Below are 70,733 nucleotides of genomic sequence, written 5' to 3'. Positions count from 1 at the left end.
AACTGTGCACAAGAGCTTTTTCTAATTTGTTAATTGTTAATTTCTTAAGATACAGTTCTAGAAATGGTATTACTGGATCAAAGAGTATGAACACACTGTTATGGTTTGGATCTTTTTTTTGTTGATTTAAAGTGCAGGGTAGAAAGCTACTGAGTTAGAGTTTTCAGAGGTCTGAATGTGGATATTTGGAAGGTGGGAAAAGGGATCTTTTAGGAAGAAACAAAATGCCTGAAAAAATAAACAAAAGCAAGTAAGCGTTTAATATGTATAAAAGGCAAAAGGAAATTAACCTGACTGAAGTAGACGTTTTCAGGGGCAGTAGTAGAAAATCAGGTAGGATGAGTTAAGTACATTCGTACTAGAGGTGGCTCTTAAGAGTGGACTGAAATAGTTTAAGCTTGCTGTAGTTTTCCTAGAGCCCAAGGCAGTAGCACAATTGAGGGTGAAGGGGTGTAGATGGCTCATGAAGAATCATTGGCAACAGGACTGAGGCTGAATTAGATGGGAAGTACACTGGAGTCATGGAAAATAGTTACAGTCAAAGCTTCCCATGTGATGTCAAAGGACAGGAATATGGAACAGTGAATCCAAACACCTGAAGAGAAAAATGAACAAAGGGACTTAGAGAGAGGTTAGTGTAAGAAAATTGTACTTCCCAAGAGTTCTCCCCTGAATACCTGGAAGTGAAGAGAAGTGGGTGTCACACTAAAGTAACAGTAGTATGTTAACTGGGAAGGAGAACCTGATTACTGAGAGGTAAATGGGGCAGGGGAATATTGATTTTGAGTTGAGAATAGGATGGATATTCAGGTAGAAAGGCAAGTGTAGGCAGTTGGAAGCCCTTACATTCTTCACGATTTTAGTGGATTAAGTTGGATACATATAAAATAAGTAGTTCATATTGCAGTACAGGACATTTTACTGGAAGATGGAAAAGGGAATGTGGAGATTCTGAGATGGTCAAATTAGCCAAGGCCTTAGACCAAAGGAGCAAGTAATCCTGACGGGTCAGCGCGTGGCCTCCCAGGAACAAGACATGACTATCAGAATTTAACCAGAAATCATGTCCCATTCTCTAGTTTCATGATCATATATTTGGTAAAGCATCAGGACAAAAAGGAATAAAATTTAGAATTATTTCATTTAAGGTAGATGCACAACTGGCAATGCTATTATGGCTTAACCCATTTTATTAGGGGGCCAATAACATATTGTTCATAAATTATTAATTTTTTACTTTAGAAAGTAACTGTGTCAAAGATACCTTTGTCAAAGGCTCCTCTAAGATATACCGTAGATATCCCGGAACTCAGAAAACCTCTGAAAAGCAACGTGAAATGCTTTTAAGAAACTACACAATAGTGAAATTTTAGCAGGCCTCACACCTGCAAAAACTTACTGATGAGCTCCAATGTCCACACCAAACAGAATTCCGGATTCATCTTTTAACTATAAAAAATTCCACAAAGAAGAATCTAATAATCCCCTGGGTCATCCAGAACCACTGAACACATACCCCATATTCTAAATATAACCCTTTGCATTTTTCCTTAGAGGAAGACTAATCACATGTGTGGGCCATATGTTGCAGTCTAATATCTCCCTAATCAGCAAGGAATTTCCTCAGATTTTTCACAGGATCCCTGAGGACCCAGAAATAGACAGCAGGAGAATCCAGTTTGAAATAATCATCTTAGATTGAATTAAATATAATCATATATGTAATGGTACCAGTATCTCTAGAAAAATTGGGGTGTATTACATGTTCTTGAATTTGTGTGTTTTATCTTTTTTTTTTTTTTTTCCTAAAGACAGCTAATGTAGCCATACGTAGCTGCATCACAGGCCAGGAAGGGTAACTTTTTTTTTAAAGATTTTTATTGGGGAATTGGGGGGATGGGAACAGCACTGTGGAATTGGGGAAAGGGGAACAGACAAGTTGCTGTCTTTTTGTTCTTCAGTCTAGTTGTGGAGAACGTTGCTTCACTGGCCCAAGTTGGCACCATCATTGTGCTCTTCCCAGGCGAGACAGATCAGTCGCCGTCTTCTGGACAGCCGCTCACGGCGGCTGCTGGCCGCTCACGCTGGCTGCTGGCTACACACGGTAGCCCATTGCAACCCACTGCCACAGGGGCTGCAGCCTACGCCGTCACAGGCGACGCAGCCCAGCTCCAGGTTGAGCTGTTGTTCAGCATCTTAGCTGTGGAGGGCAGTGTCACTGGCCCTCATATGTGGGATCCGAACCGAGGCCCTCTGGTGTCCCAAGCCAGCTCTTAACCATCGCGCCACTCAGCCGGCCCTGTTTTATCTATTTTTAATTCTTTTAAATTTGGGGGGGGGAAATCTCCCATTAAAATATTTTATAATTCAAGAATCATAAATAAGATCGTTGACGTAAGGCCATAGTTAATCACCTCAGAAATGCTACTCTCTCTTCAATAACTCATAGACAGTGGGACTGCTCTGGGCTCAAGGGCCCCCCAGCACAATCTATCTGCTGAACATTCTCAGTCTTCAGGGGATGAGAGCTCTAGAAATTGCTGGTGGTGAGTCACCCTAAAGCACTGTATGGGAATCAAACCAGGAGCATGGGAGTTATATTCATCTCCCAAGAGCTCTGAACCACAAGTTCCAAGCATCAGGTCTCCAAGGCCTTCTGAGGGAAGACATGCTCCAGAGTCTCCAGCTTTCTCCAAGTCTGTAGAGCTGGAGTAAAGGGAGAAGGGACGGAGAAGGGAGAGCGAGAACATGAGGAAGCACTCTTTGCCCATTATCAGAGATTATTTTGAGTCTTTTAAATTGATAGAAGTTTATAGAATTACATAGTTTTTTCTTTTCTGTAACTCCAGTAAATATGTTCATTGCAATTAAATAAGACTTTGCAGTCCATTACCCTGTAATGGATGTAGCCTTTGGGTATTTTTGAAAACTAAAATTAAAAGAAAAATGATCAAGTAAATGTGTTGATTAATGCATCTGTGAGGATCTTTGTACTATCTTTTTAACAGACTAATGAACATTTTAAAGCAAAATAATAACATGAAAATAAATATGCTGTGTCTTTGTAATGATAAACCTGTTTTTCAAAAACAACCACCAATGAATTACTATTGTGAAGCCCATTTCAAAGACAGAGACAGTAAAACACGAAGAGACCAACTTGCTGTCATACACAATAAAACGGTAGGAGCAGCAGCAGCTATCTAAAACTGCTAGCCCAGCCAGGTGACAGGGATTACCAGGTCATTTGTCAAAAGTTTCAAAGTTGTACCCAATTTGCTTAAAAGAGGAATCATTTTATTTATAGTGTCCAGGCACGAGTGTGCTTCTGAGGTGTGTAGCTTTCTTCAGGGGCTGTGCCTCCCTGATTCAAGCTGCCTTTCCAGCCCTCCTTAAGGCAGGGGAAAGTGGATGAAGCTCGCTTTAGTGTCTTCCTCCCTCCCCACCTCAGGGCTCCACCCCCACCTCCCTGTGTCTCCTAATCCTGGGGTAACTCACAAGTAGGATTAGAGTTGTAGATGGGTGGGATAGCCAGCCTCCAAGATGCTCACTTCCTGGTTTTTTAACCCCTTGTAGAGTCCCCTCCTGCACTGAATCAGAGCTGGCCTATGTGACTGATAGAACATTCAGAAGTGATAATGTGTCACTTCAGAGGCGAGATCATAAAGACATTGCAGTTTCTGTCTTGGTTTCTTGGATTGCTTGTTTTGGAGGGAGCCAGTAGCTACGTCATGAGGACACTCACTCACGCAGCTGCACAGAGAGGCCCTCATGGAGAGGACTGACCCACCAACCATGTGAGTGGACCACCGTGGGGGTAAATCTTTAGGTCCATTCAAGCCATCAGACTGCTGCAGTCCAGCTGACATCTGGCTGTAGCCTCCTGAGAGATCTTGAGCCAGAATCACCCAGCCAAGCCGCTCCATTTATTAAACTGTGAAGTTTAATAAATGATTATTGTTGTTTTAAGCTACTAAGTTTTGAGGTGATTTGTTACATTGCAATGGATAACTAATAGAGGAAGTTAATACATAACCCCTCTTGAGGAGCATTTATACATTAACCAGAGTCTTTTACTAAAGAAAAAAAAATAGTGAAATGACAGCCCCTCCATCACCAGGCAGCCCCTTCCCCTGCTCTGCCTTCTCAGTAAGTCTGTCCTTTCTATTGTAGGAAACTGAAATGTGGTGCTTTTGGCATCAGGTTACATTTTCTTCCTCAGGCCTGGGAAGAGAGATTCTTGATTATAACCTAGTGCTCTCCCCCGCTCCTCGCTTTAAGAAAGCCAGAGAGCTAATGGGGGTATAAAGGATCTGATTATTGTAGCTCCAATCCTGGCTCTAGATTGTGCCTTCAGTGCAATATCTCTAGGCCTCCCTTTTTTCAAGAGTAAAACGAGGGTGGCAAACATAGCTTTTCCACATACCAAGAGCCATTCTGAAATACTTTTTATATATTGTTTTATTTAATCCTCACAACAATCCAAGGAGGTAATACCATTTGGTTCATTTCCCCATAAGGAAGCTGAAACACAGAAGCATTCAAATGTCTTGCCCAAGGTCAAGCAGTAAGGACTGGAGTCAGAATTTGGAACCAGGCCGTCTGATATCCAAGCCCATGCTCCAAAACTGTACTAGGAAATCATTAAGGCTCCTTCCAGCCCAAACAGTTAGGATTCTGTGCTGTGAGAATCTCCTCCTCTACTCCCTGCCTCATGACACGTAAAGTACCATCCATCTTTAGCCGGGTTTGCTGGGGCAATACAGCTTAGGTACCGGAGGTTTGCGAGAGCCCCAAGCCTGCCCTGGCCACATGAGTCTCACCTCCTCCTCCATCAGCTTGCTGCTCTCCTGAAGTTTCCATTTCCACATTGACTCCAGGACTCATTAGGGTCTATTTAAAAAATAAAAAATAAATCCTTGGTTAAAATGTCAATCTGTTATCCAGGAAATGCCCAACTATCCATGTCACCATCCTTGGCCTAGTAGCAGAGAACAGAGCCCAAAAGGAATAGGATACAGGGAAGATATATTTGAATTTGGGGGGAATTTGAGGAAGATCTAAACATGCAGCATTTCTGGGTATTGGAAGGCTGCCTGAGCAGTGGAGGATTACACAGTAGGTGAGCGGAGAGTACCCTCCTGCACAAACATACCTTACTCATGCCCCACACAGAAAAAGAGAAAAATTTAACTTCAATTACCCAGAAGTTTGCAATCAGAAAACTCAAAAATGTGGTCTTTTAATTTCGCATATACATAATTTGGTGTCATGTTGAAAAACACTGTTTTATCTTAAATGACTTGTAATAGAGGTGAGGCCCAGCAAAATCATTTGTTTTGAAAACATTATGCTAATTGAAATAAGCCAGCTACCAAAGGATAAATATCCTATGATTCCATTTATGTAAAGAATCTAGAATAGGTAAATTTATAGAGACAGGAAGTAAAAGAGTAGTTACCAGGGGCTGGGGCACAGGGAGAATGGGGAGTTATGTTTAACGTGTACAGAGTTTCAGTTTGGGGAGATGAAAATTTTTCTGGCAATGAATAATGGTGATGTTTGCACAACAATATGAATGTGTGTCATGCCTCTGAATTGTACATTTAAAAATAGGTTAAATGGTATGTTTTAATTTATGTGTGTTTTACCATGATAAAAAAATTTTTTAATCATTTTTGTTCCTAGAGCTCTAAAGTCTGTATCTGGTCTTATCGCTCCTCTTTGGCATCAGTTACTAACTCCTTCCCATTTTTCCTCCAAAGTGTCTGTTTATGTTGCTCTGTCTTCTTTGTTACCTCAAGCCTTCATCATCTCTCATCAAGGCAATTGAAATGAATCCTTAAATGGCCTTCCTGACTCTTCCCATCTAATCCATCTTATAACAATGTTTTCTATGTCATCTCAGTGTTCAGCACTCTCAGGGTCTCATTCCTGCCTCTAGGAGAAGCCTAAAACATTAAAATAGTCTTGTCTCTCATTCACAGGCAAGCCCAGTGCTATATGTATGATGGACACCTTTTTAATGTGCATTATTTCAGGTATCCTGGTTGTTAAATATGGCATACATTCAGAAGGGTGTATTGAATTTTTGTGTATGGCCTAAAAACCAATCGTAAGAGACCACTTGTATAAGCAGGTTAAGCTAGAACATTGTCAGTTGATACATCAGGGCTGACTTAAACCACTACCAACTGGAGGGTATGGTGAGGGATGAGGCGGTCATGGCAGAAAAAGCCTCAGGAAAAGAAGATAGAGAGATGAAGTTCTCTTACTTTATCATTTTAACCCAGGCATGGGAAGCAGCACCTTGTAGATGGACTGGAGTGGGGCACATGTACAACTCTTTTTAAAAATCTCTTCAGTAATTATGGCATATAAAATCAGCTCCCCACTAAACATAGCAAAAATGGATATAGTAGAGATCCAGAGTTAGGAATATATTACAGCCCCTGGCCTGGAGGAGATATACATGAATGCAGATCACTGCCATAAACAGCAATTGTTCTATAGTAAAGATGTGTACAGAGATGTGGAGTACAGAGGTTTTGGAAACAGAAGAAATTAAAATTAACCCAACTATGAAACAAAGCAAAGAGCAATTGGTAGTAGGCTCTTTGTCATGAAAATTCCCACTTTGAGCCGAGAACATTCTTGGAAACCAAAAGAGATGAAGGAAAAAAATCTAATCCACTTTTCCATTGCCAGAGTCTATGGAATTCCCTTCTCCAGAGATCTTATGATTGACGTTGAAGGCTTATGTAGTGAACGGGCTGCCAAATTTGTTAAAGCAGCTGGGTGTGTGCCAGACTGCCACTTTCACTTTGTGCTGTGTAGACACAGTCCTAAGCACGTGAAGCTCCCATAAAGCACTTAACGTTATTTTTGGACTTGTTTGATGTCCCTTAATACCAAGTTTATAAGTTCCTTGAGGGCAGTGCATCACACAGGATTCTGAGAGACAAATATTGCACCCACTCAAGCTGGTTTAAAGGGGGTGGGGGGAGAAAAGATTGACTCTAGTTAACTCCAGAAGGGCCACAGAACTAGGCTTGGAGGTGGCTCCACAGCCAGCCAAGAACAGCACCCTGCATGGAGGTGACATCACCACCATGGGCACAAGAATCAGCTGTTCTTTTCACCACAGAAACAGTGAAGAAAAGTTGTTAGAGGAAGAAGGAGTAAATGCTAGGCAAGCCAAAACAAACAAAACAGCCATGTAGTAGATGCTCCACAGAATTAATAATTTTAGTCAAATGAAGATAGCTAAGACAGATATACAGAGGTGCCAAAAAAATGTATACACATTCTAAGTAAGGAAAAAACTATTAAAACTGTAATACTCATATATACCAATAACAAAAGGTGAATACAAGTCACGTTTGACTTCTGCAATTACAAGAAGTGCTCAAAGTGGTTACCATCAGTGTCCAGACACTTCTGATTACTGCAAACTACTGCTTGAGCAATGTTGACCAAAGTGTCCACTTGTATACATTTTTTGGCATCCCATTGCTAGAGTCTATGGAATATATTGCTAGAGTCTTTTAGTCTTCTCACACATACCTAGAGGTATCAAGTTGCTAGTGAAATAAGACAACTTTGAAATAAAACCAGTGAAAGAACTAGCATTTTCTTTCTCATTGTGGTTATCTAACCTTTAACTAGCTTCCTAGAGGCTTAACTAAACATGTTGTGTTTTGTTTGGGTCAGGGGGGTTGGTGTGTTTATCTCACAGACCACTGTGAAATTTTATAAGACTTTCTACAACTGAAATTCATGACAGAAATCAAAGAATATTTTGGTATTGCTCTCCAAAAAAAATGCAAAGCTTATTAAAAATACACATTCTTATTAAAAGTTTGCTTGTATCTTTATAAACTTGCTTTTAACATTAAAAGCAGCATTTCTTTCATTTTGCTTTATAAGTATGGAAAAGATGATAATCCAAAATATAGTTTTTCATATTTCTTGGTTCTCCATTTTACTTAAGCTAAAGATATTCTTTTCTTATTCTTTTGCTAATCATGAATTCTGCTTTTATCAGCACAATTTGGAGCTTGTTTCCAACTGGTAGGATGAAAATTGAACATATGTGACACCCAAGTGCTGAATTCCCTGTTGAAGAAATGAATGATAGACCTTATCTATCATTTATTTGACTCAAGTGTACACCCATGTATATTACAGACATTTTTATTTAATTATTCAGGAATTGGCACATGAGATGCATTATCTAATTCCTCTGGGGTCTCCCACTGGCAAAAATAAATGCAAAGACTGTGGTTACCAAATGCATTTTCCTTTTTTCATATATTTTAAAGTAATGACTTTATTATCTCTACATTTAGTGATTTATTATTTTAAAATGTTAAGCAATATAGAAAACTACTACAAATCAAAAATCAACAAAATCTTACTATGTAGAAATAATCGTCATTAACATTAGGTGAACATATTTCTCAACACAGAATCTCTGTAGACACAGATGTGGAGAGTGATAGATGAACACATGGATAGATAGTTTGGTACACAGCAATAATTTTATAAGGCTGGGTCCATACATGCACGTTATTTTGGAAATAAAAATATTACATTTAACTCAAGAGAAACAAATGAAACTAACAGATAACTGTTTCTTCTTCACTAAGAGAGTAGCCTCAAAAAGCGCCTTCTGATATTAAAAGGGAAAATAATTAAAAGTTTGGGGTTTTTTTAGCAATCCAAATGTGTTTTTGAATTTTATTAAAGTGTTCCTAATACAACATAATCTTAATTAAGAAAGCTTTAAGCTAATTCTATTTGTCCTGAGTTCAAAATGATAATTATGTTCTATAACTATAATTGGAAGGACAAGAATTGGAAAATATGAAACTTTTATTTACAAAGAACCTGGAACTAGCTTGACTTTGTCTTTGTGATACATATTGAGTGAGGAACATATATAATGCAATACCTTTATTCATCTTTGATCATTCAAAATGAAATTTATTGGTGTAATAAAATATGTAACTTACAATAGTTTGTGCTTATATGGGACCAGTTGAGAAACCTATGACACTCTCTTATAAAATATATAAATTTTCAAAATCAAGGGCCAAGCAAAAAATCACAAACCTTCGATAAAAGTGGACTTGGACATTTCTTGGATTGCATTGTTACATGACAAATTCCAAAGTATCTTCAGAGATTCAAACACAGGTGTTTTTAAGTTTGCAAAGAAACCATATACTGCTAGAAAAAATAAGATTATTCTGGTTGCATGTGGGCTTTTTTGCAATCAAAACAGAAAAATAAATTGGGCTTCTTGACAGGTTAATCCAAGGAAGTTTAAATTGCCTTTAAAGATAATTGAAGATTTTAGGGACAAATAGTATGCTATTTTTGTCTGAATGAGAAATATTATAGTTTTAATTTGTCCTTTGGAGCTCATTTTATTTATTTACATTGAATCCATCTTTTATACAATTCTTTCATAAGCTAGTAATTTCTTTTCTTGACCCCTATAGTGAAGTCAACATACTGCATGAATTTGAAATGTAGATCAGGTTTCAAATGTAAGAGGAGATATAAACATTTATATATGATAGAGTAATCACTCATACAAGCAATTGGATACTAACACTATTTTGACAATTAGGTCATAGGCATTTAAGAAAAATAAAATACTTTCTATTTACATATGACTATCCTTTGGCCATTAATTAGACGTCAAAGTGTTCTTTTTGTAGCAAGCTTTTATTTTTTCCAGTTTAATAGCAAGCTTTAATAAACCCACAATGGAAATAATTAAAGGTTTATGTGCAGTTGAGAAAATTCATGATTCCCCACTGTTAGAGTAGGTAGAGGGAGGAATTTCTTCTTTCTGCAGCAACAGAAACAAGAATGTGGTTGATCCTATTTTAACTTTGATGTCCACAGAACACAGCAACCAGAGTCTCTATTCTTAAGAATGATAAATTCAACCCAGGGAGGCACCACAATGTAGGAAACTCATGTAAATCATCACCGCATTTTAATTTATGACACCTGACCCTCAAAATACCATGTATGTGAATTCATATGTCCTTCTGGATAGGGAAAAATTGAGGAGAAATGTGGATTTAAGTTTTTTTGCATTGCCCGGAATGATCCAGTAAAATGGAAGCATTGTTTAACAGCCTAACGCACCTTTTGTCCAGACTTCTTCTAAGGTCCTGGGTTCTTACTTCATTCAGTGAGTGCCCAGCCATTGCACTCACCAAGTATCCATCAACTGCCATTTTATTTTTCTCTGTTGTCACGTATTACCAATATTTTGCTAATTTTATCAATAGCCTTAGGGCTTTACTTATTCTCTCCAACCCGATTCCCTGCAATTATTGTTCCCTTCTCAAGATCTCTTCAATTCTAGTTGTTAGTAGTCTGTGCCTGGCACCCGGGAGCTCAAGAAATATTTGTTGTATATACAAATATTTCTCTCCTTCTCCCCATGTCTTTCCAGCCTATCTGCCTAGCTGTCTATTACAACTCTCATAATCTATCCTGTCTTAATAATTAGCAAATGTTGGGCCTACCGAGTGGCGCGTTGGTTAGGAGCTGGCTTGGGACGCCAGCTCTGAGCAGCAGGGCCAGGGTTCGGATCCCATATGAGAGGGCCAGTGACGCTGCGCCCTCTACAGCTAAGATGGTGAACAACAGCTCAACCTGGAGCTGGGCTGCCTTGAGTCGCCAGCGATGGTGTAGGCTGCAGTGGGGCTGGCCCGCAGTTAGTGTGAGCTTTCGTGAGCTGCCGTGAGCTGCCATGAGCAGCCGTCCAATGGCAGGCGAGCGACTGCCTCACCCAGGAAGAGTGCAATAACACCAACATGAACCAGTGAAGTGATGTCCTCCACAACTAGACTGAAGAACAAAAGGATAGCAACTTGTCTGTTCCCTTCCCCCAATTTCCCAATAAAATCTTAAAATAATAATAATAGTTAGCAAATGTTTATTAAGCATCAGACATTGTGCTAAGCAATCTGCATGTATTATTTCTGTTCACCCTCACAGGTCAATGAAATAAGAATGTTATTATTCCCATTTTTAATGGAGGAATGTAGAGCTCAGTGACATAGCGTCACCTATCTCAGGATTTGCTCCCAAGCCTGTCTGCCTCCAAGATGCATCTTTTTTTTTCCTTTTTTTTTTAAGGAGGGTGCAGCTCACAGTGGCCCATATGGGGATCAAACCGGCAACCTTGGTGTTATCAGCACCACACTTTAACCAACTGAACTAAACAGCCACCCCCAAGGTGCATCTTGTAACCACTATATTCAATTGTCTCCAGACCTTTCTTGAGAAACTCCACACTACACCTTGTCTGGTTTCAATAGTCCTTCTCCAGTGGTTTTGTTCCCATAAGGTATGCACATGACAGTAGCAAGTAATGAATGCAATATATTAAAAAACCTCAAACAACAACCAAAGTGCATTCTAAATTATATTCTGTAAGGATAAAAGGGATCATTTTAGATAACATTCACACTCTTTGTTGGTTTACAATGTATTCAATCAAAAGAATGTGCCTGTGCCTTGAAGCACAGGCGAGAAGTCTATAGCTCTCCCTCCTTCACCTCCTAGCCTCCTATTTGTATTTTATTGTGTGGTCAAGACTAGCTTATGTAATAAATAATGAGATCTAAAGAATACTTAGCAAATAAGTTATTATAGTGCTCTTCACCTGGTAGAAGAGGCACTTGATGAGTAGCACTATATGCTTTGATCTAATAAAACTACATTCAACATTCAGCAAATAGTATAGGACCACTATTATGTACAAGGTACTCAATGAGAAATAAAATGTATACCAGTGGAGAAAGAACTAATGGGGATGGGGAAGAGAGAGAGGGTGAGAAAGAGAAAGAGAAAAAGAATGAGGGAAGGAGGATATGACAGGAGACTGTAAATGCCGAGTAAGTAATACAAATAATAAATGCTACAGAAACTCAGAGGAATTCACTTTAAATTTGGAATGGTGCAAAATCCTACCACAGAGATGGTAGGATATGAGCTCTGCTAAAAAGGATGACTTTGGATAGGCAGAGCAAAGATAGGAGATAATTATGAGCGAGAGGAATGCCATGAGAAAAGTTTCCAAGCTGGGCCCTGACCAAGTGGCTCAGTTGGTTAAGAGTTGGCTTGGGAGCATGAGCTCTGAGCAGCAGGACTGCCGGTTTGGTTCCCACATGGACGAGTGATGCTCCACCCTCTACAACTAACATTGTGAACAGCTCCACCTGGAGCTGGGCTGCCATGAGTGGCCGCCACTGCTGCAGTGAGCTAAGGTGAGCGGCCATCCAATGGCCAATGACTAATCTGCCTCACCTGGGAAGAGCGCAATGATCATAATGCCAACATGGGCCAGTGAAGTGGTGTCCTCTACAACTAGACTGAAGAACCAAAGGACAACAACTTGTCTGTTCCCCTTCCCCAATTCCCCAATAAAATCTTTAAAAAAAAAAAAAGTTTCCAATCCAAACAAAAAAGAAAGAGCATAGATTTCCTTGGGTAGCGAATGAACAGACCACACTAACTGGGGTGAAGTTTTTGTGTCAAGAAATGGTAGGAGATTAACATGAATAGATACAGATATTGACGAACTTGAATCTCATGTAATAGATATTTGAGTTTCTCCCACTGGCAACCAGAAGCTACCAAGAATTTAAAGTGGAATATGATGAAGACAGGGCTTGGCAGTGGATTGGCTGGATAGGAGACTGGAGGCAAGGAGACCAGTGAGGCATCCATTGCATGTCTGAATGAGAGATGATAAAGTTGGAGTCAATGGAGAAGGAAAAAAGGCAGCCCTTGGTGACTAATAGAAAGGAGGAGTGATTTGGTTATCCATATCTCTTTTCTTCAACAGAAGAGAGCATTTATTTTGCAACCCCACATATCTTAGAGGGAAAAAAATTCAAAATCGTTTCTCTATTCTGAAAGTTGTTAACTTTGAAGTATGGAATTAAGGACAAGGAAAATAAGAATCTGAATGTGAAGTGCTGACACCCATTTAAAAAGTTTCTTATTAGATCTTAATTAATCTGTTCAAAGGGAAGTGGTAACTTTGGGGTTGGGGGTGGGAGGCTATGATCATTGTTAGCTTTTTTTTTTTCATCAGGTCAAGATCAATGAGAAACATTACCTAATTCACACATGCAAACACACACATACATGTTCTGAAGCAAAAGGGATGAAATTTTAAAGGCCTCAGATATTACTCCAATAACAGCCTCTGTTTGATGATAATCTTACAGAGCTTCAACATTGTTAAATACACTTTCAGTAATAACCAGCAAGAGTAAAGGATTATGGGAGAATACTAAGGATGTGGAAACTTAATGATCATCCAGACAAACTCCCTTTGTCTTACAGGAAAAACTGAGACCAGGAAAGTTATTTTCCCCTTTAATCAAAAAACATAACTGATGCTAAAATCCAGGTTTCCTCCCTTCAGAATAATGTTCTTTTTAACACAGTCCTTTACCTCAGCCTGAGTGATTCCATCCTTCTGGGAAATGCTTAGAAGCTCAGAGCATAGCTGTGTCACCTCCAGCTCTATATTTCTCTTCTGTTTCTATCATTGAGAAGCAAACACACAAAAACAGCCCTCCAGGATGAGAGAGAGCTCCCATTCCCAAGGCAATGAAGTAATTCAGTCAGCCAGCAGCCCAAAGCAAAGTAGGACTGAGATGCTCAGACTGTAGAACAGAGCTCCCATCTGCCCTTGTCTGCACTATCTACTATTGGATACACTTGAAGAAGCGCAAACAGTAATTCTGACTCCAAGATGTTGGAGAAAAGCAATCACTGCTATCATCTTACAGGCAATGGCTGGGTAGTGGGCACAAAGCAATCATTTCAGGAAGGAGCAGAGATGGATGTACCATGAACCCACAGAAACTTAAGCTTCACTAATTTGGGCACTTCCAGGTCCTGGGAGGTGCCCTATCAATTTTGTATCTATGATTTTTGTATTTTTTTCTTAAAGAAGACCCCTCAAATTATAGTTTAGGTTCTACACAACCCCTAAGGGTGGGGGATGTGCTATATAGTCTAGCACCCTCTAGAAATGCCTCAAAAGTGTCAGTGACCTGCTTTATTAGCTATTACAAATCCAAATGAGCACTCTTTGGCCATCCTTTCCAAATTACATCAATAAGACTATTAGAAATGGAAGAGATAACGTTTGCTCTTCACAACCTAAGTAATAAAGCTCCCTTTCAAACCAATATTTAGCAACACTTTCCTCTTGGTTTATTATGGCATTTAGGTAAACAGTTTCTACTGAAATTATATTTCTGAATATAAGTATAACTTAAGCAATTAGAAGTGAAAAATTAAATAAAGCAATTTTGTATATTTGTTGCATGTTCATGCCCTGGAAATATGCTATAGAAGTCAAAACCATGAAAATCTTTATTTCAATTTAGATACAGATTTATCATTATTTGTGAGATGTGTCCAGTATGGTTTCACTTTAAAACCACAAATAAAGTTTTAACAATGGGCATATTTCTTGTTGAGAGGTCTGTGGTCAGACTAAACATCTCTCTGAAGCTGATTAGGTCCTGAGGTTTTCAAGTTCAATATTCAGCAAATGTAGAGTATTTCTTTGTCCATAAGAAATAAGAACGTCAGAGCTAATGAAACACTCCTGAGCCTGTCCCTCCTTTCTGATGACATGATATTTGGACATAACCTCTTCTGGTCTTGGGCCTCACCATACATGAGATTGAGGCAGAATAAATCACATACAATTAATCTAGGTGACATTGCTTTAGGATGTTACATCAGCAGTCCTTCATTGGCTAGTACTCAATTAATGGAAGTTTTGTGTGTTATTAAATGCTTTATTTCTTCTTCCTCACTCCCAGCTATCCTGAATCCAGGAAAATAGACCCATGGTCATTCTGTGAAGACAAAGGAACATTGAATAGTTATTATACAATAAGCAGAATTGTCCACTGTGTATTCATTCTTGTAATGGATCACTGGAGGGTGAATTAGCATATTTAGTTTGAAATCATGTAAAATAGATTTTAGCAACTGTACTGTTTGTGTAGTAACCATCACACTTAATGAAAGCTCTGACTCAAAATAACACAAGGCTTTGAATAATGAGAACAGGGGTGTTCTATAAACAACCCACATGGGCTAGGTACCTCTCCTGGTAAGATGGATTTGATAATTTCTAAAATACACTTTACCTGTATAAACACAGTGTCACAGTAATTCTGGGGACTGCATTTGCTTTCTTAGAACTGAACTCTCTTCCTTCCAATGATAGGCCTAAAATAAAACATGCACAAGTCATTGAATTGTTTCTGTAGCATTTTCATGCTGGAAGGGACCTCCAGAGGTCACCTAGTTTGTCCCGATCGCCAGCCAATACTGAATATAGCTATATAGCTATCTACATTAAGAAAGCTTTTAAAAATCCCCAGAGTTGGTCAAAAAATAGCTAATACTGGCCTGATTCATAGGACAGCATTATACGTATGTCAAAATAGCCACCTTCATCAAGGAAGACATCCATCAGAGCTAAGTGCTAATAGTAGCTTCAAAAGGAAAAGCTTTATTTTCTTAGAGAAAAGGGTGGTAGATTAAGGAAATGACCAAGTGTGTTGATATTTTTTTGTTTAGGTGTACATTTGAATTCTTATCAAAAAGGAAACATTGTCTTGTCAAAGACCACTGCAGGGGAAACCCAGAGGTAGCTGTAAGCAAGCAGATTACAACTTTAAGTCTTTTCAATCAGCTACAGAGCTCAGAGGGGGAGCTGTTGTTTTAAACAAGATCTGATTAGCATCAAGTTAGTGAAGGGCAGATGTCTAAACATAAGGATAATATTGACAGACCTGCTTTTTAAGTGATATATTTCCCCCCTAATCAGCTGAGTTTGTTAGAGCTGATAATTTTATGTCTGCAACTCCATTAAACTGTGAGTGCAAAAAACAGGAATTTTATTATATTGGGTAGTCAGGAAAGTCATGACCTATTTTTCTATGCTTTTCAATGCAAAAATGCATCATGACTTTCCCGACAACCCAATAATTTCAGTCTTCTAAGACAATCACATTACTGTTTTATAAGGAAAGTAATACTCCACAATCATTATACCTCTGAATTGGATTTGAGGAACTATCCTAGAATCTAGAAATCCTAGCTAAAAGGAGAGCTGAGGTTCTTATCTGGATTATTTGGGCCATTAAGTTTTTCAGTTGAACTACACAGAGAATTTAAAGATATATCTATATAGTAAGGAAAATTACCTAGCCTGACAATTGTCCCAAATATCCACTTGATTTTATGTATTATTAACATTGCAGTTTTTCAAGTATTTCTGTAAGATTACATAAAAGCTTGGTCAACCACAGATGCCTTCAGGGTTGGCCACTAGGGGGGATGGATGGAAATAAGTTTAGAGGATTTTATCACATACCTTCATGCCAACTTTCAAATTGTGGGCTTGTACTTCCTCCTATGAATTCATTTGAAATTAATTCATTTCAAAACCAGAAAGGCACCTACCTCTGTGCTATCTCTTGTAAAACCAGATAGGTGCTCAGCCTGGGTTACAGGAAGTGGAAAGCTCTGACTGCTGGCCTCTCCCAGTCTCCTTTATGATACTTGACTTTGGAAATGGGAATTCATTCCACCATTAGGAACCTTTGATGAGCAGCTGCCTTTCTCAGAGAACACTAACCAATGAAAAAAGTCTTCAGGTCACCCTTTCCTCTTCCTTTTGTGAGACCAGAAGACAAAAGAACAAGGAGATCTCTCAGCAGTGTCTCCTTGGCTTTACAACATTCCCACAGTGGGCACCTAATCTTTGAGTTACACATTCGCCATAAAACTATGACATTTACGGTAAGGAAGTACTTCCTAAGTTACTTGGATATTTGGCAGAGTAGTTTCTTTCTCCTTCAAAAACTGCTCAGATAATTGTCCCTAACTTGCTGTTTGTGTCATTTTTTTAAGGGTATCAACCTAAACAAATTCTCATAGCAGAATCAAGAAGTTCCAAATAGAAGACACTTGAAAGAAAAATACCGGCAATCAAAATGAAAGGTGAGGGAAAGCAGAGTGTAGTAGATTCTGTAATTTTTATTATATAAAAAAAGTTCAAACCTTTTACATGCTATGGCATTAAATGTCATGTATGTTCATTGCAAGCAAACCTTTTTAAAAATATACATACTGTATATATTTACATTCAAGTTTGAGTAACTGGTGTCAAGGTATAGTTCAGGTTCTAATCTTGACCCACCTTGTGGATTTGTTCAGCTACTAACTAAACAGTGATTGTATCTTCACTCAGGCACATGGAGAGGTAGAAACTGCTTCTTAAAAAAAAAACAAAACTGGAGTGCAAATGTGAAGATCATCATTGAAGCAGCTTAGCTACATCAAGGAGACCCTAATAAGCTTTGGGGATCTCAAGAAGCTGAATACATATAGCCTTGTCCTTTAAATTAAAACCAGAAAAACTTTGGGTAGATGGCTCTTTTGAGCACATCAGAGAGCTGGCAGAGCTCAGTAACTAATGCTTTGCCACTCTAAACCCAACAATTGCATGTGGCTAAGGCAACATAGCAGCAGGGCTGGGCTAGCAGCTGGGCTCCCTTTCCCGGAGAAGACACAAATAATACACACGAGTGGCTTAAGAGACCTCAAATTAATATCTATACACACACAGCCTGGAACTCAGAAGCTGATCAAGATACTTCCTTTCCCAAGTGAAACCTCTATTAATGTCTGCCCGTGCCCACCTCCATCCCAAACGAGCTAGTAAGTCTAGATAGGGGTGGTCGCCTATGACTTCTGCAGGCCAAGGTTCTTTAGCCTCAATGCTAAGCCTCATGAGGGCTCTTGGGCCTGAGAAGGGCTCCGGGGGTTCTTGCCGGACTTGGTGGGGCTCGCTCCTGAGAGGGGAAGTTGGAGGGAAGCCACAGGTGTGGCCGAGGACAGAAGCCCTTCTCGTTCTCTTTTCTTCTGTTTCATCCTGCGGTTCTGGAACCAGATTTTGACTTGGGTGTCATTCAGCTGCAACGAGTTGGCTATTTCGATGCGTCGGGCTCGAGTTAAGTACTTATTGAAATGAAACTCTTTCTCTAGTTCTGTCAGTTGCTTGGTGCTGAAATTCGTGCGGATTGAGCTGGAGGGACTAGCGGCTCCGTACTCTGTGAATTTGCCTGCAATGTAAAGACAGGGCGTCAGCGGGGCGAGAGGACGCGGAGACCCAACACCGGCGAGCGGCAGGGCTCCAGTTACAATCGAAGTCACAGCAACCCTCCTGTGTCCCTATGACCACAGTTCTGCCAAGATACACGCTCCACGGAGAGCCCCTTCCTGGAATTTTCTCCATGCCCGGCACATTTTCCGAGCTTGTATTCGGGGCACGCTCATTGGGATTTGCCTGCCTTAATAACGCCTCGGGACGCGTTTCCTCCACAGAACCCAAACCGCCGTCTAAGGGACAGCTGCAAAATGCTCCCAACACAATTCCGTGGAGGAGGCTCGGTCCCCAACCCCAGGGGCGTCATTCCATGGCTCAAGTACTTACTTTTTTTAGGAGCGTTCCTTTTCACTTTCATCCACTCAAACGTGCTGAAGGCAGAGGGGAGGCCCGAGGCCGGGGAGGCGGACTTGGGGTAGGCGCCAGGGGCCGGGGACGCGGTCTGGAAGGCCCCAGAGTGGCCGTCCGCAGGCTCTTTGAGACACGCCGGGAAGGGGCTGGGCTCGCTGAAGGCCGCGTAATCCACCTGGCCGCTGAGAAGCATGGAGCCGCCACCCGAGAACACGGCCGAGGTGGCGTAGTGGACGTGAGCCCCGCCGTCGTCTGCTGGCCGGCCGAGCGCGCACGGGAAGTCGTATGCGGGCCCGGGCCCCAGGAAGTCTGCGCCCCCCGCCGCAGCAGGTGCGGCGCCCGGCTCGTAGGCACCTTCCAGGGTGCAAGGCGCGTACGGGGGCGCGGGGGACTGTGCGGGGGCTGTCGGAGATGAAGGTGCGCGTCGGGCGGCGGCCAGGGGCAGGCAGCTGACGAAGGCGCCGTCACCGCTGCCCAGGGGGAAGGCGGGCTGCAGGGCCACCGGCCGGGCGTCAGCGCAACGAAACTTGGGCGCGAGGCTGAGCAGGTCGCCGCCGCCCCCGCCGCTGCCGCACGACACGTACTCCAGGTAGGAGCTCATGGTTCCAGCCCACCTACCTGAGCGCGCGGGCCAGGGCCGGGCTGCGCCGCTCCGCCTTTCCTCCCTACCCGAGCTGCCCTCGCCGAGCCATGGCGAGCAAGCCGGAGGTAAATAGTGGCTTAATATAAAGGCGGGGGTGGCCACGTGGCGCGGGTAGGCCAATGGGTGCTTTCCCCGCACGGCCCCGGGCTCCACGCGCCTGCCCCGCTGCCAACTTTGCCGAATCTGCGGGAGGCCGCCACCCAGAGACCCCGGCCCCGGGGAGAGCCAGCATTGCCTAGGGGCGGCCTGGGAAGGGCAGGGTAGGAACGCGCAGGGCGAGAGCCTGGGACATCTGCTGTCCAGACAGGTATTGGGCGCGGTGGGGGGAGAAAGGCAGAACTGGTTGCTCGGGTAAGGGCGAGAGGATGGAGGGGGCAAGGACTTATTCTGGAACGTGGGTGACTAGTCCCTCAGGTGCCGGGTGTGGGCGTCGCGGTGTGGAAGGGGTTAAAAAGCGAGCGCGGAGCTCGGCGGGTAGGGACTGCTCCTAGCCTTTCCCCAGCGAAGGTAGTTATTCCTTTTTTTCTCTGAGCCCTATGCGCTTTTGGTGTTCTTGGCACTGGTGTTATTTCTCTCCTAAACCTGAAGCTGAGGTTTACTTCCCACCTCCCGTCCGATTTATGGTACTAAATTTTATGCTGTAGATGCTGAGTACCTGGGGCGCGAAAAATTTTCACTTTTAGATTAGATTCTCACTTTACTTCTCAGCGTTCTCTTCAGCTTCTTCCACTCCTTCCGTCTGTGGCTGCAGAAGTGCGAATGTTGGAGTGCCAGGTTTTGATTTGAGAAGATGAAGTTTCTGCCTAGTTCGGAAGTTTAGCTGATTTTGCCCTCTGATTAGGTTGTCAAAATGAAGAATCTGCCCTTGTGAAGGAGCGCACGCTCCTTGTGCTCCTATCTAGGAGGCTGGCAGACACACCGGTGCTGGGCACGCTTTCTCCCAGGCGCTTGGCTGGAGGGCGCAACGGCTTCCCAGGGATGAGTCCGATCTGAGAGGTTTGGACAGGCTTGAACCTAGAAGCAATTAAACCTTCTGTTCCATCAGATAAGTGCTGCGTCGTCTCTTGCGAGTGAAATCTGAGGGCTCACAATGTTAATGGGCTCAAGTCTTTCCCTTGATAATATGGTTTTGTTTACTGAGTGTAGAGAGACGGGAAATAAAAGTGCACTTGGCACAGGAAATGAAGAGTAGAAGGGTTACGAAGACAAGCTTACACTGACAAACTTTCTAACTTCCTTGAACATTTCTTTTAATGTTTCCTTCTTGGGGCTGTAGGAAAATAACAAACATATAAATATTATTTACACACAGTAATAATGAAGGAGGGTGGTTTCTTAAAACCCTGGGTGAATAAAGTGTCTACTCTTGGCTTTTCAAGTGCCCTTGAGAACTTGATCTATTACAGCCTCTGAGTTATGGTGACCGAGGTTTTATTATTGTTTTACTGATCCACTTGTCATGAAAGAGCGATTGGGCCCTTGCCTAAAATTCCATTCTGAGGAAGTCTGGAAAATAGGAGCCATCACAGTCCAGGGAGCCAGTTCCTACAGGGATGTGAACTTGTGAATAAATAAAGCCACACCAAAAGTGCTGCTGCTGGTGAGGCCGAAGTTGAGCCACGATAGGGGAGGGTTGAGCCATGATGGGGAGTGGGGTAGGTGGAGGGTAGACACGCAGGAACAAAGTTTAAAAAGTCTGGGGTTCCTGCATTGCTGGAGTTCTTGGATTTCATTGGGAAATAGAATCCTATGCTGAAAATAGCCCTTCAAACTTGATGTTGCTACTTCAATTTTCTCCTGTAGCCAATCAGGTGACAAAGCTAAATAGTTTTTAAAAAGAGAAAAATAAAGGCTTTTCTCTAACATCCTGGTTAGGAAATAATAGAGCTCTTCAGCGTTAGCTCAGGCTTCAAATGTAGATGCATTTCTTCACTGTCCTCCCTCTGGGCTCTTGATGCAAAAGTATCAGCAAGTCAGATGCTGCTGAGTTGATAGTGCCCCCGTAGTCACCCCTGGCTAGACTTTAAGAGCCAGTGTTTACCAGCATAATGACCCAGCTCTCACACTCCTATCTCAAAAGTATGAGGCCCTCTCTCAAAAGGTACTCATTAAATCACAACTCCTAGGCCCAGAGGCTCCAGGGGGTCAAGAAGGAAGAGTGGCCTTATAAACCTCTCTGAAGAAGACATCCAGCTGGCTGCAACCCAGGATGTAGGACAGTAAACCCAGCCTGACTCTCTGGAAAGGCTTACCAAAACCTACCAAACTAGGGGCTCCTTCTCTAAGGTTTCATGTAAAACAGGCTGCCCCGGTGCCTTGGCAACCTTCTTTGCAACAAGGACCAAGTTTTTGCCACTAAGCATTTGGGACAAAAGTTGGGTCCTTGCTATCACAATTAAGCATTGATTTTGATGTACTCATGAGCTATCCATACTATGTTCCTGAAGCAAAATTTTGGAGATTGAGCTTTTACTAAAGGAAGAAAGTATCCTAAAAGAGAATTTTTTAAAGATTTTTAAAAATTGTAGTTTTTTTCACAACTGTGGGTAAGTTGTTCACTATTTGTTCAGACCCAACAGCAGTTCCCTGCTAATTGCATACAAAAAAGCTACATTCTGCTCATCCTTCTCTCTACCACCTTTGAATCTCCTAGTCTTCGGCATATTCTACACCTTGGGGCTGAGTTGTCAACTCCACTCTTGGACTGGTAATCTTGGCTTGCTCAGGTTAGCAGTCAAGACTGGTTATCTCAGACTCAGATTCAACAAATGTTTGCCAAGGACTCCTATGTTAGAATATTTTGTTAGGGGATGGTTACACTGGGATGGTTTGTGAAAAGATATTCACAAACCAAAGGAACAATGAATTCATTTCTGGCACAGGTCTTAGCTATACTATAAACCTACTCCCAAAGAATCTGTATCTATAATTTCCTAAGAAAAACTTAGAAGACGTTATTGGGGGAAGTGTGTGTAGAAAGATGTGAATATAGGATATTTTGAGTAACTTTAAAGTGTGTCTCCTACGTGTTCACAGGGCATGGAAGAAATGTCTTACTGATTTTATTGCTTGTTCAAGTCATGAATTCCTGAGGGTCACTTGCCCTGCTAGGTCCTGGTGCTTTGAGTTCTCAGCAGGAGGTGACAGCAGTGGGGCCTGATTACCAGGTTGTGTTTGATGTAGGAATGCTTTGAAATCTCTCCCATCCTGCTCACCAAAGCAGCCACCCCCTGCCCACCCTCTATGACTACCTTTCTCTCCTATTTGCACGACAAGCTTCTTTTCTGCAGACAGAAGTGATGGAGGGTAGTAGTCTGGTCTTCTGTGTGTTTACAATTGTTCCTAAGAAGCCCCTTGGAACCTCTGTCCACAGGCCGGCCATGTTACCCCTTGGAGACTCTTGAGCACATGCAAACTCTTGGCTCCACAGCCCCAAAGCATAGAAAGGCTCTTGCTTGTTTGGGGTAAAAGGAGGTGAGGGTGTCTTTTCTCTTAAGCAAGATTTTCAGTTCTCTGCAGCATCCTTTAGTCACTCCAGGGCGGAGATGGAGATGAAAGTGATCCTAAGAACAGGAATTCTAAACCTGTGGGCAGTCTGATAACATGACCATCTCTGAGACAAACAGTGTTGTGCCTTTCCCTGACACCTTTGTGAATGAAAGGCTCATGGGTCAAGCTCGTGCCTGTCACACAGCAGGCATTCAGTAAATGTTTGTTGGACAGAAATAAAGAAAGGACAGAATGGTGTATCTTCACCATGACTAATACAGTAAAACCTTGGATTGCAAGTAACTTGGTTTGTGAGTGTTCTGCAAGACGAGCAAACATTTCTAATACATTTTAACTTGGTAAATGAACAATGTCTTGCAATATGAGTAGTTTGTTTCTGGAACCAATTATGCTCACAAACCAAGGTATTACTGTATTGGCTAAAGGATACCCTTAGTTTATTCGCTCCCCAAACCATTTTAGTGGGTAGGAATCACCCTAGGAGCTTATTTAAAAGTGCAGGGAATTTAATCCAATAGGTCTGACTCAGGAGTCCTTATTTTTAATAAGCATCTTGGGTTCTTAGGAACCCAAACTTTGAGCATTTCTGCTTTAGGAGCAGGGTTAGGGGGAAATCAGTGTGAAGGGAGAGGGGTGTTTGGGGTGTGGGGAGGGGAGAGCTCATGGCTAGCTGGAACATGAGTATACCTGAAGAGCATCCAGAAGCCTATTGAGTAGTAGAGGCAGAGAGGTCAATTTCAAGATCAAACTTAAGTCTAGCTGGATTGAAGTTCTAGAAAACATTCTTAAGAAGTAGCCAGTAGGAGTTACCCAAGTTTTGCTGACAAAATAGTGCTTTGCAGACTGGGCTTACTTCTGTTCTCCTTGTCATCTCCCTAGCTTGTCTTTGATGATGCCAGTGGGGTAGAAAGTGAAAGGGATTTGTCTCTCCCAGTCCCTTCAGAGAAAATGTCCAGTGGTTCTGAGTCAATAGGATGAGGAAAGGAGTGGGAATGGGGGTCTCAAGAAGAAGGAGCCAACCCTCACTTCTTTCTACCTCTCCCAAGTTGTCTGGAATGAGCATTTGCATCTCAGGGATCCAGAGAAGGTGAAATGTCCCTTGGCTTAGGCTGTAACTCTTCCCCTGGCTAAAGGCTGACTTTTCACAGCCTAAGATGTTGATGCTAGAAGGGCCCTTAGAGTAAGTGACATCAAATCCCTCATTTTAGAGAGAAGTCACTTTACTCAGAGGTTAAAAGGCAAAGCCATCCTGCAAAAATGAGGAAACCAACTTGGGTCTCTGACTCACCAGTGTGTTGCCTTTCCACAGTTTGCAAAAATCGGGGAGTAAGGCAGCCCCTCCTCTGCAGTGTGGTAGCCTCGGTGCTGAGCAAGCAGAGCAGGGGTCAAGGAGACACCCTCATTTCTGGAAGACCATGCAGCCAGTGTGGCTAAATGAGGGGTCTACTGCCCTCATTTTGCTAAACTTGTGCCCCAGACTTCTGAGAACCCACCCTGAGCTACTCCTGCAAGAGAGGGCAGTGAGGGACCTGGGTCCCCACCCCCTCCACCACCAAGCAAGAGTGAAGGATCCCCTCATTTCCTGCTGAGCTTGATCAGCATTAGGGCTCAGGCAGGGACAAAACAAGAAGTGTCCCAAGATTAATGTAGCTGGATAGAGCAAATACAAATAAGGATGAGTGTGAAGACACAAGGGACACCCAGGTCAGTTACAATTGTACTGATCTTTCTTTATTTTTTATTTTTTGCTCCTTTATTTTTTTAAATAGGTGATAAATTTAAATGTACACGGTTCAATTTTCAAAGGGTACAAAAGGGTATCAGTGAAAGTCTTTGTCCAATCCTTCCCCAGGCACCTTGTTCCCCTTCACATAGGCAACCAGTTTTATGAGTTTCTTATATATCTTTCCAGAGATCCTTTATACACATAGCACACCTCCACATTTTTACACAAACAATAGCATATTAGATAGACTCTTTTGCACCATGCTTTTCTCCCTATTTTATCTTGAAGATTATTTCATATAAATACATACAGAACTTCCTGGTTTATTTTTATAACTTCTTGCTGTTCTACTGTATACATTTACCACAACTTATTTACCCAGTCCCTTATTAATGGGCATTAAGCTTATTTTCAGTCTTTTGCTGTTACATACACACGGGCACGTTTTTACCTATGAGAAAATACCTAGGGCCGGCCCAGTGGCGCGTTGGTTAAGAACTGGCTTGGGATGCCCGAGGGCCCCGGTTCGGATCCCACATATGAGGGCCAGTGACACTGCTGTCTGCAGCTAGTATGGTCAACGGCAGCTCGACCTGGGGCTGGGCTGCCGTGGGTCACCGGTGACAGCGTAGGCTGCAGTCCCCTGCTGCAGTGGGCTGCCATAAGCTACCGTGTGTAGCCGGCAGCCAGCGTGAGCGGCCAGCAGCCGCCATGCGTGGCTGTCCAGAGGCCGGCGACTGATCTGCCTCGCCCAGGAAGAGCGCAATGATGGTGCCAGCTTGGGCCAGTGAGGTGACATCCTCCACAACTAGATTGAAGAACAAAACAGCAGCAACTTGTCTGTTCCCTTTCCCCCAATTCCCCAGCGCTGCTCCCCTCCCCCAATTCCCCAATAAAATCTTTAAAAAAAAAAAAAAGAAAATATCTAGACATCGGGCCGGCCGAGTGGCGCGATGGTTGAGAACTCGCTTGGGATGCCAGAGGGCCCCGGTTCGGATCCCACATATGAGGGCCAGTGACGCTGCCCTCTACAGCTGGGATGCTGAACAGCAGCTCGACCTGGAGCTGGGCTGCCATGAGTCGCCGGCGACGGCGTGGGCTGCAGTCCCTGTGACAGTGGATTGCCATGGGCTGCCGTGTGTGGCCAGCAGCCAGCGTGAGCGGCCAGCAGCCGCAGTGAGAGGCCGTCCAGAAGCCGGCGACTGATCTGCCTCGCCAGAGAAGAGCGCAATGATGGTGCCAACTTGGGCCAGTGAGGCAACGTCCTCCACAGCTAGATTGAGGAACAAAACGACAGCAACTTGTCTGTTCCCCTTTCCCCAATTCCCCAGCACTGTTCCCATCCCCCCAATTCCCCAATAAAAATCTTTTAAAAAAAAGAAAATACCTAGACATGAAATTAGTCAAAAGTATGTGCACTGGCAGTTTTGATACATATTGCCAAATTGTGCTCCATGGAAGTGAATCAATTTCTACTTCTACCGGCAACAAATGAGAATTCCTGTTTCATCACACCTTTGCCAAGTCAGTGGCGATTAGAGTTTTTGATTTTTGCCAATCTGATAACCTTTTACTTACCCTTATAGCATCTCCAGAAATATCATTCTCCCTTATCTTATTTGATTCTTCCATAATTCTATATTAAAGATGGTAATACTGACACAGAAAAGATAAGCACCTTGTAGTCACACCCCATGTAAGTGGTCATGGTCAGAGGTTCAACATTTTTCCTGCCCTACACTGTGCCACAGGGAAGCTTAAGGAGGTTTAAAGAGAGTGGGTGGCTTTGAGCATTCCCCAAAAGATACATGATATAAAAAAGCACAGAAGCTTTCTGACATCTGCTAAGAGGTCTCTTTAGTGGTCTGATACCAAGACCATCTTTCTGCATGTGTCCCCTCGAGAGTACTACCCTCCGGAAGCAAAGGGGCTCTGATTAGCAATCTGATCAGACCTAGTCTTAAGCATTAGCTTGGATTCAATATCTGGGAAGCAGTAGGGTGTTGTTTTTAATTTTCCTGAGACTTATTTCTCACTAGCCACCCAGGACCTAAGTATTGATCATCGTGGTGTGCCTAAGAGGATGTTTTCCCGAGATTTTAACTTTGTATAGGATACTCAGTTGGACCTGGTGGATATAGTACCTAACACACACACACACACACACACACACACACACACACTGCTCTAATGATAAACTTATGAGTTAGATATCTTTACTGGCTGTTTCATTGATGATGAAATTGAAGGCCAGAAAGATTAAGTGAATTGCTTAGGATCACACAATGCATCAGTTAGCAAAGCAGAAAACACAATGTAGACCTAAAATTGAACTCATTAGTTTCCCCTGCAGAGTCTTCTATTCCCCCTCCTCTATTCATTTTGGTGAATGACCTGACTACCCACTCAGGCCCTCAACATATTGGGTTGTCGGAAAAGTCATGATGCATTTTTGCAACGAAAAACATAGAAAAAATACATCATGACTTTTCCCACAGCCTAACAGAAACATAGGGATTAACATCCACAACCCTTCTTTCACTCATCCAGTTGGTCACCAAATCCTGTGAATTCTTCCTCCTAAATGTCTTTCCTTTTCATCCGTATCATGTTAGTTCCTCTCTAGGCTGGATTATTGTAGCAACCTCTTTTCTTCTTCTTGTCTCCTACCCCTCCTTTCTCCAATCAGACACAGTAGCCCCAAGAGTTAGCTTTCCAAACAGAAAACCTCATGTCCCAGCTTATCACCTTCAGTGGCTCCCCATTGCCTACAGACTTAGTCCAGACTCCTTTCCATGGTCCTTCTACAACCTCTTTCCAGGCAGATGCCCCACTTCAAGCTACTCTCCTTGTTCCAGGTCCAGACCTTGCCCTTTCTTCCCTCCCTGCTTTTGTATGTGCTGCTCTCTCCACCTGGTTTGGCCTTCCTTCCTGTACATAAAAAACTCATATACTTCAAGGACTCAAATTCACCTCCTCTGAGAAGCCTTTTTTGACACTATAGCACTGTTAGTGGTGCCACCTCTTCATTCCAGGAATATTTTGGCCACGCCTCCGTTGCAGCCTCTGTCACACTGTTTTAAGATTAATTCTTTTTCTCTCCCTATAGATAGAGGGGCACACACAATCAGTGACTCATTTTTGTATGCCAAGGCCAAGCATAGTGCTTCTAGGAGCTGTTCAGTACGTACTGGTGAAAAGGAAAGGAGAGAGAGACAGATTCTGAACCAAGGACAACAGGATCAAGTATTTTAATTGCTCAATGAGTTCAGGATGCTGTGCAAGGCTTAATGCTTCAGCTTATATATATCTGAAGCAAAATGACAGTAGAACAGTTCTCCAAAGCGAGTTAATTTCCACCCAAGAGGATTATGAGAGAGAAGAGGACTCAGGGAAGCAGGGAGAACGCTGGGACTTTCTGTCCTTCAGAGGCTCTTTCCTATGGGCTGAGGCAACATATTTAACTAACTTCAGAAAATTTCACCTGGTAGCACTCAGGGGAAAAAAAGAAGGTAAAAGGGGGCAGCCTGGAACTTTCTTAGAATTTACAAAAAGGTCAGTAGGTACCACTCAAGAGGGAGAAGAATGTGTCACCACCCACTCACCCAGGCCCTTCTGCTGTAAACAGCTCTAATGCTAATGACTGCCCCCACAACTTGCAGTCTATCCCTTTATGGTGTTTTTAAAATGAACCCAAAAGAGCTGAAGTAAAAACAGTAAAAACAGCATAGTGACTATAATAATACTGTATTACATATTTGAAAGTTGCTAAGAGAATAAATTTTAAAAGTTCGCATCACAAGAAAATAATTGTAACTATGTATGGTGATGGATGTTAACTAGACTTATTGTGGTGATCTGTTTTGTGGTGTATACAAATTGCCAAATCATTTTGTTATACACCTGAAACTAATACAATGTTATATATAAATTATACCTCAATTTTTAAAAAAAACACTTTTTAAAATACTCTCGTCCTGCTGTCACATAAAAAAAAAAGAGGAGAGTCATATCATTGTGGTTGGTGTTTTAAGTATATATTGTTATTTTAAATGGAATTCAAGTTTAGTTCCAAGTTCAATGGGGGTCTTGCTTCCTCCTACACAAATACTCGTGAAGATAAATAGGAGAACTAAACTAGTTCAGATTCTCCCCTGAATTCTAGTCCCTGGAAACATCTTTTTTAAACTTCTAAATAAAAGAGCGTCTGCAAGGCCCTCTGACTGACTGGGATTTTTCTTGTCCTGCCTTCAGAGATGGATTTGGCCCTTTTTGGGGGGGAGGGGGGGTATAGCAGCATATAAGGGTGTCACTTAGGCAAGCAGCAAGTGTGGGGGTTGTGAGGAGGTACAGAATCACTGAGGGTCAGGGGCCGGCGTGGGGGCCAGCATTTTAGGTGGGTTCTGGGCACCCTGAGTGGTCCCAGGGCTAGGCTGGCAGGAGGTAGTGCTGGCCACGGTGTGAGGAGGTGACAAGCCTGTATTTCTCTCCTGCCTGGCGCAGCAAAGTGCTGGCTGGGCTGCGCGCTCCCAGTGAGCGAGCGCGGAGTGGCGGGTCGCGCCCTTGGTTGGCGCTCACCCTGCATGCCTGCTTCTCCTCCGCCTGCGGTTTCTGGTCGGTTCCCAGCTGGCCCAGACTTGCTCTGAAGGAGGAGGAACCGCTGTCGAGCGAAAAGTGCACACCGGGTGATTGATGAACTCTTAATAGGACTAACCTCTCCCGCCCCCCACCCTAGACACACACAGAGAAATCATTCACCCCAGCCTCCTCCCCAGACCTCCTCGCTGGTGAGAGGGGACGTGGCCGCTAGTGGGTTGGGTGATTAACTCGCCGTTTGTCTGTCCGAAGTGTTCCAGGTGGATTCAGGAACACCCATCCACTCCCAACCGCAGCCTGGCTCTGCCGACTGCGTCCTGCCGCGGGGCTGGCTGGGAGAGCTCCAGCAAGCGAGTGTCACATGGTGGCGAGGCCTGAGCTGGCCTTTGTGCTGTGCGCTCGCTACCGCCCGACCGCGGGCTATTGTTCCCCGCAGGGGAGGGAGGTGCTTCAACTCGGGGTGTCCCTGGTCGGAGAATGGGTGGGGGCTTCTTTTGTGTGTTCTCTGCCTGTGGGGAGAGGATGGCCACTTGCTGCCCCAAGGGGTAACAGATGCGGGGGTGGGTGGGCCGGCAGGGGGGCGGGGGCCGCAGGGGAAGGTTGGTGCCAGCTCTGCCACTTCCTGGAGCTCAGCTTATCTGACCCAGTTTCCCTACTGGGCCCTTGCTAAGGAGGTGGGGAGGAATGCGGTATTTGTAGGGCACCACTTGGAACAATACAGCCATCAAAAGGCCTCCCTCCCTATCTCCTTATAAGTCAGGATGCTCTTCCCTTCTTCAAAAAGGCCCTGGCCCAACAAGTCCTCTTGACCTGGTTGGAGGCTTGCTCCCCCAGCAAAAATATTTCATTTGTACCAGGGTTCTCCATGAATCTGGATTTAAATTAAGATCTCTTCCTTGAGCCCTTACTAATGTTAAAATACTATTTTTGTGATTTTCCAGGTATTGTTTTTTCCATAAAAATGATACAAACTACCTATAGGGATCAGCCAATATATTTTGCTACAAGATCTAGGACAAGAGAACTTACGCAGTATCTCCTGGGGACCCTTCACCTGCTTCTGCTACTACAAGTGATTGGACATCCGTTGACCTTGGCTCTTTGTTCATGTGTGGAAACCTTTTGTTCACTGTGCTTCAGTCTAAACCTGGCCTGAAAGTAGGTCTTGGGACTGTCTCTGGACTTTTCCAACTTGCCAAGGAGGGTATGAGATTTAAGGGAACTGTTTAGGCATAGGCTGTAGGCCAGGTTTATAAATCCACTTGGCACCAACTTCGGGCCCCAAAGATGAGGGCATTTGTAGCTGGAGTAGAAGGCAAGGGAACAATGAGAACTAAGGTTTCATTCTCTGTGATGATCCTCTCCACTACCAACCAGCACCACCAATGCATAAGTGCAGATGATTCATCTACCCAACCTATTCTCTCTCCTTCCAGGCCTTTTACAAAAGAGATCTAAATGAGCCAGTCCTCAAAGGTGGTGAGGACATGGCTGGCGACTCAGTCTCAGCTCCCAGTGCCTAAAGTGTCTAGGGATAGGTCTGCTCACTCAGGCCCTAGCTATATCCTCTCTGGGAAGTGGCAGTGCCCTGAAATAATCAGGCTGTAAACCGGTGGGGACTAGAGCCTTCTGCCCCTCTTTATTTTTATTAATATTCACAAACTTCTGTTCACTTTATTCTTTTCTTGCAGTTTCTGAAAGAAGGACTCCCAGATGACAAGAGCTCCTAGATGAAGAGGACTTTCCTACATCTGTTACTGGGATTAAGCAATTCTTGACTTCAGGAAGAAGTTTCAACTTGATAAAAGTCAAAACAGGCCTGTGACTGTCCCTTGACTACTGAAGGTGTGAACAAGCTTCTAGCTTCCCTAGGTCAAGCAGAGAAAAATTCTAATAGAATGTTGGGTTCCTTCTTTGTTATTCAAACATACACACACACACACACACACACACACACACACACACATATCCTCTTCACCCTCCCTAATGAAAAACCTCAACAGATGGAGAGCCGAGGCTCCCAAGCCTGCTGGCTGAGAAGATGCACTTCACTCAAGGGTCAGTCAGCTGGTACAGAATGGGGGAGGGAGAACAGACAAGTAGTTAGTATAGGTAATCACTATCTTTTAATACTCCTTACTATAGAAAGTCAAAGAATTCTGTTCAGCAAGGTTAGCAGCCTCTGGGGCCTGGGAAACCAATTTAGCTGATGTGTCTCTGATGGGGACTAGGCTTGGGGCTGCACCAGGGGAAAGTACTCGCTCTATATTCTCTCCCTCGCTCTCTCATTAGAACGCCTGTACAAAGAAATGGTACACGTGAATGGTTAAGTTAATGATTCCATCTGAGGTGGATTTTTTTTTGTCAGGTCCCTGGAACAGGCTGAGGTCTGAAAGCCAGGAGGCAGAATATGTACTTAATCACCTGTTCTTACTGCCTTTCCAGGGGCCAGGACTACTCTTTAGGCCTCTCCTCTGCAACTTCACACCCCTTTGGCTAGCTCAATTAGGTCTCCTCCCGTCACTCCAGGCTAGGTCCTGAGTTTCTCCTGCAGCCAGGGAAAGCTCTCCGTCAGCCTAAATCTCTTTCCCACCACCATCTCCCATTCTGCAGTGGGCCATTCTATCTGCCTCACCTCTACCCTGCTTTAATTCACCTCTGATTGTCTGGACAGAACGACTGCCACCACCACCCCTGACTGCCGCCAAGACTGTTGTCCATGGGCCCAGGCTTGCAGCCCTGACCCCTTTCTTCAGGCCTCAGGGGGATCCCCCACAACCTCCCTGATCTTTACCTCCCCCAAAGCGGTCTTTACAAGAAAAAAGCAGAGCTGGCCAAGGCCTGAGACATTCGCTCCCCGTAGGCAAACGAGGTGAACCTCCCAGAGACCAACACCGGGAGAGACACCCAGCCCTTCCCCACCTCCACTTGTTCGCCCAGCGTTGCCTTTGTGCGGCCTTCCCCCCCCCCGCAGAACCCGTAGGGAAGCTGTGCACACAATGGCGCAGCCGCTCCGGTAAGACCCAGTTGCTCAGGGCGCCCTCAACCCAGCGCCAGGCTGTGAGGGCCAGCAGCCTCGAGGCCTTGGTGCGTTCCCCATTGCCCTTGCGCGCCCATAACGGGCTAGAGTGGAGGTTTCCTTCCCTGCCAACTTGCCCCTTCCCGCCATAGGTCCTCCGGGGAGGAGAGGCCTGGGCCCAGGGCGCCATTGCCGGGCCCGGGCTCCCCTCCCCCACTCTCTTTTCTCTGCTTCTCCGAGACCCGCGGTGGAGTGGGGGGTTGAAGGCAGGCGCCTCCGCCGATAGAGCAGCTATTGTGACCTTCCCTCGCAAAGCGGGAACCCAGCCGAGTGTGTACTACCAGCGGTAGCGGGGGAGGAGGCGACTATGTGTGCAAACCTCGGGGTGCAGAGGGAGTGGCATTGGGAAATAAATAAAAGTTTGCAACCTCGGGCAGTTGGGTCCTTCAGAGGGCGTTTGGTTGTGTTTAGACTCCGGTGCTTCCTAACACTAATTGCAGGCTCAAAAGGAGCAGAATTTATGGCGAAAGCCAAGGCAGCTTGTTTATAATTTATGAAGTTTTAAATGGCTGTGTCTCGGGCCGCTCTTGCTCTGGCCTTGCAGGAAGCGCCCTCCCCAGACTCATTGTGGCCCCCACCCGCGCCAAGAGCGACCGAGTGTGCCCATCACATGACATGCCGAGGCAGGAACGGATCTGAGCCATTCTCAGAGGCCTCAGAACCTTTCTCCAAGAGGTGAGGGAAAGCCACAGATTTGTCCCAAGTGCGTTCTCCCACCCCACTAAAGAGGGTGCTTTGGGGCGTCTGCGGCTGCCTGGAGAGGGAACCCCTAACCCCGAACTTCTTTGGAGCCTGAGTGTGAGAGGAAGCTGATGTCAGCCGGGCTAGACACCGTTTAAATTCTAATCCATGAAACCCTAAGCCGCAGATGACACTTGGGGCCTTGCAGACACCCGCAGACTCAGCATATACTCCTGCGGTAACACACGGAGCTGGAAAACGCCTGGAGCCATGATGCATTATGTATTTTTATTATTACTTATGGTAGGAAGAGAAGATGAGGGGAAAACCGGGCTGAATCTAAACAGCCTGACAATTCATCTATTTAATATTTAGCCAGTTAAGAAAGGTTGTTATCTCTGCAAGGCAGCAAGCTCTTCTTTGATTTCTCTAATAGTTTAAAAAATAATTTCTTACAAGACAATTAGAAATTCTGCCTGTGGATGCAAATTTCATACAAAACAAATTTAAGCCTTGAAAGTGGGTAAAATATCCCTTCCATCGAAGTCATTTATTCTGTTGATACACTTCTACAACATGTATTCTTTAAACCTGCTCGGTAAGGTGAAATTTAGCAAAAGGATAACCCCCCTCCCACCCCTAATCTAACATGCCATTTTGAAAACAGCACAAAGGAACAAGGAAACTAAATATTTTGAGCCATCATTATTTAGCGAAACACAAACATTCAAATAGAAACGATTGTTGTTCCACCAGAAGATTAGAAGTTAAATTATTTCCACACAATAGGAATTTCACCTCGTGTCACCGGGGATGTAGTAGGAGTTGCATTATTTGTCAAACCAAATAGAGATGCGTGGGCAGACTTTGCCGAAATACAAAGAATTGAACCTTATCTGAAGGCGTGTTCCAAATGCCTCCTCCCAGAGAAGCGGATGTAAATTGTCCGCTCTTAGCTAAAGCCACGCTAATATTTACAAAATGGTTATAAATCCTTGGAGACATTTTTTGCCCATCTTGTACAAAGAAACAGGAATAAACAAGGTGTTTATACTTATGTTCCATTAATGAAACTTTTACTACTTTACATCATGGGGAATGTTTGTTTTCTTTAGAAATGAACCACCAACCACTATAAAAATCAAGACAGCATTTCCTAGAGAAAAAGCTTAGGTGCGCGTCTCCAAATGATCGTTTTTTCCTGCACCTTAGCTTTTTCATAGCTCAATTCTTCTTTAGATTTCTCTTGTGTCTTTTCTTTGATTGTCAGTTTTCTTTCAAAGTTTGTTTTTGTATTACTTAACGCAGAATCGTGAGCTCTGGCCTCCCCAATGTAAATGCAATCTTAAAAAGTCAATTTATGTCTAGAAAGAGGGAGGTAGAAACAGCAAAGCAGGCGCAGTGCAAAGCTCTCCACCCAAATCATCCCTCCCGGAGAATTTCTAGGTTTGCATCCTCATATTCCCCACACACACACACCCCCAATGTGAATAGCTGGGATGTAATCAAGTATCCCCAGAACCAATGTGTGTACTAGATTCCAAATAAATTAAAAAATATATTTCAAAGGGTCTGCCTATTTGGGGGCCTAACACGGGGATTGTGGGAAAGATAAAGGCAGTGATCTACTTGCAAGTGTGCGTGATTAACACAGATACACTTCCGACAGAGAAATTTTTTTATTCTAAATATTTGTTAAAATAGTACCAGACAATTTGAAGTCAATAAACTGTGTCGAGTGGGAGGACTGCGGCTGTTGAGAAATGAGTAACGGGGGTGTCGTGCCCACGCCATGGGGCCGCCTGACTCTACCCAGGAAGGACAATTTGCGGTCTTAATCCTTTACATCAACTACAAACACCAGCCACGGTTACAACTGTTCAAAACTACTCTCTCAACTAGTTTAGACCATGGGGACTAAAGAGGTGAAATGTGGCCCCCGCGGCCTGGGATCGCGTTCCTAAGCTCGGCTGGAGAATTCTACAAATATACACATAAATACATTAAGACGAGGATAAATAATCAGGGAAACGAAATGACTCGCTTCAAATAATAAATACAGATTGTTGAGTCCGATGCAATCCTTACGGGGCCGGAAGGAGCATATAAATTAAGGTCTCGGCAACTAGGCTACAGGCAGGCCAGGCCCAGGGCTCTCCCGGCTCCGGTCCCTCTGCAGGGCGCGCCGCCGATGGATCTCAGACTTACCTTCGGGACACCATTACCAGATTTGAGTCCCTTGGTCCGCACATGGCACTGTCAGGCTTACAGAGGAGAATCCTTGCGGCTGATTTATGGCAAGTCACCCAAAGGAGGACGCGCCTGGAGGGGAGGCCCAGTCGCCTGCGCCTCGGCCGCTGTCGGCCCGAGATCCGGGAGGCAGCAACTGGGCCAGAGCTAGGGAGGGGATCGCCAGCTGCCCCGTGGGCCCCGCCCGCCAACCCCGCCACCAAAGCAAAAGAGGTAATTGCGCCACGAGTTCCGGCCGGTGGCGGCCGCTACAGATGCGTCAGTTTGGGGGCCTCGGGCAGGCGTCCCTGAGACGAATGGTGGGCCGAAAGATCTGTGTAGGTGGGATGAGGGTCGCACGGTCCGTGGTGGTGGTTGCCGGGAATCTGCGCGGCGCAGCTGTAGTCCACGCTGGCCGAAGACGGGTGCGAAAGGTGGCCCAGGTTGAAGACCGGCCCGGACGCGGGCGCCATGGAGTCGACGAAGTTGCCGCCCACGTACACGGGGCTACCCTGCAGGTTGGCGCTGGCGAAGCCGCCGCCGTTGCTCGCCATGGGGTGGGGCTCGAACTCCGGCGCAGCGTAGCGCTTCTGCTGGGGCAGGCAGCTACTGAGCGGCGCCGTGTAGGCGGCCAGGCCGTACATGTTGGGCTGAGATTTGGCGAAGGCGGGCGGCGAGGGCGCGTCGTAGGCCAGGCCTGGCACGGGCGGCAGCTGGCCTGAGTAGGCCACGTGGCCGGCGGCGCCGCCGAGCGGCGGGCTGCGCTCCGGGGACTGACCCGCTGGCGAGTGCAGGATGCCCTTGGCCTTCTGGTCCTTTTTGTACTTCATGCGCCGGTTCTGGAACCAGATCTTGATCTGGCGCTCGGTGAGATTCAGCAGGTTGGCCATTTCCACGCGGCGTGGCCGGCACAAGTAGCGGTTGAAGTGGAATTCCTTCTCCAACTCCACCAGCTGTGCACTCGTGTACGCGGTGCGCACCCGCTTAGACGCTGGACCTGGCGGGCTCTTGTCCTCGCAGCTCTCTCCTGGGCAGAGAGAGAGAGAAAGAGGGGACGCTGATTGGGAGAGGTGGGGACACCCAAGGCTGAAGAGGGGTGCTTCCCTGGCTCCCTCTGCCTCCTCCTTCCTCCCCCAACTTTAATCCTGGCTGGAGTGGGGGAGGGGCGTTTAAGAGATGAGATTCCAAATGGGAACTCACCGGCCCCAGGCCTACCAGTCAGTCGCACCTGAAAACCCCATTTGCCTTCTGAGGTCCGATTTCCTCTGCCCGACCCCTCCCCTCCAGCCTAGTCCATCATCCCGTCCCAAAGGCCGTGGTGGAGTTTAATGGGAGACTAGTAGCAGCTGGTAAGGCCTCCCCTCTATCAAAGAAGGGCCAGACTTCTTTGAACACTCCTAGTAGTCTCTGCTGAGGAAGTGGGGGAGGGGCAGCCCCAGCCTGTCTTGCTCAAGGGCTGGCTTCTGGGCAAAGCACCCAGGAAGCATAGAATGAGGGTAGAGATCTTGGCACCTCACTCCAGCCCAGCTGCACCCAAGAGCTCTGCATCCAAACGCAGGAAGGTGACAAACCACAAAAATACTTCCCTGACTTTTAGGGGATCCAAAGCCAGGCTGGGAGCATTTTGAGTATTGCAGTGCTAGGAACAGCAGCCTCAACACTGGCTTCTACCACCCCTGCCACCTCTCAGCAGCTTGTCCACTCCTTCACTGGGAAGACAAATGGATTTCTCCTGGGAGGGAGGGCCTGAGCCTGCAGCTGGGAAGGAGGGGCAGGAGAAGGAGCTCACAGGCAGGAGGATACTTGCCCCCCTAGGAGCCAGTCCCAGAGAGCAGGAGGCAACCAGAGACCTGATAACAAGTTAGCTACATCCCAGGCTTCAAACTGGCCCTGAACCTGAAAGCAAGTTCATCCACCTGAAGATAAACCAAATCAGAGAACACAAGGCTAGAAAATTTCAGGAACCAAGCAGGACAAGAAAAAAGAGGCAGCAGGCCTCAGCGCTCCTGTACCTGCCCATCTTCTCCCACACACCCTGACAGGACGTACAGAAGATCTTCTCAACTCTAGGATCTCCCTTTCCAGGGAGGGATACCCAAGGCTGCTCCTGTTTCAGGGCATATCCCCTCCCTATTATGGATTTATTAGGATGAGAAGAATTGGGCTGGAGTGAGCAAAGTAGAATCCCATGGTTGTGCCTTGGAGGCCCTGGTTGGATTCCAGTGTACCGTTTTGTAGTTTTATGATCTTGGGCAAGTCACTTATCTCTAACAGTTTCCTTATCTGTCAAATGGGGATATTATCATACAAGGTCTGCCAATTAAGTTAGCGAACTCATCCTAGAAAAAGTGCTACATACCTCATTGCTGAAAATCACTATGATCACCTTCGAAGTACTCCCCTTGGAAAGCTATGCACTGACACCAGTACCTAGTCCACCCTTCAAAGCAATTTTGGAACTCTTTTTCTGGAATGGCCATCAGAGTTGTCATTGTACTACCCTTGATGTCTTGAATGTCATCAAAATGTCTTCCTTTCAATATTTCCTTTATTTTGGGCCGGCCAAGTGGCTCAGTTGGTTAAGAGCTCACTCAAGAGTGTGAGCTCTGAGCAACAGCGGTTCGAGTCCCAGCCCGAGCTGAGCTGCCACTGAGCTGCCAACAGGTGGCAGGATGGCTCAGCTAAAAAAAAAAAAAAAAATATATATATATATATATATATATATATATATATATATATATATATATTTTTTATTTCCTTTATCTTCAGTTAAAGAAAGAAGCCATTAGGGGCCAGATCAGGTGAGTAAGGAGGGTGTTCCAATACAGTTATTTGTTTACTGGTTAAAAACTCCCTCACAGACAGTGCCATGTGAGCTGGTGCATTGTCATGATGCAAGAGCCATGAATTGTTGGTGAAAAGTCCAAGTCATTTTTGTCTAATTTTTTCACACAACCTTTTCAGCACTTGCAAATAGTAAATTTAGTTAACTGTTTGTGCAGCTGGTACAAATTCATAATGAATAATCCCTCTGATATCAACTAGGGTTAGCATCATTGTTGCAACAAAGTTTGCTAACTTAATTGTCAGACCTTGTATACCTACTTCAAAGGGTTCTTTGGTAAACTAAATGGTTGTAAAGCACTTAGCATGGTTCTTAACATAGACTCCATAGACTTTAGTGCTTATTAATTTAAGGGAGTGGGATTCATGTGATATGGACTACATAACCACCTGGTCTTGAAAATCATACCTGTCTTCAAGTTTTAAAGAGCTATTGGATGATAAAAAAAAAGCTGAGTTGTCACCAGCAGCCCAGGAAAGCAGATATTAGGTCAGTATGAGGAAAAACTGTCTACTTATAACTATGAGACTTGCCCAGCAATGGCACCAACAGCCTGGAATGGAAGTGAGTCCCCTGTCACTGTAAGGGTATGACACCCAATCAAGAACACTAAAATGAAGGGACGTTTCTGCATCAGTAGTTTAGACATATGGCCTCCATGGTTGCACTTCCAGCCTTGAGTCTCTTGGTTCCTAGGTGAGCTAGCTTCTTGGTGTCAGTTTAAAGGGGCCTTAGCCTAGGGATGAGCCCCCTCAGAAAGCTACCTGCAGTGGCACAGCTGTTCTTCTGTTTGGAGTTCTGTCGGGACTCTTTCATCCAGGGGAATATCTGCTTGCTGATGGTGGCTGAGGAGCCAGAAGCATTGGGCCCACCCTTGGCCTTCTTGGCAGACACTCCACCTCCAGGATTGGTGGGTGAGGATGGGGGCAGGGTTGGTGGTGGAGGAGGGGGCTGTGGTGGCTGCTGCTCTGAGTTGAGACCAGGAGGCTGGCTGCCACCACCCCCACCCTGACTGCTCCCAGTTCCAGGCCGCATGCAGCTGCCATTGAGTTCAGCTCCCTTGTGGGCTGGTGCTCGCAGAGGTGCAGAGCTCTGGATGGAGCAGGCAGAACCTGGGTAATCAGTGTCCAGAGAGTTGGCAGCAGCAGGGGGTGGATAAGGCTGATGGGAGGCACTGTAGCCATAAGTGTCAGTGGCTTTGCTATAGCCATAGCCTCCAAATAGTCCTGGGTTTTCATAGTAAGCAGCTTTCTGCATCGTGCACTCAGGAAGCTCCAGGGCCTGCTGACCCTGCTCAAATAACATTGACCACCACTGTCTCCTTCACCGCCACCTCCAATGTCTGCCAAGTCCTGAGACAGCTGGGGCAGCCCCAGGCTCCAGGTGACCTGTGGAGAAGAAAAGTGAGAGGCCCCAGTGGGATTATCATTGGCAAAACCAATCAATATATAAGGACTAGCTCAGTCTCTCTGCTTCTCACCCACTTCATAGTGGGGAATCAGGGATTTTATGAAGTTCAATTTAATTGAACCCTTGGAAAAGTCAGAAGGAATTTCTCATGAACATAAGAAAAGACCTTTCCTTCTCTCTAACTCCATCCAAAGGAAGGAGCCTTTTTTTTTCTCCAGGTACAATTTTCTTTCTCCAAGATTGTCAATTTAGCCTTTGAAACTATATGGAAAAGCACTTATGGCCTCATACATTTTAATAGCCGATTTTCCCACTCAACTTTGAACTCCTTGCAGGCAGGGATTGTGTCTTATTCGTCTATGTATTCCTAACATCTAGCCCAGTGCCCCACAATAAATGCTTGTTGAATGAGTGAATGAGTGGATAGACCAATCAATCATGGAGTCATCTCAGGATTTTGATGGACAAAAGAACGCTCTATAACACACTAAGAAGAGCCGAGCTCTCAACAAAAGTATCTCCCCACCTGGTTTCAAAATCACAGCATCTTTCATGGAGACTCAGTCCACTTTCCGATGACAGAGTGAGAATCAGCCCAGTTAGCTCTGTTCAGACAGCACTGTGAAATCCACTAGGAGATAAAACCAAGAAGAGGACTTAAAAGACCCCAGACTTATTTTGAGGCTAGAAAAATGTTTCCTCTCTTTCATCTACAAGTTTCTAGACTCTACTTTGTCCTCCACTACTTTTAAATGGATACCATTGCAAATGGGTGAAGACATTTAGAATTTGAAGTGCATGGAGCATGGGTGAGTGGAGAATGCTTTACATTATAACTTTATCATTTTTATCCTGCATTTATTGTATAGATATTATTATTGACCTCTGCTCTGAATCATCCATTCCACCCCCACCCAACTCACAACCTGTGAGAGAGCCTCTCTTGGCATGATGAATGGGTCCAAAATTGGGGGGGGGAACTAAGAAAAATTCTACCCCTTTTGTCCCCTCTGACTCTTGGAGATTTCCCTTCTTACCCACCCACCCCTTTTTCTGAAAGGCTCCTAAGGAGTTAAAGTATAACTGATACCATTCAACCACTTTTGTCTGCTTGATAAAGAAAACTCAGTGCCCTGGTTTTAATTCTTCATCTCATCTTTCAGGCAACTTTCCTTCCCCCAAACTCCTTGGCTTCCATCATGGTCACTATGATGGACCACATTATCTAGACAATTTATGCGGCCTAATGGATTTGGCCACTACCACCAAAACCACTCCTCCAGTCACTCATTTCCCATCCACTTTCACCTAAAAGCCTAACCCAATAAAAAAAATATTCATACTAGGCTTTGTTTGGTTGTATTGTTGCTCATTTTTGTTTTAAAATACAAGTGAATATGCCATTAATCTTGATAAGAGACAGGCCCTTCTCAATGGGATAATAAAATACTAGGATGTTTTAGGAATTGTTTCTACTATTGTTCTTAAATGTATGCAGTTAAGCTATCTACCCAACAAAGCTTGTCTTAATCTTTCTTTCAATTCATTTTCTATATCATTCTCTGACTATTAAAGTTACTGAATATCAAATGGACAGCTACCTCCTCATCCTGTGACCATATTTATATGTGTATGCCCCCAAGCAAAAGCACCAGGTACTCTGTGTTTGGTTAAATTTCTGGACGTTTCTGGGATCCAGCTTCCAGTCTTAAACCTTGGGCCCTCTGGATGTTAAAACGGTCACATTTGACACTCAGACCACCAGAACTCATTGCTGCTTCTTTCATTCTATTTACAACTGTGGAAGCAAACATCCCTCTCTTGCCTCCAGGTTGACCAAGTTTATCTTGATAGGTGGACCAGTCACACCAAAACACAGCATCTTTAAGAACTGACCAGGTCTTTGAAACAGATATATATATATATATATATATATATATATATATATATATAAAATTTGTTCCTGTGGCATATTCCTAGAAAAAGCTCTGTGTACCAACCTCAAAAGTGCAAATACAGGGTGGCTTTTGAGCAACCACAGAGTCTGTTCTCCCGCCTCTGTTTTCATTGTAATAAGGAATTTCAAGGCCCACTCAATGATGACCCGCCACCTAAATAAATGCCCGTTTCCCCAGAAGCGAGGGCAGTAGCCCTCTGCTAAGCGGGAAGGGCTTTGCAGCCTTCACCACCGCCCCCGCCAAAAAAATATAGTGCCCTAAAAAAGAAGCCACCTTTTCTAAAACAGGACCTAAGAATATTGTTACAAAACTGGTTTTTTTAAAAAAAAGCTTATTTGTTTCCAGAAATCCCTACTCCTTGTGAACTCTGCTTGAACCTAGAAAGAAGGAATGGGTCATAAATCACTTGGACAATGGTCAACTGTTCAGTGGCTCATCTTTTCGATCACCCACCCCCTTTCTTTAAGGCTTTCTTTTCTCGCCCTTTGGTACTTCTGCTCTTTTGGGCTCCGGGACCCAAATGCCTTGGGGTGAAGACAAGCCCTTTTGGGGGGGAGGAGCGGGGGGAGGGGCGGTCTTCGAAGTCCTCAGCTGCCCTTTCCTCTTACTCCTCCTCCCCTCCACCCCCCAGTCCGGGGAACCAGCCCGGGGCTGCCTCCCCAGAACCCTGCCGGCGCCATCCCCTGCCCCTTGTGGGAAGGGGCGCCAAGCTGGGGGTCTGGCTCGTCCTTGCTCGAGGTCCCGGGAAGTTGCCCAGCTTAGCTCGGAGGCCCAACCGCAGGCGGGGAATACAGCGCCAAACGGTCCCCAGTCGGAAGGAAGGCAGCCTCTGAGCGACCACCGCCCGCTCCCTGGCCCGCCGCGCTGGCCCGCCGCACCCACCGCACCTCTGAAACAGCGGGATCCAGATACTTGCTCACTGCACTTAATTCTGCCGGGGATCAATACCTAATATGATACCGAATAAATAAAAGGCGTTCACAGCGGCCAGGGGACGGGGTTATTAAGCAGCTGGAGCTCTCACGGTGCATATCAATGCACCTGTCATTGTGGTTTGTAACAAAATTTATGACTGTGAGCTCCGCGGCAGTAAACGCTTCAGTAAGGAATGAAAAGAAAAACACTTCCCCAGGCCCGGCAGTTTTCACAAGTGGAAAACAGGCTCCGCGTAGGAGGAAGCGCAGCAAAAGAATGCAGTGCTCCGCACTTTTCCTGGGCCGGCGCCCCCGGAGCAGGGGGATGATATAAAGTAGCCGGGTGCCCGCCTCTTGGAGCAGCTCTGCTCTGCGGCCGGACGCGGGACGGGACGCTTGGAGCCTCTCCGGGTGCGAAGACCTGCTGCCTGCCGCGGCCTGGGGACGCCAGGAGGCTCGCTGGATGTGCGGAGGCCTACCCGGCACTCGCAGGCCCGCGGTGGCCGTGGAAAGGCCGAGGGACCTGGAGAGGGAGGGGGCGGCTGTGGCCCGGCTATGACTAGCGCGGCGGTGGTCGTAAATCACGGATGGGTAGTCAGTCCATGCAAGCTGAAAAAGAAGGGGGAGGCCATGGTGTGCTGGTTGCTTCTGTTATTCTCAAATTTTTCTAAGGTTCGAGTTGGCCTCGGCTCCTCTCCCTGTTTTACCTAAACCAGGGCCTTGGAAGCCCATTAGATCTCTTTCTGGCAGACAAGACTCTTGCTCGGCATCCCTGTTAATTCACTGGAACCGAGCAATGATTCTTCCCTCCCTGTTGGCTTCGCTACTTCAGGATTTCGGAACCACTCCTTTTCGGGTTTGCTCTGAAAGGGATATATTTATCTATCGCAGAGCTGGGGCAGCTTTCTGCCCAAGTTCTCCCCATCCCTCAGCCTGAGCCTCTTCTGCCCTACGGATAGCCCTGGACGGGCCTTCTAAATCACTCATATTTAGCCGAGATAAGTCAGTGCGTAGTACACCCTCCATTTAAGGCACTGGGCTCACCCCATTAAAGCGCCATAAATTTGAAGGCCGATGATCGGTTATCGTGTAACCGGCGGCAGTTCACACTGTGGTGATCCACTTCAAAGCCGCCCTTTGTTTTATGTCTTGATGTATGTACGAATCCTGAGAAGGCTACCTTGAATTATAAGACGGATGGAAATGTAGTGAAAATTATTTTTTTAAATCATGCCACTCACCACAATTCTGTGTGTATGCGTGTGTGTACGTGTGTTTTCTCGAATTTTGTCTCTAACTCTTTTTGTAGGCTCTTCGGGTTCCTTTTGATATTCTTTTCAGGTGGATCTGGAACAAAATGGAAAACTCTCAGTGGCAGCTGGTTCTTTCTTACAAGCACATGTGGAGAGGCTTTATCCCCTTTAAGAGTGTCACAATCAACTTGGCTATTGTAAAATGTGCCTGCAGCCATTCAGGGCGCCTTCTCTCACGCAGAAGGGAGACTCGGTTGGCTCTTAGGGAGCGAGTAGACTTAACTCCAAGTCTTTGGCCGGATGGGGGAAGGGAGAACCCGGACCTGAGGGAAAGGCCACACCCTAGGTCAGGGGGTGAGCCAAGTGGGTCAGAAGTGCATGGAAACCAGTCCCTCCCTCTCCTCCTGCTCCAACCAAGCTCTAAATAATCCAGGTGCCCCAATCCCGCAGGCCTAGTCCACCCTTTTAAGAGCAGAAGAGAGGGACTGTGCAGAATTGGGGTGGGAGGGAAGCTACAGTATAGCACCAGAAAAAGGTGAATATGTAGATAGGCCTGAGTGGGTCCCAGTCAACAGCTGCCCCAGGCAGCCCCACTGAAGAGGGAACTAGGCGCTATTTCCCGGTTTGTACATTTTATATCAATGGTTTCCCTGAGTTTATTTTATTCCAGTAAGTACCCTCCACACTCCTGTCCTGGGCTGCCCACACCTGGGTAGGAATCAGCCTGCGAACCGCCTAAAACAAACATGCCTTCCACCTTTATCCTAAAAACGGACCTAGCTGCCCACCACTAAAGGTGCTCAGAGGGTGCCTGCCCCTGGTCAGGTGAAGGGAGAGACACAATCACCCCTCTTGCAGCTGCCCTGTGCAATTTGTCGACTCAGTAGTTTGCAAACACTAAACCGCGCTGGGAAAGCCCCACACAAAGCGTTCCGGGCCCTTCTAAAGACCAGAGCGCGAAGCCATAAGCCTTTGAAGTGACCTTTGGCTCAAGCGGCAATAACTCACCCTTAATGAACACCCAACGGAAGCGCCTCGGAGAGATCCCGGCCCGGTAGAGCTCCTAACATCTCGCCTCGACTTCAACTTCCCAATGGGCCCGGACCCAGGGGGTCCACTCCGCTGGGCCAGCCGGGAGGGCTTCGCGATGGAGGCGCGTTGTACCCGGGCCCACCGACCCGACCGGCGAATCCCGAAGTCGCTTTATATGATACATTCACGTGGGCGGACGTCAACTTTCGCCGCTTGTTTTTTTTATTTATTAATTTTTTTTAAAAAAAGGGGGGTTCTTTAAAAGTAGGAGCTTCCCCTCAGAAAAAGGGATAAATTGAGAGACTACCCTGGGCCACAATCCCCGGACGCTGGTAGCTAGATTTTATTTTCCCAGCCGCGGAAGAACAGGGTAAGTTAGCTCCTGGGTGTTCTGGGGTGCGCCGTGCGCTCTGCACTCTGGGTGCATGAGGCTTGGGAAGGGGAAAGAAAAGAGGATCCCAGAGTGGCCAAAGGTGGGCAGCCCAGAGCCCCCACCGGCTTCTCCTGCGTTCCCTCCCCAACCCACCCTCCATCCAGCATGAGTCCGACTTCAGCCTCCTGCTTGTCCAGAATCGCAGGCTTAACCTGGCTGGCTCTGGGCCACCAGCTCAAGTACTCTTTCCACAGCCAGAAACTGGGGGAGCGGGAGGGAGTCCGGTCTGTGAGCTGTCAACGAGGAGTTGGTCCTGGGCAGACCCGGTCTTATACCCCATCCCCCACCAGTAACCCTGAAAAGTCTTTAGGATAGGGAGCCTTGGTGCGGATTATTGAAATTTTCGGGGAAGTTATAAGTGAGTGTTCCATGGGGCCAAATGAAATGCTGCTCGCGGTAATTGGATTCAGCTGACTAAGTTGGCAGGCGCGCAGCTCCAAGGCAGCAAGCGAAGAAAAATGTCCAGCGACTTTAAGTTCTGATGGAGCCAAGCACAGGCGATTGACAAAACAACTTTACTGCTTTCCTTTAATGGTGACGCCCCTGGAAGTTGGCCCTTCTCTTGTTTGTGCCCAGTCCCAGCCTACGCTAAGGGAGTGCTCCTTGCTTTCTGGGTCCCTTGCCCACAGAGGCCCTGTATGACTTGGCCCTGTGGCGTTCCCATGAGTGTGGAGCGGTTCAGTCCGACTCATGTAACTACTTACTCAGGCTTTGGCCCCGGAAGACCCAGGATGGATTGTCCTGTCCTCCCCCAGGCAGGAGCCGCAGGACATAGTAAACAAAAGGATGGATGGGATGCAGGAGTTAAATACGATTTAGCTTTCATTCCAGGTTCTTCCGGGAGGACCCAGAAGCCCTAAACCTTTTCTTTGCCACTATTGCAGTCAAAACCCTTGATTAGTGAAGGGGAATGTGGAGAAGGCTCCCAAACTCTTCTGGGCAGTTTGGGGGTTCTTTTGAATTTGGGAAGAGAATCTTGAGTAGCATTTTAACCTTCCGAGAAAAAAAATTAAGCCAACAGCAAGAGATAAAGGCTTGAGTGTGTGCAGCTAGCTCCCAGAACAATGCAAGGAGCTGGCTGGCCACAGAGTTTATTTTCAATACATATAAATCAACCTGCCTGCACCCAGCCCGACAGCCCAAGACACGGAATTAATATGACGCTCCATCTCACTTTGGCAGTGACAGTGTAAAAAAAAGTTTCTTTTTATTCATTTCATTTTCAGCCCATTCTCATAACTGCACATTTACCCCCAAAATACTTCCTCCAGCCGCCAACCCCCTCACTAACCCTCTCCTCAAACTGCCACCTTCCTCTCCCCCACCCCATGCCACCGGTCACCCTCCAAGCCTGGCAAGGTAGTGTGTCCTCCTAACCTTTGGGTAGGCGGGGAGCATTCCCACAAAGCGCGCCTCATTACGATTAATCACCGTCCTCGATGTATATGTAGAAGTGTATCTAGGTCTACGCCGGCTGCCTCACCAATTGGCAATAATCAAGATCACAGATTACACAAAATAAATCATATTTAGTATCCCACTCAGGGCAACAAGCAGCCCTGTGCCCAAAGATTTCCATTTTGTCATGCAATTGCTTACCTGAATCCCAATTTATCATAAACCTGGTGTCCTCAGCCTCAGAGTGGGCGCCAGTGGGGGGCAGAGCTAGCCTTCCCCCTTTGTCTGCAGACAACACTGTCCCAACCCTGGTCTTGCGTGCTCGCAGACGCGGCCATATACCCGAGCACACGGAATTCCCGGTAGAACGGTACCAGGCTGAGGTTCAACTACCAATAAAAGCAGGAGGAACGAGTTCGTAGTCCCCGAGCTGGCTTAGCCTGCGCTGCGCGCCCGTCGGTCCACCCGCCCGCCTGTCTGCTCCCAGGCCCAGAGAAGCGGCCACCCGCGCCCCCACCCACTGCTGGGTTCCTGCCCAGCCCTCCCAGGCCCCTCAGAGCTCGAGGTTTGTTTTGCTTTCGGAATGTGGTCCTTTCTGGATTTGGAGAGAGCCCCGGAAACCCCCTCATAGTCGGGAAATACAGACGCTGCCTTCAAATGCGAGCATATTTGTTCACGTGACCCTGAGGGAAGATTGTACTGATTGAGGCTGAAACTTTCACAGCATCCAGCCCCGGAGCGCAGCCAGACCTGGGGGCTGGGAGGAGGGGGCGGGAGGCGTGGGATCCGGGCCCTTTTCCAGGGGCAGACATGGGTGGGTATGGGGATGAAGGAAAACCCCCATCTCACTGCTAGGGGCCGACCTAGCCTGGCCGCTGGCAGTAGACTGAGGCGCTGAGATTCTCTCCCCCACGACCTCTGACCCTGGCCCAGCCTTCCAATAGACTGGTCTGGGGATAAGAAATTTTAGAGGTCGCCTGTCTTAGAGGAGTCTCCGAAGGTGGCTGTGGAGCACCAGAGGCTCAGGGTTCCCTTGACTCCCCCGCTGCGCCCAGTTCTCCGCATCCGCATGCACCCGGGCAATGTGCCGCCTAGGCGGACCCACCGCTCTCCCCCTCGCCAGACAAGGCGATTACGTTGTGGCACAGCGCAGGCTCCGGCCCTGAAGTGGGAGCCTCCTGCTCAGAGACCAGGCCAGTCACCCTGGGAAACCCACCACCACCACATCACCACTGCTTGGGGCCTTGGCTCGTTCCGCGGACGTCGCAGACAAGCAGCCACTTCTGAGAGCCAGAACAGACGCAAACGCAGCCGGCCAGAGCAGGGAGCGGTCTCCCCTCTCTGCATCTCACTCACTCCACCCGGGTCCTGCGCGGCGGAGCAGCCGAGATGCCGTATCGCCGTTTGCCGTGACCTGTGTGCCTCCCGATCCGGCCCCGGCCCGCGGATCCCGCAGGCCCAGCGACGGCCAGGCCTCGCCTTCCCGCTTCCTGCGGCGCCTCCAAGAAGGCATGGGGACTGCGGAATCAGTCCTGGTTGGGCTTATCTGGGGGACGAGGGGGCTTCTGTTTTAGAAATATTAAATCAGGACAGGTTCCCAGCACTTTCCGAGGTAGCAATTTTGCTTTGTCAGAAGAGTTAAGCTCCCCGCAGACTGGACGCCAGTGGGTGGCCTCCAACTCCTGGCTCTGGGTGGCCTCCAGTTCCTGGCTCCTGGGGAACCCCGACACTCTTCCCCAGTCCGACCCGCACCCGGAATCCCACACCATGCAAGGGTCTCCACCCCATCCCCGAAGTCTCGCTTTCACGGCCAGCTCTGCTTCTCAGTGGCAATGGGCACAGAGCAGATACCCTGTTGCTGCTCACAAGGCCTCGGACCGGTGAAGGCGAATGTGTCCTGCAGCCGCAGAAGGGCCGGGGAGAAGGCAGTAAGGTCCTCCGCATCCCATTCCAGAGGCCAAGAAAGTCCCAGAGGGCAGGTCATAGAAAGTCCCAGACCTGTCAGTGAGCCCCTCCTTTTGTTCACCTGGCTGGGCCTGGCTGGAGGCCCAGTCGGGAAGCCTCTTGGAGCCAGACCATGGGTGCCCCCATTTCAACCCCGCCAGGAGGATCCCGCCCCCTAGACTCCCGCCAAGGGCCCAGCAGCCGGCCCGCAGCAAGTGTTAATCTCCAGCCAAAGAGGCGGGCCGCTTTGCGGGAATTTGTCTCCAGGAAAGGATCTAAGCCTTCTTCAATCGGAGCATATGTTCATAGAGCAATAAACCGGAAAGATTTACAGTCCTCGCCCGGCCCCCAACAGCCTCGCACCCTTTCAGGAATTACTTACGATGATTTATCACACCAACCCGGGCAATTGTCACACTGATAAAATAGCCCGGGCCGGTGCCCGCCAAGCCCGGGCCTTGGGAGGCTGTTAGTTGCCAGGCTGCCAGTGGGGCTGAGGAGGCTTTTTGTGGGTTCCTCTCCGGGCCTACCAGGGGATGTCGAAGCGCGTTGGGGTGAGTGGGGTTGGGGTGGGAGGGGAGCCAATTCTCATTGAGAAAAACGCGAACAGCTCAGAGAAAGAGCCCGGAATCTGCACCGGAGTCACTTGCAAAGCACATAAACATTTGTCATCTTTGAATAATTGAATTAATGTGTTATTGTTTGAATGTATAATTCATAACGGAGGAAACTTTGTCTCTGTCTGACGGGGAAATATACACACACCAAAAAAGAAATCAAAACACACACACAATCCCAAAACAACCACCAAATGCAGCCAGCCTCAGCTCGCCGGAAATCATCCTCAAAGCCGAATAGGGAAGGAGGTGAATACAGAGCCTCTCTTCCCCGGATGCCAGAGTTTCGAGCTAGAGGCGAGGAATGCCCGCTGCTGCCCCAAGCCGAAACTGGGGGGTGGGGTGAGGTGGGAGTGAGGTGGCTCTGGGACCTCGAATCTCCTTGGCGTGCAGGAGAAAAAAGGCTGAAATGAGAGCAAGCAGGAGAGACAGCCTTGGCGTGCATCTCGCCCTGGCCTCTCCCGCGTATACCTTCCTCCAGGCTTCTGCTCGCCCCAGGTCTTCTCCTACGGCGGAAGCTCCCTTTTCCCTCTACCTTTATTTTAGAACTTCCCCCCGCCCCCCGCAAAATTAAAAATACAGAAATAAAAGGGAAGAAGGGAAAACTACTTGCTGGGGTGACAGAAGCTGCAGAGCTAGGATGGAGAGGGAGGGGAGTGGGAGAAGCAACTCGGAAATCATTATCTGTTGGTTAAAACCTGCCTGGGGTAAAATTTCAACTCGATTTTATAGCCTTCTATTATGACGCAAAGAAAAATTTACGAGCCTCGCTTGAAAGGAGGGCTGGGGCCTTTTCTCACCGGTTTAAGAATAGGCGGCAGATGCCGTGACAGCGACCATTGTTCCCGGTAGACACAGGCGACCGGGCAACCTCGGCCCGCGTGCGCCAGGCGCGTCCCCCAGCCGGGAGGGTTTTACAATTCGTTGTCTCCGAGCAGCCCGCGCGCACCCTCGCCCCTCGCCCCCTCGCCCCCTTGTCCCCTCGCATCTCTCTCTCTCTCTCTCTCTCTCTCTCTCTCTCTCACACACACACACACACACACACACACACTCGGTCTCTCAGTAATTTTTCATAAGTGCAAAGCTTTGCTGAACCAAAGGTCACCATCCAAGCCACTAACAACTTCTCGCCGGCCCGCGGTTCCAAATCAGGAAGCAAAGGGAACTATTTGTCAGCGGCCCTGACAGCTAAGTTCATTAAGGATTTAAATCTGAAGAAATAAAAGTCGCCAAAATATTTACCTGCCGGCCGCGCTCCCACGCCCGCGGCGGGGCCGGGGGTGGAGGCCGGGGGCGCCGCGCGGCCCCCCTGGACGGGTGATATTCTTGGGATCCCTGCACTTTCCAAGTCGGAGAGAGCCCTTTGCGTGGCAGATTAATGACGACTCCGTGTTTCTTAAGGGACGTGCTGAATTAATTATTTCTCCAATCACGTGGTCGGGACTTGTAGAAATCTATTCTTATCATCTTCCTCGCACTTTGAAAATTCTCCGGGTTATGAAAGGCCCTCCCCCGGTTGCTGGCTAGCCCCGGCCGCCCAGCCCGGCGCGGGGGGCAGGGAGGGCTCCCCAACATGGCGGGCGGGCGGGAAGCGCCTTCTGCCTGCCGAGGGGCCCGATTTACTGTACTGTACTCAAGCGGGCTCAGCTATGGACTCGCTTCCTCCTCATCCCTGCCCGTGATTCAATACATACAGCCGTATTGATGTGTTGGTGGGCACAGGAGGAGCCATTAGCCAGAAGACAGGCAGAGGACAATCATAAAATGTGTCTGAATATTTAAACTTCTGTCTGTGCACTTATAAATACACATGTCCACGCGTCTGAGTCGAGCCCTTCCATATATTAAGTACACATGTCTGATTTTACGCATTCTGCTCATTTCCTGTCGCGCGCAACCCCCCCCCCATCTACTTTGGGACTCCTGTTTTGGCCCTTCTTCAAGGCAAGCCAAGATGTGAAAAAGCCCTCGCGATAAAAATAGCGCACGCCACTTTTTATAGTGGGGGAGTGTTTATTGTCGTCTGGAGGGCGGAGGGGACGCTGGGGGAAGGAGGGGCAGGTGCTGGAGACCCCAGTGGGGCTGAGCAGCACCGCAAAAGTAGAAGGAGCCCAAGATTGGAGGCCAGAGGGGTCGTGTCCGAGCAGCTACTGGCCAGTCCCAGGTCGGCCCAGAACCCAGCACTAGACACTCACTCCTAGAGTTGGAGGTGAGGAGGTCTCTCACCCATCACATAACAAAAAAATACCTGAAGGAGTCTGGGGGTGACTGGGGCCCCACAGAAAGCCAACCTGGAGCCTCTTTTAAGCCCAGTAATTTATTTTCCTTATAAAAACTAATGCCCAACACCCAGCAACCTCAGTTCAACCCCAGGCTTTTCAATGCTCATAAAATTTGGTGGCCAAATTGGAACTATGTATATATGGGGGGAGGGGATAATGATAGAATTGCTTCACCTGACACAATTTAACCTTCATATGCTAGGAACATTGCAGGAAAAATTTTAAAAGTTTATATTGAATGTTAGTTTTCATAAGACTTAATGAAGAATGCTTCTGTGGAGGCACCAAACAGGAGGGCAATTTTGCTATACCTTTTATTATTTCAAATATAGATCAATGAGTTACATCAAAACTACAGGCAACAATTAGTATAAATAATACTTTAATCAGTGGCAGCAGAACATCGGTCAATTCTATTTAAAAAGCATCTTGTGTGAACAGACACCATGGACTGACTGACAATGTCATCACCCAACAAAAGGCTGCAATGGACAAAGTGAGATGGGAGTCTGGAGCAATGCCCTCAGCAAACACTTCACTCCCCCACCCCAGTCACGACCCAAACACAGCTTAAAAACAAAACAAAAAAAACCACCAAAACAAACACTTCTGGCTCATATTTGGGGGAACAAACTGGAAACAAATAAAAGCAAATGGGCACTGAGACTTTCCACATCTAGCTTTCTCCAGAGCATGTTCCCAGATGGAAACTCACTTCCTTCCCTGACTTAGGTGGTTGGGGGGCCCTGCTTCTTCCCCAACCCACTCCTGTGGGCCCAAATGGACACTGGGGTCCAATTGGGACCTCAGGGTTGAGGGTTGCCCTCTGGGCCATCCAAGCTCCATTAACATTTCAAAAGACAATCCCTAGAAGCTGAGAGGGAGAGCTGAGACTTATAAACAAAGAAGTTGGGGTTTTTTTATTAAGTTATTTTTCTAAATTGTGGGGCCATGTTTGAGAAGGAGCTTGGATTTTTTTCATCAAAACATGCCTCTTGGCTCTCTTTTGGGGCAGGGGTGAAGGCAGTTAAGTGGTTTTGGCATTTGGTCTGAAGCTGGGGTGAGAAACCTAAACTTTCTGGGAAGGGGGAAATCTATATAATAATCTCTATAATATATAGTAGTTGGATGTTGTGACAATATATACTGTTCCCCGTCTCAAGGAGAAATTCAACGTATTCACAGATTTGGGTTTTCAGAAAGAATTTTAGCAACTTTCCAACTTGCCCAAGTATAGCAGCTCTTTTCAAATGTTACATCCAAAGACTGCTCTCCGTGTTAGAGGGGAAAAAAGAAGAGAAGGGTAGTTAAGAGTCCAAAAGGTTAAGGGTTTAGAGGTCAGTCCTCCCGGCTGAAATACAGCTAATCGAATAGAAAATTTGTCCTCTGGATGAACCTGATTCTGTAAATTAGCCGAACTTCAGTAAAATACCTTTTCAGCTTCTCAACGTGAGGGCGTCAGAAAAAAGACATCTTGACTATGTATGAACTCTGTGCTTTTTGTCATAGAAACAATGATGCGAATAATGCAGGAATATCCATCTTTAATATCCCGACGTGCCGATATTCAAGTATTGCCATGTGCAAGTCTGAGAGCCAGGCTCACCCCAAGGAGGAACAAAGAGCTGTCCCCAGGGTCTAATACAAAAGACCAAGGCTTGGAAGATACTTTAGAGAAGTGGAATTTCAGCCTAGGGACTCCAGTGAATACCTGCCCTCAGCTCTCAGGAGACACCAAACCAAAGAACATGCCTGCAGAGAAAGTTCCCCCCCCCCTCCACTTAAATGTATTTTTAAAAACACCACTGTAACCTTCCAAAGTGTTCTGAAGCACTGAAAAAATAACCTCAATTCTGAGTCTCCCTTTCAAGCTCACCCTTTCTTCCTCCCCCTTTTTGTCACTTTTGGATAGCTACAACCAGGGGTTTCTTTTTGGAGTCCCAGGCTTTGGGGTTTAAACTTCCTAAGCCTTGTTTCATTTGAGTATATGAACTCTGGTCCTTACCTTTGACTCTCTCTTTCCCCCTTATCCCTAAGGGTCAGCATTTTAGAAAAATGAGCTTTGAACCCTTCCCAAGCAAGGCATAAGAAAAATGACTAAAGAACATCTCTCCTGTTGTTTGAGTGATTGTTTTAAACCACTATTCTCAAGGCAAGAAAGAGGGCCTGAAAACTTTTATACTTATACAATTTCTGCTTCTAATTAATGGGCTGAGAAAAACGTCCTTAGATTTGTTTTAAAAATAAAAACTTCAGGGGAAAAAATCCTAAGACCAACTTTAGTGGACTTCTAGGTTTAATTAGTTTTCTTTCTTTCTTTTTGAAAGCAAGACTTCCTCATGTTGCTACTTTCTCCCTACTGCACATCCCCTTTTCAATATAGGCCATACACCAATTCCTATAAAATACTACTATGTGGGGCATTTGGGCATTTGGAATCCAGTTGGAACAGAAAATTCAGTCATTACCTAATGATCCAGAACATAGAGGTTTTGTTTTCTTTCCCCAGAAGGAAAATGTTGGACCATTTGTTTCTTTCTTTTTTTCCTTTCCTTTAATTACCCAGAACTGGTTGTAAGCACAATGCTGAAAAAAGCACATGTGAAAATATATTTTCAAGAACTCAACTCTGAGTGGACCCTTTGCTTCCCTCTAGAAGGGTTAAGGGTCCCCTACACATATTTCCCCCGGAGTGGGGAGGGGTACAGTTCAAAATGCCGGTTAGAGCCAGAAGTTAAGTCTACACATCTCTGATTCTGCTCCCTGAAACTCAGCCCCTTTCACCATCTTAAGGTTTTTGGCATTAAGATGTCAATTATGTCTGTATTCCATTCCCCAACAAATAAATATTGAAGCAAATATAATCTAAACATAAAATAACCCGTTTCCACTTCCTTCTTAGACTCATTTCTTTGGGCATAGGGCCACTAGGAGCAAAAAATATATATATTTTTTCACACTGGAAATTATATAGACAACCCAGAAAGTTCAGAAATCCTGGCCCAGCTCTTCTGCTTCCATGAAAGCACCTAGCACAGGGGTGGCCAACCTTCTGCTTCAACTCCCCCACATTTTTAAACCACAAAGATCCCTGGAGGGGTGTGGTGGGGGAGGATGTTCAAATTCACACTGGGATAAAGCATTCAACCTTCATTTGCAAATTCAAAATCCAACAGCAGAGATTTTCATGAGTTTAATGACTCGCCAAGGTTTTATGTTTCAGTAGCTCCTGCCATGTGATAATATGCTTAGAGAGAGAATCCCGCCCCCCTCCCACCCCCATCCCAGCTCCAGGGAGGGGGCTGCCCTCGGGCAAGATGCTAACCTAGTCCGAAGGCGGCCTGTTTGTCCCAGGTCCACCCCACAGTACCTTAGAGCCCAGCGAGGTGACAGCGGGCCCGGCCTGCCCCCGCAGCTTCGGCTCAGCCGGGAGTGCAGGAAGGGATGGGCCCAGGGTCCCCACTTCTATAAGGTCGTCAGGTCCGTGTGGTGGTCCTTGGCCAGTGGCTGCAAATGCTGGCTGGGGGCAGCTGAGGAGGAGCAGGAGGAGGAGGACGAGGACGAGGAGGACCTGCCTTTGGTGTTGGGCAGCTTGTGGTCTTTTTTCCATTTCATTCTTCGATTCTGAAACCAGATCTTGATCTGGCGCTCCGACAGACACAGGGTGTGAGCTATTTCGATCCGACGGCGCCGCGTCAGATACCTGTTAAAATGAAATTCCTTTTCCAGTTCTAGGACTTGCTGCCGGGTGTAGGCCGTCCGGGACCTCTTGGGCTCCCCGCCAGTGTAGTTGGGGTTCACTGCGAGACAAAACAGACAGCACGCGGTCAGGTCAGCGCCCGGCCACTAGTTAGGCCCCTAGCCACCACGCTCACTTCCTGGCGCTCCCCGAGGCCCGAGGCCCTCCCTGAGCTCCAAGCTTGCTCTCCCTCCCTCCCGCCCTTTCTCCCCAGAGCACACGCTCACTCCTACCCACACCCTGACACCCACTCACTCCCTCACACTCACAAGTGGGGATCCCCAACCGTGCTCCCTTCTCCCAGGCCCACCACAAACTCGGGAATTTCCAAGTATTTTGGAAACCCCCTTCTCCTCTGTGCTCCTTGCGCTCTGAAAATGGAGTTCGCCCCCACCCCACCCCCATCTCCACCCCCCTTTTCGCCCACAGACAAGCAGCCAGCCACATGGTCCTGGCCAGCTCCCTCAGCTATAAAAATTTATGGAGAGAGTAATTGCGGCTCCCACTGAAGCCCCACATGCCCTCACCCACTCGCATCCCTTCCCAGGGCCCAGGCCGCTGGGCTGGGGTGGGGACTCGGAGGTCGCTGGGCCCCGCGCCTTACCCGAATTCACGTGCACCTTCTTCATCCATGGGTAGACCACAGCCGACTGCTTGAGTGCTGTCCCGGGGGGCGGCTGCTTGGGGCCGCCGGGCTGGCTGCAGGCCCGGGCGCCACCAGGCAGGGGCACGGGCGGGGGCGCCGGGGGAGCAGGGCACGGCTCTCCTGGAGCGCCGTAGTGGCCACCGGGTTCTTGCCCGTGACCCCGATTGGGCAGCGCCGAACCGGGCCCCGGGCCGCCGCCGCCTCCGAAGGTCTGCTCACCGAAGTCTGGCCGTGGGTAGAGCCCCGGGGGCTGGAAGTCGGCACCCTGCGTGCTGCCGCTGTAGTAGTCGGCACTCTGCTCGCCTAGGTAGCCGCCCTGCAAATATTCCTCACACGGAGGGAACTTGGGGTCCACATACTTGGAGTTCACCATATACGAACTCATGGCCATTAATTTCAGAAGGTAGAAAATACTAATTTTTCTCGTGTTGTCTTTTTTTCTCCTTCCATAGGGCCCTCCTACTTGCTGTCAACTGAATAAAGTTGGCGGCCATGTGACCAGGCCAGCCAATAGCGAGGGAGCGAGTTTATCACCGGGTTGGTGAGCATCTCATAATTTTTACAAATTTAACTAAATAACATACGTGTAATCAAGTGACTCGCTGTGGCACGTTTGAGGGCCCCCATCATATGTTAATATAGTTCTAGCCCCCAGCACCCTCATTCCTCAAAGGTAATCCCAGCTTTTGTCTTCCACTGACTTTCTAACCTCAAGTGCCCTCTCACCCCACTTGAAAGCAGCCCCCCAAAATGGGTACAGTTCAAGGGGGGATGAATGCCCATATCTGTTTGGGTGTAGAACACCAAAAGGCAGGTAGGTAGTAGACAAGGCAGCTTCTGAGTTGGGCAGAGTACCCCCAGGCAGGCCAGGCTCTAGCCCAGACACAGGAACGGGGACTCTGCCATACAAAGGCCGAGTCCCGGCTTTGTCTTCGTCAGGGTCACCCAAAAGTTACCACAATCTGGCTGGCCAGAATCAATTGAGGCAATGAGTAACCGCCAAGCATTCTGCGAGTGCCCAAGCCAGGGTGCTTCTAGCCAAAGCCGGGACTTGACAGTATAACAAGAGGCCCGTTGCCTCGGACGGTACAGCTGAGGGGTGGGCCAGAAAGGTGGTGAGGGTGTCCGTACCTCACCCAAATGAGCCCCAAAGGACCCTGCACGCCTTCCCATCGTGCCTCCTTCCCACGCGGCAGCCCCCTCACTGGCACCATCTGACTTCATACTCCTCCAGGGCAGAGCTGGGGTTACCTGGCCGCCCACTTCACGCCCCAGCCCCCCAAAACTTAGCCCTTTCACCCTGGATTCGTGCAACCAACTAGGGGTTTACACAAGAGCCTCTGTTTAAAGGTTGAGGAGAGTCTCTAGGAAAACGGTGCTCTGTGACACCAGGCTCAGTCGATCTTGCTGGAGTCCAAGGTAATAAAACAAAAAGAGGCAACTGACGCGCCCAGGATGCTTCTGGACTTTCCTTCCGATTCAGGCTATTTCGGAGAAATGTGAAGTTTTTGCATCGACCATATATTCCCCTAGAATCGAATCTGTGACTATGTGGATACCACACAAATTCGGTTCTACAGGGTATATATAGACAACGTTACTACCTCCGGGTTCCACCCAAATCGGGTACCCAGACGGCTGGCAGCCCTGGCCTCGGAACCACCCGCATTTTCAGAGATGGTTCAGGTAGCCTGAAGGGCTGGGTGGCAATTTGCAGCAACGAGTTCCCCATCCTTGTACCAGGACGGGTGTTACCCAGCAGCCAAGGAGCCAAAACAGTCTCTTAAGAAAGAAAGAAGAAAAAAAATAATCCATCCCAGAAATGGCGGTTTTATTACCCCCTCTCTGGATCCAAATACCTCGCCCCCCCTTATCATGTGGTATTTTCCAGAAAGGAGCAAATGCCCTCAGTAGCAGAAGAAAGAGGCAACAGGGGAATATTCTCCATCCACTGCAGGGCAAGCCAGGTTGGCTGACAAAGCTAGTCCTCCAAGAAGTCGCGCATTTACCTTCCTGGGCCCTGAGCCCGGCTGGCCTCTCCATCCGGCTGCTGCTGCAGACCCCCGAGGCAGGCGCTGCTTGCAGGCACCGAGCCGCCCTGGGCTGGGGCCGGCACACTAATGGTGAAGGGCAGGGCGAGGGGTCAGTCGAAATCATTTACAAACATATCACAAAGTTTCATTATTTTTGCTTTGCCGACAGCAGCACACAAGAGTACAAAAGTTCACGAATTGCACCCGCCCCAGCGCCTCAGCGCTGTCTGGGGCTCACCCCTCGGTTCAGGGCACCAAGAGCACAGAGGCACTCAGGGCCCTGATGGATTTCAGGGGCAGAGGGATATCCAGGCTGGAGTGGGGTTCTTGGACCTCTGATCATAGGCCAGAGGTGTTGACAATTTTTAAAATTGTTTTTATTTTCCTCTCATCATTCAAAAATTAGTTTCAAGCCTCAGCCTGGGCCTGATAGGGTAGAGCAGGAAGACTCCCCTCCGTCCCCGCAGCCTGGCAAAATTGTCTGCCTGCTTCTACTCTGCACTTTGCACACTCCACCCTACATCCCAATCTTTTGGTTCCAGTGCTTTGGCAACTTTGTAGGGTCTTCCTAGGTGCCAATTCTAACAAGAGCTCTGAGGTTGCCCCATGCCCAATTCCCTTGTCCCGGGGAGGTTCCCCCCAACTTCCCCTAATGCCAAGTGCTCCCAACCCTACCGTCTTCCTGGAGACACTGGGCCTAGGCTTTATCCAGACAAATTGGGGGAGCCTGCTGGGCCAGGTGGGGACCCGGTGAGGGTACACATTTTCATATTTGTTAGACGCTGTGACCTGCATTTCACCTTATTGCTCGACTTGTTCAGACAGGTCAAAGCCAACGAGTTATTGATGAACAAAAGCGTTAAATATTCACCTCCCGCACAACTGCTCATACAAATGCTTTTGATTTCTCAGGATTTTGAGCTGTGTTCAGCTACAGGGTGCGAATGTGGGTTTTCAAGCAAGGAGCCTCAGCAGAGTTAAGCACCCAAGAGCTAGGGTGGCGGCAGGAAAGGGGCAAGGCAAGGGGGTCCTGAGGACACCAGATTTTCCAGCCTGGAGCCCAGAACCTGTGTCACTTGAGCTAGCATGATTTGTAGAGGGGAACTGTGTATTGGTGAAATCTCCACTTATGGGGGCCAGCGCAGCACCCAGGTTGTCTACAAGGCTGACCAACCTGGAGGGCAAAGAAATCTGACCCAGAGCCACGTCCCAACATCTCTCACCCTGAAGAGAAGGTGTTTCACCAGAGAGGGAGGGTGCCTGAGTCCTACCACTCTCGCAAATTCCATCTCCCATCAAAATAAAACTATCTCCGTTTTGCAGTGAGGGAGGGGCCACTGTTTTTTTCCATGATTCTCCTGCCACTACCATCATCTTAATGAGACAATCTTCCAGGAGACGTCACGGGCCTCCTCAGAAATGTACCTGTCTTCCGCGGCACGTGCAACGCAGAAAAATCCAACTTCCGAGCCCAGGACCCCAAGAATGTATGCCTCCACCTCACCTCTCCCCATCCCCCAATATTTGCCTGCAACACCAGCGGCTCTGGCTCGGAAATTCTCGAACTGCAGTTACAGTAAAGCAGAAGTGACCAACAAGGGCCGTATTCCTCTCTCCTCGCTCAGCCCATGTCCCCAACCCAGAGCCCAAACCGCTGAGGCTGGGGCCGGGGGAGGGGCGAGGAGGGACTTCTACCTAAAGCTCAGAATTCACAGTCCTTGCCAGAAGCGGGTCCACTCAACACACCCACCGTACAGGGTTAAGTTTTGTTTTTTTATTTTTTTTCCGTCTCTCTTTCTTTCTTATTTGTATAAAAATCAAGAGAAGGTTGGGCCAGGCAGGACCGGGTTAAGCTGGGCTGGCTTGCAGAGGGAGATCGCGTTGTCTTGGTGTCTCGCAGGTTGGTTCTAGCAGAAGGCGATACTCGCCGCAACTTAATAGGGCGGGCTGCTAATTAGCTGCAAGCTCTTAACAGAAGCGTACTCCGTGGCAGCGCTGCACCTGTGCGAGCTGGACAGACCTGGGGAGGCCCAGAAGGTCCTGGGAGGCCCAAGAAGACAAGGGCGAGAGCCCGCGGCACATTTCCTTAGTTAGGTGACTGTGAACCAGGCCCCCAAAATCTTTCCAGGAACTCAACTTAGAGCCTCCACCTCCAAAGCGAGCTCTCCTCCAAGCGCCAGGCCAGGGGAGGCAGGGCCGTTCTTCCACCCGCCTACTCCCCTGGCGCGGCTCTTGCCCACCACCTCCCCAGCTATCAATACCGCCTCCTCGCGATTCGGAAGAAACGGGAAGGTACTTACAGCGGCGGTCTTTCGTGGTCCTGAACCTGTTGCAATGAAAATGGGGGTCACTTAAATTGCACAGGATAATAAAGCAGAGATAGATGATACACAGAAAAATGACAAGGCCCAGACACCCCACCAATACCCAGATCTCCCTGCTTCGGGTGCCCGCCCCCAGGAACTGCGCCAAGTTTTCCGCGGAGCGGGGAGACCGCAGTCTTCAAGGGCAGATCCACAGAGTAGGAGAGTATGGCCCCCATCACCTCCCCCATTCCACGCACCCTTGGACAAAACCTTACTGGTTTCTTGGCCCTACTCAGTCTGCTTGTAACAGTTTCCCCAGTGGGAAAACGGGAAACGAGTAGTAAATGGGCCTTTTGTGTGTTTCCTTGTGCAGAATCGGCTGGGTGGGCTCGGGTCCACTGGGTAGGGAGCAGCCGCTGCATCTGTCCCCAGCCCCAGCTTCCCGTTGTCTCGCGTTGGGAGCAATTTAGCCCCCTTTCCCAGTTTCAGATTAGTTTCAAATTCCCCAACCCCCAACTAATGCCCCCCAAACCTGTCTTCTCCTTCCCAAAGAAGGACCAGACTTGGCTGGGACTTGCCTTCCCACTTCTGCTCCAATTGAAAACAAAGAGCAATTTCCAAGGGAAATGAGGACCCAAATGATAACCTAGGAGGAGGAAAATCGATGGATTTAAAGGTAAATGGCAATGCTTGAGATTGTTATCCAGCTTTATGGATATGAAATCATTTTGTCAGCATTGCTGCTGGAGAACCCACAAAGCAATCTTACAAAGCAGAGGTCCTCACAGGGGCTGGTGTTCAGCTTTAAGTTTTCAGTCTCTTCTAGTTTTATTCTAGGATGGCATCCTTCTCTGAAAAAAATCTCAGAGGCAAGGCCATCTCCATCTTTATCCTTTCTCTCTCTCTCTCTCCACCTAGACTACCACTGTCTTATTCCACTTCTGAAACAGATGCTACATATGGGAGGAGAGACACAGTAATTCCCTCTTGCTAGGTGGGAGCCCTCAACTCCTAACTTTCTGTGTCCAGAGGGAGGGGAGAAAACCTGGATTCCCCCTCTATTTGTTCATTTAGGTTTAGGCTAAAATTAGAATTAACTTCGATGGGACTTCTCCCCACCACAGGTGGAAAAGAGAGGCAGATAAATCCCCCACCCCTGGAGCTGTCCTAGAAAAATAAGTGACTTACTGGTTTTCCTTCCTAGTGGGCAGGGGAGCTGGGAGTAGAACTGCCTCCTGAGCCGGGTGCTAGCTGGAGCTCTCACTTTCCTATCGCTGCTCCAGGAACCAAGCATCTGCACTTGTATGCTCTTAACCTAATTTATGGTGGGAATTATATTTTGGCTTGTCAACTCTCAAGCCATAAAACAAAGTTTATTGGAATCACGTGCTTGTAAATAGCCACTCAGGTCCCATCTCTACAGAACCATAAATAACCTTTGGCTTTAAACTTTTATTCACTAAATAAAGGTTCACTGCAACTGTTCCCTCACATTTAAATAGTTCCAAATATCCAAGATGCAGGGGGGTGTGGGGGTGGTCATATTCATATCAATACCCCGGGCTTTTCAAATAGCATCTTTTCAGAGACATCTGTTTAAGTTGGGAGATAGTGCTATTTGGAAAAGGCTGGTTTGGGCATGTCTTATGATTCTTTGGCTGCATTCACTGTGAGTACCATCAACTCCTTTATTTCAATCATTTTCTAGCTCTAGATGTGGTAAATAAACAAAGAGGAAAGCCAAAGGCCACTTTTTACTGCTTATACCAGAAGTTATTTGAGATTTTGTTCAAGCTTCAATAGAAAAAAAGGTGGTTAGGGAGAGGCTGGGTGGGCTTGGGGGTGGGGTGGCAGTTGGAGCTAACACTTGGCTCTGTATTGTTGTGGATGGGCTCAGCAAAGTCGAAGGTAGCTACATGCTTAGAGGTTTCTATAATTTGCTTAGATCTAAAAGGAAAGCCTTTGCAAGTGACCAAACTGCTTAAAACAGCAAGACTTGGGGTTTGGTAAAGTGAGAAAGTGGAGAATAGCCCCACTGGAATCTTTGGCAACTGAAGCTTTAAAGAAGGTTATAAAACAATAAAACAGCCCTGGTGTGAAGGGGAGAGGGTGTGAGGAAGCAAATGAAGCTCTCAAGGAACCCAAACCCAGGAAGTCAGATGTCCCCACTCCCACAATTCCCCAACCACAGGGCTCCCAGCTCACGCTCCTGTCCCGGGCCCAAACCTGGGTGGGTCCTATCCCCTCCTGCAGTGCCACTCCCACCAGAGGGAGAGCCTAAAGGGAGGAGTGTGCTGTCCTGTTGAGAAAGCCACGAAAAGCGCTGCTCTATGGAAGAGTGTGATATTCTATGCTTGGGGGAGGTGGGGTGGGAAAGATGCCCTCAGCTCCCACCAACAGGAGTAAATAAAAAGAGAACTGACCCCCAGCATCCTTCCATAGCCTAACAGAGTTGCCACCAAACAGTGTGAAAATGTGTGGTTTTTATGATTCCAATGAAAAGAATGGACATTCTGTGTAAATTTGGTGAGCACATACAGATATGATTTCTAAATCAAATTTAGTTGCAAAAGTTCTCATATCTGCAAGTCCCAGTAAGCCCATGAAAGAGATCCCTCTCTACAAAGATCCCTTTGCATCCTAATTTCCACCTATTCTCCGTGCATTTCTAAACCCATTTCCTGATTTGACTTTCATTAGCTAGAAAGCAGGGGGCTGTAAGCCCAGACTGTGTATGGCATCCACCCCCCCACCCCACCCCGCTCCTCCATTAACAACTTAGGAGGGGTTTTTTTTTCACTTGGTAGCATTTGTTTTTAAAACATGAGTAAATATCAACCGTTTAAAAAATCGTTTCTGATCCTGTCAGCACTAAGTGAGCAGCTTTAAAATTTGTCCTTGTTAAACACTGTAAAAAATAATCAAAGTTTGAGGGGGTGGGAAAAGCTTTCTTTATTTTCCCTTAAGTTAATATAACAATTAGTCAAAGGATGTATAACTTTCTAGGCAATTGTGATGAGCTTTCTATGGGGGTGGGGTAAAAGTAAGGCGAAGACCAGGATTAGGACATGGTGTATGAAACAATGGCTGCCCTGGCACCTAGCTGGTTGGGGCTTAGCAGATACTTTTTTGAATGAATGGTAATAATGGATGGTGACTGGGACTTGCTTGCAGTCTTCATTGTGGCTTACATAAGAAGATGAAACTAAACAGCCTACTCTGTATATTTAGATAATAGGAAACAGGAAACTAGCTATGTGTAGGGAATGGGAGGAAAGAAAGGAAGACATTGAGGCAGGCATCTTCAATTACTTTCTAATCTTAGGACAGCCAGGCAACGTGATTAAGGAGAGTATTCACCTTCCTACAATCTTCCCTTGCCCCTCACCTCAAATCTCCCATGTACTGGGCTTCTGTAGATGAATGAGAGAGCAGATATGGGGAAAAGCAAGCTTGGTCTAGTACAGGGGTGTCAAACTGGCGGCCCACGGGCCGCATGCGGCCCTCGAGGTAATTTTTTGTATACTTGTCTTCAGTAGTTAAAGGGTTAATGAGGGAATTGTGTATACGGTATTGCCTCCATCTCCCCTAAGCGCTATTTTCTTCATAGCAATTTGTTATATTTTCATTTTATTTCAGAGCATCGTGGGCCACAAAAAATTACCTTGAGGGCGGCATGCGGCCCGTGGGCCGCCAGTTTGACACCCCTGGTCTAGTATGAAGGTTGAGCACCAGGGGGAACAGCAGACTAGCTTAGGCTAATTTGTTGGGGTTTTCCCAAGGACTTTCAATGATGGTGGTAGTGGTTATGAAAGAGGAGGTAGGGGAGGAGAGGTCAAAGCCTTCTTAAAAACCTGTAAGGAACTCATTTCTGGGTAAAGTGAGACTCTAGGCACTGTCCCTCCCCATTTGGCTGGAAAGAACCAGTCCTGGGAATTACTCCCCAGAGAGCTACCAATGAGATAGAGTCTCTGTAGGGATTCTCCTGACACACAAGCCAGAGCGGCTGGTAGGAAGGAAGAGGCATCAACTGCATTCAAAATGTAATGAGGTCTGCCTTCTGCCAGCCCTAATGGCCCCTGCCACGTGGAACCAGTAAAGAATATTCTAATGCTGACTTTTAAGAGTTTTCTTGCCCAGAGGTGGTGTTAAACTCTTTCCTTACACTAAATGTCTGCACAACCAGGATAAGTAGTTGATGGGACTTTAGATGAACTCTCCCTAGGCCAGGGATAAATGGAGGAAGGAGACTGACTGCCCAGGCCTGGCACTTAGGGACACAGGCTGGGGGTGGAACCAGAGAAGGGCTGATCAGGGAGTCCCAAGCAGGAGAGAAATATGATTCCATATTCCGGGCACTATGCTGTGTTACTAAAAGAACACTTCTCCTGCCACCTCCACCCTATTCCCTATAATTGACTCCACCCATTGGAGCTCTGGCTTGGTGTCTTCTGGGAAGAAAGGGTGACTGCAGAAGAAAACATCAATAGTGAGAGATGAGACTCAAAATAATGGGCCCTAGGGCAGAATCTCTGATGGTGGGGGCAGGGGCTGGAAAATTCTCCAGTGGTCCCAAGAAGGGCAGGGTCTGGGGTGGCCATCTAAGTCTTTTGAGAACCAAGAATGAAGGTTATATGGCATAGGAGTTGGGGGTGGTTAGGGGGCTACAGTGCTGCCCTATGCCATGGGCCCAATTCCACTTGACATGGTGGATAGCAGAAGAGACTATGTGCGTTTTGAGAGAAAATCTGACCCAGGTGGACTCCTGGTTAAGCCAAGAGAAGCAGCTTAGCCCAGGGTTACAGAGGCCCTCTTGGGAAAAGTCTATAGGCAGCAGTCACGGAAGCCAGGGTTAAGGGGGTGGAATCTGGTTGCAGGGGGTGTGCCCATGTATGTGGGTTATAGCCTGAGGTAGTATGTACATAGCCCTTTTTAAAAGATACAAAGAATTTCAAAATTGGAAGGGCTGGAAGGGCTGATGGTGATTTTGGGATAAGGCCTCTCCAAGACACCTTAAGCATCACTATGGCCCAAGTTGGGTGCTATGGCTCAACCATGGCCCTGGAACCCAAACCTTGGAACACGAGGGGGAGTTGGTCAGTCCTGGTCTCCCCTGCTGTTGCCCACCAGCCTTCTGTTTTTCCACCTTGCCCCAAATTTCAAGAAACTGAAAATAGAGTATTTGCCCAGGGGCTGTAAAAGAAGGTACTTGCCCCGGTAGTTATGATGCTAGATGGTGGTGGAGAAGGTGACTTCAGGAGGTAGACAGTGGGGCCTGCTCTCTGGAAAGGCCTGAAGCCCTCTGTAGAAGTCAAGGATGTGCCTGTGTGGGTGTGAGGCCTCCCCTACCTGATATCTGCCCACTGAGGAGCTAGGGCCACTTTCCTCCTGGTATGGTCCTGAAGTCTACCTGTAGACATGTGCCAGCCACTGAGACCTGAGAAGTCAGGGCCTCTGAGGCCTACTACAACAATAGGAAGAGTCCCACCATCATGTTCTCCTGGGTCTACTACTTCCTGTGTGACAAAGCCTAGGCCTCTCTTCTCTATAGAATTCAAGGATTGGGTGAGTAAACTAGGTCTCTTTCAGCTCTAAAAGTCTAGACATGATTGCTGGGCAGAAAAGGAATATTGATGATAAGGAACACATATTGAATGTTTGTTATGTGCTAAAACACTTTTAAGTACTTAACCAGTGAGTTAATATATGTAAAGCAGTTAGAATAGTGCTTGGCACATAGTGCTATGTAGGTAAAAATCCTCATAACAGGTGAAGGTGCTCTTATTATCCCTACTTTTCAAATGAGGAGACAGGCCCAGAGAGTTTTCCCTACTTGTCTAAGGTCACACAGCAGGTAAATGTTAAAAATTTGAACCAAGGTAATCTGAACCTACTCACCTCAGAAATCTCCAAGTTAGCAAGGGATCAATGTCACTTTCCCCAAATGGGAGCAATTACTCAACCTATGGGACAGGACATTATAAAACCCAATTAGAAAGGGAGCCCCAGGAACTATGGGGAGTCCTGAGTAGTAGAGGGAACTTGGCCCCTGGAGACAGAAGAACCATAAAAGAAGCAGAAGGGACCCTTGGCCAGTAGTTCTCAAACCGAAGTGTGCATCCTAATTACCCTTGGGGGAGACTGTTTACAAAATGCAGGTCCAGGACATTATGATATAGTAAGAAATCTGGCGTGAGACCCAAGAACCTGCATTATAAACAAGATTTCAATGCAGGCCTTCATTAAGAATCACTGCCTTGAAGTAGAGAAAAGAGAGAAAAGGAATGCGTTGCCAGGAGACAAATGGAGGATAGATCAGTGGGGTTGGATCAGAGCCAGTTGTTGAAGTTGGGTGCCACTGCTGGTGCAAGAAATGCCTCCGAAGAGCCCACCAAAGGGTGTGTAGGTGGTGTGGTAAACGGTAGAGATGGGCATCTGCAGAGTTCTCAAGTTGAAAAGTCAATAGGATAGGCCATGGCTCTGAGGGAGCCTCAAAGAAATTCAGACCCAGGTCTTGCTCTAGGTGAGCCAGGCTAGGCTAGGCTCGTCAGCCTGCGGGATGCGCCGAACTATGTGCTTTTCAAGGCTGCCCATTCTGGGTACCAGGGATTACGGGAAAGGAAAGTGTCAAGAACAGCAGCCCAGCAAGGGGGCCCGTTGGGACCCCACGAATTAGGCATGCTTTGCCCTACCACGGGACTCTACTTTCCTGTTCTTAGAAGCCCAGCACGCGAAAATCGCGCCCCCTCCGGGAAGGCGGAGGAAGTGAGGTGGCCTGCGACCCCGGAACCTGCCTTCAGGCGCCCGGGCCTCGGGACTGTCTCCGCTGCCCATCCCCGGATGCAGCCCCTGCAGTTGGGCGCTGCGTTGCCGACCCTCATCAGAGGCGGAAAGCACTTTGAGAGCCGAGGTGGAGGGCGGGGAGAGGGAGGGGCGTGGTCACGTGTTCTCCCCTTCCTCCTCCCCGCTCCCGCTCGCGCCCGGGGCAACTCTAGCGCTGCCGCAGCCGCAGCCGCGAGACGCTTGTCCTACAGCGCCTCCTCCTGGACAAGGCACCAGACAGCTGAACAGAGGGACTAAGCCAGGTCGGGAAACCGGAGGCCGGGACTTCTGCTTGGGGGCGGAGGTCTCCTCGCCCCAGAAGCTGTGAGCTAGTCCTGCAGTGTCCCCCGCGGCGGCCAGGAGGAATGGAGAGGGCCCTAAAGACCGCCTCCCACTGCACTCCCTCCAGCACTGACAACAGGCCCGCGGCCCAGGAGCGTGCATCCTCCATTAATTAGATGAGCCCAAGCGGAAAATCCCTCCAGTTTGTCCGTTCATTTATTTATTTATTTGACCGCTCTCCGCTGAGCCGCTGGCCCCCCGCAGAGCCCTCAAACGTGCTGCGCTGGCGTAACAAGATCCGGGAAGGGTACCGCTGAAGGATTGGCTGAAGTTTGGCGGTTTGAACAAACGCCAAGAGGAAAGGCTTTTTCCCCAAAGCAAAAGCACCAGGCTGAAAAAAATCTACACACTTAACTGAGGAACACACACACACACACACACACACACACACACAATCTTTTAAGGTGGGTGTTAAGTATATGTATGTGTGTCTGTGTTTACTTAACACCTTGAAAGAAGATTTGATTTCCCTTTGGCCACTAGCTCATACTTGTACAGTTTCTAAAGTACAGATTTAAATTGAGTGGGGTGGTGAATCAAGATGATTGAAAACGTAGTCAAGGGCAAGATGTTTAGCTATATTTAGATTGAAGGCTGGAATAAAGGAAAGATGAGTAGCGAATCCTGAGAGAGGGAGGAGTGGAGAGATCGGGTTATATCTTGCTCTGAGTCCACTCGCCCCTTCACCCCCATAGTGCTCTGCTGGTTGGATCCCCGGGCGGGCTATTTCACTGCACATGCGCCGCCGGACGCCGGGTGAGCGTGCGTGGCAGGCGCTTCGGGGCTGTGCAGGGCGGCGTGCGCTGCGCTGTGCGGTGTGCGGCACCGCGCACTGCTTCAGCGCCTACCTGCGGAGGAGCTTGGATGCCCTATCTCAAAGGGGCAGAAAAGATACTTTTCTTTTCCAGGAAAACCTGTATTAAGAGCGTCAACCGTCCTTTCTGATTTGCAAGCCATGTTACACAGAACCGGCAAAATCGCCATGTTGCCAATGAACACTCGTAAGGTTGTCATTTGGATCAGCAATTTCACATCTAGTCACGGAATCTCCTGAGTCATTAATCAAGGCGGCGAAAAACAACCTACGTTTAGAGACCACAACTTCTCCCTCATTCTGCAGAACTATCAAGTCTAAGGGACCAGTTCCTAGAAAGAGGGTATCAGTTCACACCAATTCCGGAAAAATGGCCCTAAAATGGATTTAAATCGGAATTCCGAGTTCTTGGTGGCTTCTTCTCAGCTTCCGGTGCCCCTGCGTGCCCTGCCCGGCGGCCGCACTGCGGCAAGGCCGTAAATACCTCTTAACAGCTGCCTGCCAGCCCAGAGTGAAATACTGTCTTTGTTCCGATTTCCCCTGCTTCTCGAGCTCAGAAAACAGAATTCTGGCGAAATATATTTATTTGGAGGAGCAGCTGACAGAAAAATGCGTTTGTTTTTCAGGCCTGGTGCTTGGCCACATTTATAATAGCGAGCTTTGCTCTTTTTCCTGGTCCTCGGGGACAGCGCAAGCCTAGCTCACAGCCTGACCCGTAGACACCACGGCCCAGATATGCCATCGGCTCCCTGATCTATAAATAAATAGAGGTTCAGGCCAAGGATGCTGAGAGTTACACTCCCAGGCTTGTGAACTCTTAAGGTCCAAGTGTTTTTTATTTTGTTTATTTATTTTTTACTGGGTTAACAGGGACAATGGGAGCATTTCCGGCAGTGGCAAAAGTGTTAACTAGTTTCTTCGTGGACTAAGTGACCTGAGTTCAAATGTGATTTGCAGATATTTATTCCCTTAGATGCAATCGACCATTTAGTTCCAATAAGCTCTTAATGCTACCACGGGGACTTACAAAGAGCCCTTCAGTCCTCCATATCTATCTGCCCATGACATCACCCTCTGCTGCGTAATCGGACCTGCAGTCTGCCCAGGTTTCTAGTCACTTGGGCGTGTTTAGCCACCGACCGAGCCCAGGGAAAAATGACTGAACCTCTGAACACCAGGGCTTGGTCATCATGGCCTCAGCTCCTCCCACCCCCACCCTGGTCGCAGCCGACTTAGGGGCTCCTTAGGCTCTGGAGCTGCCAGGGGAGGGCCTAAGAGCCCACGACCCAGGGGCCTGTTTTTCAATAGATCATGCTTTTTATCAATATGAAAAAATAGTCTCAACACCCATTGTACCATAGTAGAGAAGCAGTTACAAAATACAGACATTACAAATTTTAAAAACACTCACAGTTTCTTATTTGTGAGTGATCATTGTGATCCACAATAATTTCGCAGACGTCAACTAGCCACAAATCGTGGCCCTCCATTTTGAAACGAGGGCGATTTCATCGTTAATTGCTACAAAATACCTTTCTACAAAGATGTCATTTAATGTTCAGAAATGCTTTTATGGCCAACACGGTTACACCGGAATATTTGGGGCAACATTGTTAGATTTTGCCACTGGATGCTTTGAAGACCATACTCCACCATGCGCAGGTTCAGGCTATGCGCAATGCGGCAGATTGTCCAAAGGTTTTAACATTTCACAACGTGTCCACGAGTAAATAGGCAATAGGATTTAAGAACTACATCTTCAAGTACCTTTGAAAATCGGTGGAAGAAAATGGCTTTTATTTTTCAGCAAAAGATTTTCTTTTGACTCAGATAATGTTTCGGTTCAGTAATTGTGAAGTAGAGGGGAAAATATTGCTATATAATATTGATTTGTAGGCAACAAAAACCACAACAGGGTTGTATATTTAAAGAGCAAAATACACTTTTCTTATTATGGCAAATAAGAAACATATGCGATGTTTGAACTTAGATATGCTTCGCATTTCTGAAATGACTAATTGTTTTTTCCCCCAAAACATGCACCAGATTTTAGGATACTATAACCTACCAAAATATGCATCCATTTTGTGACATAAAATAATCCAAATTCACCTTTCAGATTATTAGATGTGGGAGGAAGCTTTCTTGAGTTGTTACCAAGAATTCACTAAGAACTAGAGAAACAGTTTAAAAATTAAAATATTTAAAACTCCATCCCATCACAAGGCCCAATAAACCATAAACCCTAGAAATTAGTCAACATCACCCAAAGTCTAGATTAACAAACCAAGCACATCCTGGATACACAGAATCCACCCCACCCCCACCCCAAGCCCCGGTCCTCAAAAAAACACCTGTTTGCCTCCCAGGTACCTCTGACCACAAACAAACCGCAGAACTCTGCTCCATATTCCAGAGTGCCTTTAGGGACCCCCAGCAAAGCTGAGACGTCCAGGAACCATCTACACATTCTTCCCAGGTTGGGGCATCGAGGGGCTCTCGATACAGGCAGTGGGATCCTGTCTACCGCTATCCACCTCTCGAAATCTCCACAGGAAATGGGGTTTCCCTTCGACTTCTGAGCTCAGCCAGACCCCACCCGGGACGCTTGGGGACACCTGCTTAGAGATGGAGTGATTAGGGAGCAGGGGGACGCAGACAGCCACCCCCAGGTCTCCGGGAAGCATAGGTGGCGCGGGAACGGGGCGACTCTTACCCGGAGACTGCCGATCTCGAGGCGGGGGTCGGCCGGGACGGCTGCTGTAATCCTTTAGGCGCTGCCTGGCTACACGCTCTATGGGCGGCAGGGACCCGCTCATGTTGGAGAGAACGAGTCGCGTCGGAACCGCGCGGCTGCGGTCACCCGGAGCA

At 47.2% G+C, this 70,733-nt stretch overlaps 3 protein-coding genes across 3 annotated transcripts; all 3 read right to left on the bottom strand.

Moving 5' to 3' along the window:
• Nucleotides 1-17,173: 17,173 nt before the first annotated feature.
• HOXD1 (homeobox D1) lies at nt 17,174-19,278 on the bottom strand. Its single transcript, XM_019630889.1, has 2 exons — nt 18,587-19,278; nt 17,174-18,215 (listed from the first exon to the last, which is right to left on the bottom strand). The coding sequence occupies exons 1-2, from the start codon at nt 19,209-19,211 to the stop codon at nt 17,881-17,883; spliced, it is 960 nt and encodes a 319-aa protein (XP_019486434.1). The 5' UTR covers nt 19,212-19,278; the 3' UTR covers nt 17,174-17,880.
• Nucleotides 19,279-34,509: 15,231 nt separating this feature from the next.
• Nucleotides 34,510-39,307, bottom strand: HOXD3 (homeobox D3). Its single transcript, XM_019630875.1, has 2 exons — nt 38,684-39,307; nt 34,510-36,101 (listed from the first exon to the last, which is right to left on the bottom strand). The coding sequence occupies exons 1-2, from the start codon at nt 39,222-39,224 to the stop codon at nt 35,344-35,346; spliced, it is 1,299 nt and encodes a 432-aa protein (XP_019486420.1). The 5' UTR covers nt 39,225-39,307; the 3' UTR covers nt 34,510-35,343.
• Nucleotides 39,308-54,338: 15,031 nt separating this feature from the next.
• On the bottom strand, nt 54,339-57,159 carry HOXD4 (homeobox D4). Its single transcript, XM_019630876.1, has 2 exons — nt 55,504-57,159; nt 54,339-54,960 (listed from the first exon to the last, which is right to left on the bottom strand). Exons 1-2 carry the CDS (start codon nt 55,934-55,936, stop codon nt 54,626-54,628), a joined length of 768 nt encoding a protein of 255 aa, XP_019486421.1. The 5' UTR covers nt 55,937-57,159; the 3' UTR covers nt 54,339-54,625.
• Between the last annotated feature and the right edge of the window lie 13,574 nt (nt 57,160-70,733).

This window comes from Hipposideros armiger, unplaced genomic scaffold (genome assembly GCF_001890085.2).
Source record: "Hipposideros armiger isolate ML-2016 unplaced genomic scaffold, ASM189008v1 scaffold_964, whole genome shotgun sequence".
Lineage (NCBI taxonomy): Eukaryota > Metazoa > Chordata > Mammalia > Chiroptera > Hipposideridae > Hipposideros > Hipposideros armiger.
Note: the sequence above shows the minus strand (reverse complement) of the source record. Positions and strands in the feature narration are given on the sequence as shown.

Excerpts from the sequence above, each read along its gene's own strand:
- HOXD3 (XM_019630875.1), bottom strand. The coding sequence starts at position 39,224 with ATGTTATTTGAGCAGGGTCAGCAGGCCCTGGAGCTTCCTGAGTGCACG. Across the intron at positions 36,102-38,683 it reads GAACAGCTGTGCCACTGCAG|GAGAGAGCTGCGAGGACAAG; the intron begins GTAGCTTTCTGA and ends CTCTCTGCCCAG.
- HOXD4 (XM_019630876.1), bottom strand. The coding sequence starts at position 55,936 with ATGGCCATGAGTTCGTATATGGTGAACTCCAAGTATGTGGACCCCAAG. Across the intron at positions 54,961-55,503 it reads GAAGGTGCACGTGAATTCGG|TGAACCCCAACTACACTGGC; the intron begins GTAAGGCGCGGG and ends TTTGTCTCGCAG.
- HOXD1 (XM_019630889.1), bottom strand. The coding sequence starts at position 19,211 with ATGAGCTCCTACCTGGAGTACGTGTCGTGCGGCAGCGGCGGGGGCGGC. Across the intron at positions 18,216-18,586 it reads AAGGAACGCTCCTAAAAAAA|GCAAATTCACAGAGTACGGA; the intron begins GTAAGTACTTGA and ends TTTACATTGCAG.